At 36.5% G+C, this 71,229-nt stretch overlaps 7 protein-coding genes and 1 pseudogene across 8 annotated transcripts in view; 1 reads left to right on the plus strand and 7 right to left on the minus strand.

Moving 5' to 3' along the window:
• The window catches only part of BLT (branchless trichome), a 1,462-nt gene extending 897 nt beyond the window's left edge, over positions 1–565 (minus strand). The window contains exon 1 of the mRNA XM_059587496.2: positions 1–565. This exon is cut by the window's left edge and continues 897 nt beyond it. Within this exon, the coding sequence (XP_059443479.2) occupies positions 1–335 (335 nt within the window). The 5' untranslated portion in view covers positions 336–565.
• A 7,105-nt stretch (positions 566–7,670) lies between these two features.
• On the minus strand, positions 7,671–9,447 carry LOC132175883 (Lung seven transmembrane receptor family protein). The gene has a single exon (XM_059587967.2). It carries the CDS (start codon positions 9,263–9,265, stop codon positions 7,955–7,957), a length of 1,311 nt encoding a protein of 436 aa, XP_059443950.2. The 5' UTR covers positions 9,266–9,447; the 3' UTR covers positions 7,671–7,954.
• Positions 9,448–12,497: 3,050 nt separating this feature from the next.
• Positions 12,498–15,376, minus strand: LOC132175266 (endoglucanase 1). Its single transcript, XM_059587146.2, has 7 exons — positions 15,111–15,376; positions 14,821–15,030; positions 14,300–14,500; positions 14,114–14,206; positions 13,877–14,038; positions 13,417–13,528; positions 12,498–13,165 (listed from the first exon to the last, which is right to left on the minus strand). Exons 1-7 carry the CDS (start codon positions 15,327–15,329, stop codon positions 12,669–12,671), a joined length of 1,494 nt encoding a protein of 497 aa, XP_059443129.1. The 5' UTR covers positions 15,330–15,376; the 3' UTR covers positions 12,498–12,668.
• A 2,782-nt stretch (positions 15,377–18,158) lies between these two features.
• Positions 18,159–20,664, minus strand: LOC132175452 (beta-carotene isomerase D27). Its single transcript, XM_059587405.2, has 6 exons — positions 20,195–20,664; positions 19,788–19,880; positions 19,166–19,227; positions 18,904–19,010; positions 18,568–18,663; positions 18,159–18,497 (listed from the first exon to the last, which is right to left on the minus strand). The coding sequence occupies exons 1-6, from the start codon at positions 20,573–20,575 to the stop codon at positions 18,448–18,450; spliced, it is 789 nt and encodes a 262-aa protein (XP_059443388.1). The 5' UTR covers positions 20,576–20,664; the 3' UTR covers positions 18,159–18,447.
• Positions 20,665–24,833: 4,169 nt separating this feature from the next.
• Positions 24,834–27,702, minus strand: LOC132176625 (GDSL-like Lipase/Acylhydrolase superfamily protein). Its single transcript, XM_059588885.2, has 5 exons — positions 27,456–27,702; positions 25,943–26,073; positions 25,609–25,848; positions 25,162–25,420; positions 24,834–25,072 (listed from the first exon to the last, which is right to left on the minus strand). Exons 1-5 carry the CDS (start codon positions 27,700–27,702, stop codon positions 24,834–24,836), a joined length of 1,116 nt encoding a protein of 371 aa, XP_059444868.1.
• A 4,646-nt stretch (positions 27,703–32,348) lies between these two features.
• Positions 32,349–36,294, plus strand: LOC132174728 (putative lysophospholipase BODYGUARD 3). Of its 2 annotated transcripts, none has more exons than XM_059586380.2 (4): positions 32,349–33,389; positions 33,613–33,941; positions 34,050–34,228; positions 35,685–36,294. In XM_059586380.2, the coding sequence occupies exons 1-4, from the start codon at positions 32,807–32,809 to the stop codon at positions 36,007–36,009; spliced, it is 1,416 nt and encodes a 471-aa protein (XP_059442363.1). In that variant the 5' UTR covers positions 32,349–32,806; the 3' UTR covers positions 36,010–36,294. The 2 variants fall into 2 exon arrangements, with proteins under 2 accessions (XP_059442363.1, XP_059442362.1); XM_059586379.2 differs by having other exon boundaries at positions 32,769–33,389; positions 34,029–34,228.
• Positions 36,295–41,796: 5,502 nt separating this feature from the next.
• On the minus strand, positions 41,797–43,833 carry LOC132176170 (transcription factor MYC2). Its single transcript, XM_059588303.2, has 2 exons — positions 43,035–43,833; positions 41,797–42,809 (listed from the first exon to the last, which is right to left on the minus strand). Exons 1-2 carry the CDS (start codon positions 43,671–43,673, stop codon positions 42,057–42,059), a joined length of 1,392 nt encoding a protein of 463 aa, XP_059444286.2. The 5' UTR covers positions 43,674–43,833; the 3' UTR covers positions 41,797–42,056.
• Positions 43,834–56,979: 13,146 nt separating this feature from the next.
• LOC132175793 (aldehyde oxidase GLOX pseudogene) lies at positions 56,980–58,928 on the minus strand (annotated as a pseudogene).
• Between the last annotated feature and the right edge of the window lie 12,301 nt (positions 58,929–71,229).

Consider the following 71,229-nt stretch of genomic DNA (forward strand, 5'->3'; position numbering starts at 1 on the left):
CGTTCATATTCAAGCTTGGTCTTCAATTCGATGATCTGGGTTTGAGCATATTCAAGCTCGGACTCCATGATGGGCCTGAAGAAGGTTAAATCCCAGAAAGAGGCAGCAATCTTTCGAGTAGAGCGATGAAGGTGTAGGTGATGAAAGTGCTTGTCACTTTGACATTGCTGATGCTGCTGTTGTTGTTGTTCTTGTGGATGAAGCTGAGGATAATAAAATGGATTTTCGTACAGTTTCCAGCTGGGGCAACTGGAGGTGGTGATGGGTTCGGAAGAAATGGTTTCATTTCTGGGATTTGCTGGGCTACTGATCATCATCATCATCATCTCCTCCATGTCCTTCTACTCGTTTCTTTATATGTTGTGTGCTTTTCTTTGAAGACTTTTGCTTTCTCCTTTGCTGCTTCCTTTTTCTTTTCCTTTTTCTAATGGGGATTTTCCCTGTCAGGAAAGTAATAGGAGTAGGCCCATTTGATCCTGGAAATTGCTTTCAAGATGTGGATTGCAGAAGGGAAAGGGATACATCACATGCACCTCATCCTTGTTAATTCTGAGGTGGAGGCTAGTCTTCCTTCTCTCTCTTTCTCTGCCATTTCTTAATGAATGTGTCCTGTTTATTTATTTCCCCAAACCAGCTACTTCCACAGTGATTCATCTAGAGTGATTAATGCAAGGGAGGCCCCCCATATGCCAGTCATTACTATTTGGTCAACTCAATTGAAAGAAATTCAACAGGAACATATAAATGAACTGGTTTCTTGTCTCTGTTCTTTGTCAATCTTAAACTGACAACAGTTCCAACAAAGTAGGTTTTCTGAATAGAAAAATTGCAATCTCACTTAAAAGCTCAAAACTAATATGGTTAGAGACTTGAGTCTACTGAAACCATGTAAGTTGCAAACTCAATTCAATCAACAGTGTGTTATATATAACAAATCCAGATTTGATGCTGCAACTATACACTGCCAGTTGCCCTGACCATTGCATCAAGAGCTAAACCTCTTGAGCATAATTAAACTAGGGTTGATATTTGATACACAACCAACCCAAGCTCAAATCGGCCCAATAATATCATTCCCGTGACTGCGGAAAATGGGTAAGCCTGCAAAGCACCGTATCACTTTTTCCACTTAGCCAAATCATAATCCCAATGTTGTCAGCCATATTACTAGAAGAATCATGCCAGAACCGATGAGGGGGCGCCATGCTCCTTCAGGCACAGTAGCAGGTGACATGTAATCCCACCTAAGTCGTGCACGCCATCGGAGAAAACAAGAAGGAGCATCCCTTATCGAAGCTGGTAGCCAAATGTCATGGACAACCCACATACGACCCAACTTTGACCAAAAATTAAGGTAAGACACAAAAAACGCACAATGTTACCCATTCTCGCCGAGTTTAGTTCATTTTTTTGGTGGTTCTACTCCACTGATTTCGGCATTAGAGGTAACCTGCAGGCCCAATCGGCGAGCCTTTGTGCTGATTCTTCTTTCCTTGCAGGTATTAAAGGCTTTTTGGTCCTGAATTCGGCATGGCAGATTTCAACCATCATCAATATTTAATAACTCTACCTACTCTTCATACTGAGATACACCACCCAAGCAAGGCAATTAATTACCATGGGGCAATCATTCGTTTACCACAACCCCACATGAAGCACTGGTGATGCAAGTGAGCATCTTTCTCAAATGTTCCTTAGAAGCAACAAATGCAGGCCTTGTTTATATAATTAATTATTTATTTTCTCCCATAATTTACAAAATGATCTTCTAAGAATAAAAGGGTTTGGGAAGCTCCATAAGCTTAGTGAGAAAAACTCCTTTGTTTGTTTATAATACGTTTTTGGATCACACAAATAAAAAATGATCTGCTGGGATTCCACAAGACAAATACATCAAATGAGCTCTCTCACCTTCGATCAAATTCGGCATCCAACCAATGTTTCAAGTCCTGAAAAGTTGACAACGAAATGACGTTGTAGGCTAACTTGAGGGTCCCAACAATCATCTACTCATTCTGCAGGCTCAACATGGCTGTCTCCCTCTATTGTTTTTTATGCTCCATTGGTTTATAAACTAGTTTATTCAACAACATTGGATAAATTATCATTTATCCCCGTCCAATATTAAAAATATTTAATTAAAATAAAAAGTAAATCAACGGAAATAATGTTCAAACTTAAAACTTTTGCTCTGATATACTGGAACTAAGTAAATAACCTCTTATATCAAAAAGCTTAAGTTGGTAGGTAAATGTGAATTTAATTATTTAATTAATATTTTAACAACATTTTTCTTACTCCCAATATACCATATTACAAATATCCGTAACAAAATCAAAAAATTTTAACATGAACCAGGAATTCCAAACTTAAGCTCGTACATGACTGACGACTTTCATTCTAAAAGGATTAACTAAAGAGTTAAATACTTTATTCACCCTTGTGGTTTAACTTTTTTATTTTTTGACCCATAGGATTTACTTTTTTATCATAGGAGATCCTTCTGATTTGCCTAAAGATAAAGATGGTACCTCCTTCAAAATTTCGTCTAAAATTTGACACAATGCCACGTTAGCATCAATTACGGTTTGACATGTGTCTACATAATTAATTAATTAAAAAAATAATTTTTTTAATTAAAAAACATTAAAAATTTATATTTAATTAAATTTTTTTAAAAAAATTAAATTTAGAAAAGAAAAAAATTTGGGGGTCGGTGGTTTGGCCACATCAAGGGCTTTTCGGTAAAATTGTTTTTTTTTTTCAATTGGCCCTTGGGGGTGCCTGAACCACCCCCAAGGTTGGTCTAGGGTGGCCGAACCACTCTCATAGCCCGAGCCACCCCCAAGGGCTTTTTGGCCATTTTTTTTTTTTTTTTTTCAATTGGCCCTTGGGGGTGATTGGCCACCTCCAAACTGACTAGTCTGGGGGTGGCCGAACCACCCCCATGGCCAAAGGGGGTGACCATTATTATTATTATTTTTTAAATTAATTAAATATAATTTTTTAAATTAATTAATTATGTGGATATGTGTCAAACTGCGATTAGTGCTGACGTGGCATTCCGTCAAATTTTGAACGGAAGGACAATCTCTGTCTTTAGGCAAACCAGATAGGCCTCTTGTAATAAAAAATAAACCCTAAGGGTAAAAAAATAAAGAAGTTAAACCACATGAGTGAATAATATATTTAACCCTTAATTAAATTACATTTAAAACTTTTAACATCATTCATAAAGTCTAATCTCATATAATAACTAATCAATATAAGATTTGAGTATAGTTCACTCACGCGATTCATCTTTTCAATATAGGCTAACTTTATGATATATACTACTATAGATAAAAAGAAAAGAAGAGAAAAAAAAAATGCCCTCTATGTGGATACGGTTTAGTACAGGCCCATGGCACATGCACAAGAAAGTTGTCTAGGCTCAGCTGCTCCAGAAATACTTGTGCAGTTAGCCGAGGTAGACAGCTCACTGGTGGTTGTGGTGGCATGTCTACTCTGTGGAGCAGCTGAGAGCACAGAGATTGGAGGACGCTTTCGGACATCAACAAAGTGGCTTTGAGCAACCTTGGCATTTTCTGTTGAAGGAGGGTTGTCAAGCTTGTATAAAGAAAGATGTATAATAAATCCTTGATTGCTGTTCTTGAACCTCTTCACCATGCTAATAAGATTAAGGAATTCTCCAACATAATGGGTTTCAACTTTTCATTGGCAAATCGAGAGTTGCTTGCTCGTTAGAGCAACGGGTTTTCTAAAGTTTAATTCGTTGCTTGTTTTGATGCGTGACGGCTTTTTAAAGCTCAATTTGTTGCTCGTTCTAACGCGCAATAGTTTTCTAATGTTGGCAGCTCAATCTGTTGTTTGTTCCTTATTATTTTCATTCTCCATCCGAATCTCTAGACCAAATACATTCTGCATTTTATCTATAATGTTTGTCCAAACGTAAGGAAGCACGATAGATGGATCCATAAGTTTTTTTTTTTTTTTAACAATTTTTTCTCTTTCTCTGTCTCTTTCTTTATTCATCCGTCTCAGTTTCTCTCTCATCATAAGCAAGTATATGTTTAGAAAATGAAATAAAAGAAAAAAAATAAAGCAAAAATACCTAAATGTTATTGAGAAAAAAAACATAAATACTCTGATATAGAGTGCAAATTAACTAAAATAAGAAAAAGTAGTTTTTGATTTAGTTGTTTTAGATAAAAAAGTAGATAATCCATTGTTAAGCAAATGCCACAATGACCATAAGTAACTATAATTAACTTTTGATTATCACCCTAGGGTTGCCCTTCTTTTTTTTTTTTTGCTCTAAAAAAGCCCACTGCATCTTGGAGAAGCTTGAAAATGAGGTTTTTTCAAAAAATCTCTTTTAGGCTTTTTCTATAAAGAAAAGCTCTATTTTCCCACCTAATATATTTGGTGATCATTTAGAAAATGGGAAGATACCCCTAACACCGCTATAAGGCAAAATCAAGGAAGTTCTTCGAAGCTTCAAGGATCATGGCTTTTCGTGTGATAACCAATCTATAGTAAACACATGAAATCCCAAAAGTAAATAAGGAAAAATTTCAAAACTAGGGGAGGCCATGGCCTCTCTCCCATTTATGATATATTTTTTTTTATAGGATTTAACAAATTTTTTTAGCAAAATTTTTTTTGTCCAATTGGACAATTAAGTGAAAAACGGATTAATTGTTTTTAGAATTATTAAGATATTCTACCAACTAGATTTCTTCAAATCTCAACCCCTGTTTTTATATTAAAGAGAAATTAAATAGTGAAACGTTTACCATATCAACGTCTATCACTTCATTATTTACCATATTTGTCACCTAAATAACCTCAAAATTGTTAAAAAAAAAAATCATATCCATGACATGTAAATCACTTCTCATAAAGTGCAAAGCCATTAGTTTTTATTGCATTACAATTTTAAATTGCATAAAATTCCTAGTTTACTTGAAATGGCTGTTATCTGGAAGGTACTGTGAAAGATTAAATTTTGGGTGACAATTTTTCATGTTTGCATATCAAGTTCGGGTCGTAACCCAATTTATTTAGTTAACTAGTCAAACCCCTAAATTCCTGCCCTTAGAATTTAGCACATTAAAATTATTGTCCACCCCTTCTTTTTATTTTGTACATGATAAGTTTACTCGTCACCGATAATGTCAACTTCTGAAACCATGAGGTGGGGCAACTATTTTTAAAAGCCGAGAATGAACTAAGGACAATAAATTGATATCTTTTTAGCATACATCAATCTATAAAATATTTTCATAATAAACCAAACCCCTCAAATGACAACAGACAACCAAGAAGTTCTTGGTTGGTAAGAAATGTTGGATTGTACTGGGTTTCTTTATTGTACTCGGCTTACATAAGCAAACGGTAGAGAAAAATGCTTAGTGTATTACAACTTTTTAACAAACTCGTGAGTCGTGGCAGTATCTTAACGCTAAAAAAATTAAGCAACATTTGACAAGTAAATTTAATTGTCTAGTAACTCACGTGGTAAGTGTTACATAAATTGTCATGTAAATTTGCAAGGAATTCGTAATAAAACGCTATAGTATCCCTAACGACACTCAAAAGTCGAATAGTCAACTTGCACCTATTAACTCAGAATTAAATGCATAAGATTGAAAATACATGGTGAAAGCAACCCCTCAACTACTGAATATACAGTATATACTAGTCAAAATTCCTGAATTAATTCTCATAATAACAAATTAAAATCCAAAGTTCAGATGGCAAAGAAGGTCAAGGCCATACATCAAACTAATAGACTGCTAAGATCATAAAACCAAAACTTTCCAGATAAGGCCAAATTAGAAAAGATCAAAGCAAAAATGGTTTCAACCCCATATCCATCCTCGTAAGAGAAACCCCTCAAACAATCTAGGCAGCTAAGGCAGTTCTTACGGCGACAACCTGGGCTGATAAATTACATACTTGCTAACTTAGAAGTGACAACGAAGGGATTTGCATCCAGTATGGCATGAGCCTCGGCTGTTTGGTAGTGAGATTAAATATAATCAGAAAACAAATCTGAAATTTATACATAGTACCTTAAGAACAATTCCAAATCAAAACCTACACCTGTAATCTCACTCTCGAAGCCAATTTGTGCAATGATAACACCTAACTTTTCAATTTCAACCATAAATCATATCTTTGCACAAGAAGCATGTTAACCTATGCATTCTGCCATCATCAACTACAGTTAGAAGGACGAATACGGCACAGCACCACTAGGTGAGGATTCCGACTTACCTATTTGCTGAAAAAAAAAAAACTCAAAACTTCTAGAGATGTCTACATGCATCGAATGAAAGATAATGAATAAATTTTCTGATATAGACAAAAAAAAAAAAAAAAACACACACAAATGCATATATAGTTTTGTCCACCAACAGTCTACTATCCTTATAAATTTCTTCACTCATTCTCTGGCAGAAAATTGTGATCTCAAGCTGATTTTTCAAATGCCGATGCTACTGTTAGAGCTAAGTGATGCTATTTGCTGACAAACTGAAATACCTTACAAGATCATGGAAAAACTTATGACACTGGTTACCTCTCTCAGACAATGTCAACTTCAAAAAGAGGCATCTCTTAGCCAAGGGGGAGGAGGGAAAGAAGGTCAACACAACTTGTATAGTTAACACTCAGTAGGTTGTACTAAATGCATTTGTCCATGTAACAATTAGAATAAATGTTCTCAAGCTGAATAACATTTTTCGTTTTCAAGGTGAAATGATGGGCATAATTCATTTCAGTCACGGTAACTTAAGCTAGTTAGAAGTGATTCAGAGTGATCTTTATATAATTTTTTTTTTTTTTTGGTTCAAGTATGAGAAAGACCTTCATTTAATTTGCTTTTAGTTTACAAAATGCATTTGTAATGTTTAATCTTCAAAAATTTCAAATAACAGAGATCTTTGTTTGTATTCTCAAGAGCCCATTAACCAGGAATAAGCCACATACAGAACAACCCCAATAGACCATACTTTGAACTGGCACTCTTGTTTCAAGATCCTGCCTCTTGTTTACTTATAATATTAGGTACCAATTGATGAGCATTCATGGTAGGCTAGCCAAAACATTAAAATGGGGGAGAAAAGGCTCTCCATTACGCTCACCGAATTTGGTATTTTTCATTGGCAGCTAAAGATATGAGGGTTTTTAGCTAAAATAGAGAGTAAATTTGATGAGCCCAATGTGAACGCTTTCCCCCCTCCCTCCCAACACACACACACAAAACGAAGAAAAAAAAAAGAGAAACAAATAAGACGTATTAAGACCCCTATATGAAAAATAGACCGCGTCTTGCATTACACAATCCAAGCAGCACAGTGATGGGTACCATAGCTCTACCATAGTCCACATTTTTACAATATTTGTTAACAAGCTAGACATAAACCATCTCACTGTCGAGCAATTGCAACTAGGCAATCATACAACCCTACAATTGAATCAGTTTATCATGTTTCAATAAGCATCCACTCAACTCTATAAGTGCATAACTCCATTAATCAAGTCTGTCGCATTCAGGAGGCTGACAGTTTATGGAATGTTTCATTTATTCAATTCCCATCAACTAATTAGTTGAAAAACGATTACAACATTTTAAGCTTTCACATTCACAGTTGTAGAACTTGATATAAAACACAGCCATTTTCCCCAAAAATTGAAATGCAAAGGATCTGGTATCAATACTTACAAATACTATCCAATTCACAGACATACATAAGAGGTCTATGAAATTATCCTAGTAACAGGCGCAGCAGATCAATCAACACAACAAAGATAACATAGCACGAATTCTACCTACGCAATGCCTATAATACTCAAATTTAACAAGACCCATTTGTAAAAGTATGAATTTTCTACCTCAATCACTGCACCAGCTCCAATGGTCACTCTTCCTTTGACACCTTCCTCACAATTCGAACTCGTCCTCGAGCTTTAGCGCCTCGGCTGCCGCCTCCTCCTCCTCGTCATCGATCACGAAATACGGATTATGCGCCTCGGGCTTGAATTTATACCCTGTAAACACATAAAACGCCAGGGTCGCCAACTCCGCAGCCAGGACGCTGGTCCAAAGGTACCGATACGAAGTGATGGTCTCCAAGGCGTACACCACCACACGCGTGAAGTAAATGTAACAAATAACCACAATGTAGTACTGCCTAAACAGGGTCAACTTCATCAGATTCACCGCGGCCTTGCCGTCGGTCCTGGCGGCCTCGCGGAGGTTCTTGATCGACCACACGATTGGGAACAGAACGGCGCAGCAGCAGATCACGTCGACGAGCAGGAACACCTGCTTCCACGTCACCCAGTCCTGCGCGAATGGACCGCTCTCGTCGATCACGACCTGAGCGATGTTAGCGATAACCTGTAGCGGGATTACAATCATCAACACCTTCTTCTCCTTGTCCTGAAGGTAGGGTTTCAGGAACGACCATCCGGTACCAATCAACACGATCAGCGTGAACAGGGTGATTCCTTTCAAGAAGCTGAAGATGTAGAACAACACGTCCCAGCCGTGCGCGCTTCCGGTGCGCTTGATGTACGACTTGTCCTCGGCCTCGCAGACGAGGTTCAGAGCCTTGAGGATGAGCACGGCTAGCATGAAGAAGTGGATTCCGAACACGGTCAATCGCTTCTTGTAGAGCACGGAGATCCAGATTCCGGCGAGGACGAAGTAGACCAGCGAGAAGATGAAGTAAACCCTAGGGAGCACGGTCTTCCCGGCGGAGAGATAGTCCCGGCGACCGCTCCTCCCGTCGAGATTGTACATCGCCGAGCTCACGTCCATCGAGACCGTGAGGTCTCTGTTGAAACAGTTCGCGAACACGAGCGTGTACTGATCGGCGTCGGTTTCAATGAAAACGGTGTTAAACTCCTTCTTGGCTTTGAGCGCGTCGAAGGTGTAGACCGGCTTGACGAGGTCGGAGAGGAGGGCGCACCCGACCTCGCCGTCCTCGAGCTGCTGGAGCACGTGCATCCAGGAGTCGCGGGTGCAGAGGAAGAACCCGACCTTGTTGAGTTCGAGGTTCGATTTGGAGAGCGAGATCCCGGACACGTTGAGCTCCAGGCGGCCCCTGTGCGTGAACCCGAACTCGTCGAAGGGGATTATGGGCCGGTTGTCGGATCGGACGCCCGTGAAGCGGATCTCCGCCAGAGAAATAGACATTGAGAGGAAGAGCAAGAGAGATAGGAAAACGGAGCGCGTCGGGAGAGCCATGAGAGGACGGTGTAGATCTCTCAGATCTGCGGTCGGATTTGGTGGTTGCAGAGGTTGGATTAAATAAACCACAAGCGGACGATTACGCTTCACCGAACTAAGGAACACAAGTCTTCAGCGAGCTCGAGAGAAGGAGAATAAGAATAAGAAGAAGTGGAATTGAACGCGTATGATCTTTCTGACATTTGAGGTGACTTTGACTTCGTATTCCTATTTCCTTCTTAACTATTTTTATTTTTACTAAATTAAAATTATTTGCATATTTTTTTGACAAATTTTTCATTCTTATATATTCAAATTATATATATATATTTTTTAAAACACGTATTGAATAAAAACTTTGTTCTAAATTTTTATATGTATCATTAAATTTTTATTTTTATTTTTAATTTATTAGATCTGACGAATTTGTATATTAAGTTGGTAATTTGTCCTTATTTACCTTCTATCACAATAATTAGATTGTTTTCTTAATATGCTTGGTCTTGCATTTGCATACCTCACCCCTTTATCTAATGTGACACATTTCCTTTCTTTATAGATGTCTCTATTGTACTATAATCATATACAATTCAATATAATAAACATTTTACCTCTATTAGTCTTTTTTTATTCAAAGCAAGATAAGCAAAAAAAAGGCTACAAACAATATTTCAAAATAGAAAACAGAGAGAATCAAAAGATACAATATTAGGGTATTTGATTTCAAATATTTGTTATAATGATTGTAATCTCCTATAATCAGATTTGATTTTTCTAAAAATATTACTCTCATTTATTCAAAAAATATAAAAAAAATAAAAATAAAATGTAAGATAAACCCTTAAAATAGGGTTTTTCTTCCCCTTCATTGATTTTTGAGGTACAAACAGCCACTACCTTTCCAAAATCATCACTGGGAACAGCAACCACAACAGAAAATGAAGATGTTGTACTTGTAGCCACATCAAAGTTTGCTTTGAGGCTGCTTGGCAGTGGAGGTTTCCTACAATCATCCAAGGATCGAAGATAGATATATACTTTCCCAAGCAGCCATATGAGAATTTAGAGTAATATTTAATTAATCTGCCTCAACAGATTTCCAATATCAAGATTATGAGTTTCATGAAGCCACTTGATTTCTGGCCATACAGATACAGATCAAGTGAATGGCAATGACAACAAACATAGACAGTGTGAATGTTGGCAAAAGAAGCAACCATTGATTTGATCAGTGTTTGTTCTTAGCTGCCTGGCTGAGATAATGTTCTTGCCTTCAAGCCCGAAAATCTATTAAGAATTTTTATTAACCATCATTATTCTCTATAAAATAAATAAATTAACAAATGGAGACAATTAATATCAACTAATACCCTATATGAAATGGGAAAATGAAATTCTTTTTACATTCTGATACGGAAATTACAAGGTTGCCATCAAGGACAGGCTTTGTCGGTTGGGGGTAGGACGGGAAAGTTGTTATTTGCCGGCTCAGCTCTTTGAAAAAGAGTCGAGCGAACTTGCAAAGAAGGAAAATGATTCGAATCCGGAGAGTGAAGCTATGTTTGTCACTATCTGTGTCCAGATTTAAAAGAAAAATAAAAATACTTTTCTTAATGGATATAACTTGATTGGTTCCACCTCCCCCAGAAAATAAAAAATAAATAAATAAAATAGTCGTGAGAAAAAATTATGATTTTTAGCGTTACTCTTTTTATTCTCTAAAGCTCCGATCCATGAAGGCTAGCTTGAGAGAAGCCCATGCAGCCTTCTTGGCAGTTAGATTGGCAGCGTATTCTGGTTGCTCTCAATTGTTCATTGAAGGAGATTTCTCGACTTCCATCCTAACCATTATTGATCCTCATCTTTTTGCCGGCTAGAGGATGGAACAGGTTATTGCTAACATTCAGTATCAGATGTTTTTCATCCTATAATAGAAGGCTTTTAAAATATTTAAATGTGCTAATTTTGTTGCACATGTTGCTGGATGCGCCGCCTCTCACTTAATGTTTAGATACATTCATACTTTTTTCCCTTTTATTTATTTCGAGTGAAAATGACCATCTTTTGTAATTCTCTCCTCTTGAATCTGATAAAAAAAATAAAATAAAATAACTTAAGAAGGGATTGCTAATTTGCTATCATACGATCTTACGAGACTACTAGGTTCATATCATGCAGTGTTAGGGCCAAATTGTAGGCTACTGCAACCCTTGAAAGTTAGAAACTTCTTGTGGAAGTAGTATTGCAACGTCCCGGCCCATTCTAGTTTGGGTTAATTTTTAGGAAAAGTTCAAGTCGTGGGCTTTGAATATGCAGGCCTATTGGTAAGCCTGATTGGCTGATTAGTTAAATTAAATTTATTGCGCTGCCAATAAGATTTTTGGTAGCATTTTCATAATTTTTTTTTTTTTTTTTTGACATGTCTGCATAAGAAGGGGAGGAAGATTCGAACTGATAATCCCCGCTTCATTAGGCGTAGTCCTAGCCGATTGAGCTACCTCTTGAGGTAGCATTTTCATTACTCGTTTGTTTTTATATGTTGTTCATAGTAGGAAATATCCTCAGTGTAATCCATTTGTTTTGTTAATGATATAAATTATTTAGAATAAATGTTGATTTTGTATTCCCTAAATTAAAGAATTTAGATAATATTTGTTAACCCTAATTTAAGGGATATGATTGTATTTAAAATATTTTAAATTATATGTAAAGCTCTATAAATAGAGAGTTGTGTACTCAAATTATAAATTAAGGAAATATGTAGCATATAAGGCTTCAGTGCCTAGATGTAGGCTATATGCCGAACCACCTTAATTTATGTGTCATTCTCTCTGACCTTTATTCCACATTATTGAGTTTGAAAAGCAAGAATATATATATTTGACATGTCCGCACAAGAGGGAGAGGAGAATTCGAACTGGTATTCTCCGCTTCATTAGGCGTGGTCCTAACCGATTGAGCTACCTCTTGAGGTAGCATTTTCATTACTTGTTTGTTTTTATATGTTGTTCATAGTAGGAAAGATCCTTAGTGTAATCCCTTTGTTTTGTTAAGGATATAAATTATTTGGAATAAATGTTGATCATTTTGTATTCTCTAAATCAAGAAATTTATATAATATTTGTTAACCTTAATTTAAGGGATATGAGCTACCACTTGGAGAAGTGCATTAAGCATAATCCCAGTCGATTGAGCTACCTAGAAAAGCAAAAATAAATTCAAGATAAAGAGATCTTCAAAGTTTCTCTGTTGATAGATGGAAGCATATTTCTCTTCAAATCCACTCCATCTAAGTTTCAAACTTACATGGTAATGGTGAGCGGAAGCAAGAAAGAGAAAATAATACAAGAAAGTTACAGATAATATTTTTCATATATTCTATCTGATACTAATCCTCAGGCCATAGGTAATGAGAGTGTCATTACTGGATGGTGGGATTGCGTAAGAAGAAAGCAAGAGCACCAACAAAAGGTGCATTTATATATGTAGCCGGCTCAGATTGCTGGTAGTTATTCCGATCATCGGAGAAACTGTCTCCGCTATCAGGGCCACCAACAATAGCTCCTACATGGACATTTGGATTGGGAGAACCGGATTTGAGGTACTGAAACCCATCGTTGCAGGAAATGTGATCAGGGTGTTCATGTACGGATGGTACAGAGGAGCCCCTGTGGTGGATGTGCTGTGGAAACTTGTCCCCGAAGCCCACCATGTAAGACATCTTTGCCGGATTATCTCCTAGAATGTAGTCAACTTGCTTCTTTGCCTGTTTGATGATTTCTTCTACTGTCACCTTTGAGCTACCACATGTGGCAGCTTCACCACTGGAGGAAAGATAGTTTGCATATGTCAGGAGGAGGAAAGCTGAGGAAGTAACATACTGCAGATTGCTTGAACTTCCTTTGTAAAGAAGCCCCCCTGTAAACTATAATAATTAGGCAGTATTCATGCAATATTTACCATTGAGGTGCATCTCCTTGGAGTGAAAATTTGCCTCACATCACAGCATGGGGGAGTCACTGTCGTCCATATACTGAAAACAACCTATCATTATCTCTATTGAGATGATGACAGGCCCCCCATACTGTGGTAATGTGAGCTGCACCTATACCAATATTGGCATTTCAATATACAAGCAGAGGAAGAAAAAAAGGAAGGAGATTGCTGACCAGGGGTATACTGAGCCTGGAAACTAGGTGTTCCTGGAATTAGAGAACATATGTAGTTGTCCGAGTGTTCTTTGTATATCTGAAATCCTTCAGATTTTTTCTCTAGAAAACTCTGTGGAAAAGTTCCAAGAAAGGTAATTCTCATGAGACCTCTAAGATAATGTAGAGCAGCAACAACCGACTCTAAATTGTCGTCGCTAATAAGATCAATATCAGCAGCGACCAAGTGTCGTTGCTGATAACTTGATAATAACAACGACAAGTCGTCTTATGCAGAGTATTTTTAGCAGCAATCTGCAATGCTATCACCTAATAGTCGTCGCTAATGAGTTTTTATCGACGGTGCAAATGTGGCCGCACTAGCAGCAACAAAAGTCGTCACTAAGAGTCATTAGCGACGATATTAAGGCCTTTAGCGACGACTTTTAAAAACTATTTTTCCTGTGGTTTGTAATAAGACCTTGGAAAGTAGAACTTTGGTCCCAGCCCGCTTGTCATCCCAACTGAAGGAGTAGTCATCTTCATCAGCTCCCAATGTGTGGCCATTAGACTGGATGTAGTCCAAGTATGAACTGTCCCCTGAGGCTGTATGAATCCATGAAGCACCCCAGAGAAGTTCATCCTAATTAACAGAAGTGGGGGTCAATAACTGTTGTTAAGTATAAACAAAGCTAGAAGCAAATTGAATATGTCTTACATTGTAGCCTGAGTAGGAGCAGTAAAATGGGCAGACAACCGAATTGAGAGTGTCACTGTAAGCACCTCTATGCTTGTCTGCGAATTCAAACACCTGCACCATTGTGATGAGCTTTCTTGTTAATTAAGCTGCAGAGACAGAGAACAGAACAGGTAAACCAAGAACACAAGTGGTCTGGATGTTTACTTTTATGGCTGTATGAAGCAATTTGGAGGAATAAGAGGGGTCGGAGTTTTTGAATACTATTGAAGCCGCCGCCAGTGCAGCAGCTGTCTCTGCTGCAACTTCAGATCCTGGGTTCTGAGCAGATACCTTGTATACATTGCGTGGCGTGTCCATTCCTTCAGGCCTCTCCCAGCATTGATGATCCTGGTTTGGATCTGCCACCTGCACCATTCAGCACCAAACCATTATAAGCTCTTTAGCACTGTGATGAGCATTAACTGTAATGTAAGGATTCATTTTTTATTATTATTATTTAATAATGGGGTATCTGGGCTTCGCTCCGACTAAATTTTTGGGCAAACGTGCAAAACACCTCCTCTACACGAGTCAGATAAAGCGTGGGCTTTCGCTTGCGGGCGTGGCCCCCAATAAATTATTTACGCTCAAAGGGAGTTGTACAAGACCAAATGATTTATCACTCCAGCCAACCCTAATTAGTGTTGATTTGCCATATTTTTTGCTGGTGTATTGTTTTTGCTCACTTGTACGTATAAAGCGTCAGGGGTTGCAGTGGCTGCTTTCAAAAGATAATCAGTGCTCCATTTGATGGCCGATTTGGCATGCTCAAGCTGGCTGTGCATTGAGCTACCAAACTCGATGACACTCCATGCTAATATTGTAGTGGTGAAGGCCATTGGCAGGCCAAACTTGACGTTATCTCCAGCATCATAATAACCTCCCACAAGGTCCACCTGCAATTCACAAGCAATGAAAATTAGTTTACAGTAGATCAAAATTCAGCAATGACAAACACCACAGTAAAGCTTGATACATTAACAGAAGAGCCATCTGACAGCGCAGAATCTCCCCTCCACGAGGCCCTCTGGTTTGATGGCAATTTTCCTGACCTCTGCCCCTCAAAGAAGAGAATAGATTTCTCAAGAGCGTCAGCGTAATCATCAGAAGTGAAAGCAGAGCAAAACAAGAAAAGGGAACAAAGTGTTAAACACAGAATTTTCATCTTCATTGAAGATGTTGTAGTACTTATCATCTTAAAGCTTCAAATTCTGGTTGTTTAATAAAGAAAGCACCAGAGGGATTTTGTGGGCTAGCTTGAGATGTCTTGAGGAAGGGATCACTGCCATTTATAGACAGCGCAAGCAGGATGTTGGGCAGTTCGTTGGTCGTTGAGATAGTGTTTTTGTGTGTCCTGTGTCTCATGCTGGTCACGGGATCAAAGGCGCTGAACCGGACATTTGTCGTGGGTAGACAACAAACTTTATCCTCATTCTTTGATAGAGAAACCTGAAAATCATGAGCCGTGACAGAGAGGTAAGACCATGATTTTCGCTAACAGCATGCAGTTTAAAAAAATAATGGTCTAAAAATTCAGTTAATGTAAACGTTTTTGTTCGAGAATCTCTTCACCACGCAATCAAGTTTGAGTAATGCTAGGTATTATATTTTTATTCTCTTAAAGCTGACGTGGCTTTCAAAATCACCATTAGATCAAAATTCAAGTATGATTCATCTAAAATTTATTGGTAATTTTAAAAATCACATCAGCTTTAAAAGAATTTTAAGTGGATAAAAAGATGGTACATAGTATTACTCATCAAGTTTTCCTTAAAATTCTCTCAACCTATCTAAAGGGTATGTCTAATTTAGCAGTTTTAAAACCCGATATTTTAAAAAATAGAAATTTTAAAAGGCAATTAATGGAAATGATATCTTTAAAAGACCCAATTAAGCGTTTCGGTAAAATTGTGAATCTACCATTAAAATGGATTAGGATTCAGTACAATTTCAAAGGAATTCTAGATTCTCGGATTTACCTTTAAAATAGAAATTCTAGATTCTCATAACACACTCTCTCACCCGTGGGACATTTTCCGCAATTTTGTTTAAAACCACACTTTTAGCATGCAAAAATCTAGTCGATCATACTTTAAACACATGTTAATTTAATAGACAGAATTAGAGAGATTTTCTCCACAATCCAATTTAAAGAAAATTTGATCCGCTTTTCAGGATTTTGTAAACAGAAAGAGACTTGCTCTTGATTATCCCCCAAAAGTCTTATAAAAAGCGTGATTTACGTGTGAAAAATATGGTATTAGGCATCTTTGGTCTTTTGGTTGCCATAATTTAAGGCGCGGTATGGCATTAAAAAGTTTGTAGAAATATAAATTTGTCCGAAGCAACAAATTAAAAGTCACGGATACGTAGAAAAGGGAATCACATGGGCCGTCAAAGGAAAAAGATGGGGCCATTGGTGACTGCTCAATGGTGGGATAGGTTGGTTGCATGCATAGACAGTTTAATTAGTTGAAAATTCCATCCACAATTCCCAATCATGTGATTTGACCTTTGAATGCCCTAGAGTTTCACATGGATGGTCAGAATTTTACGGTTCTTTTTGGTGGGAAAAACTATCTGCTTAATCTTATTGCATTGAGTGTGAGGAAGCTGCGGCTTGATTTTTGGACTATATTGGAGGACCACAAGTAGCCTAACTTGGATTATGTTTGACATACCATATAGGGCTAGCCGTGATGGCCATGGTTCTTGGATTCCTTCTCCATCCATGATTTTAATAAGGAAAGTGATATCTCATGTCGCTCACGGGCCACGGCAGCTTGTGGGAGCGGAGACCGGAGGATGGTAGAGGAGAAAAAATGGGGAGGAACTAGAAAGAGTACATAAGGGTAGGGAGTGGAGAGGAGTGAAGCTCTTCCCTCCTTCGTTTATTAAAAATACACGTCAAAATCACATGTTTTAAAGATAGACATTAGTTTAATAGACTGAATTGAAGAAACATCCTTCAACCTAATTTATGCGAAAATTTTGTCCGACTTGAATTTGAAGTTAGTTGGCATCATAATATTGTTGGAAACTAGTCGAGTTAAGGATACGGCGGGAAAAAGCATCACAAACAAATTGAGAAAAACTCTATGAAGGAGTTGATGCCAAAAATGGAGATACTGTGCTATTATTAAAAGGGATAATTTGGTTTTGCTTGGTGAAATTGTTTCTTAGTATAATGATGTCAACCTGCCAACAAATTCAACCACCAAATATTTAATGTTAGAATTGCTTCCTTGTACGTTAGTAATTTCCTTTCCCTTTCCGGAGGAAAATCAGGAAGATGAAACACCTTAGGAGATCTTCCTACTGCAGAAGAGCCAAAACATTGTTGTTGTTCCATTTAACAACAGTGAAAGGCAGGCTGTTCAATTCCAGCATAAATTGCAAGATGCTTCGGCATATATAAGACAACTTTATTAAAAACCACATCAGGAAGCATGTGTTGGGAGAGCAGGACCAGTATCTACCAACAATTGAGCGGTGCATAGGCAACATGTCCCTTCTATTGTTGGTTTCCCATTTCCATAAGGAAGTACAAACATAAAATTTGGCATTTTTGGGAGAGGTGGAGAGGTACATGTTGACTCTGGCAGACTGGCATCTTATCCTGTGAAGCATGACTAATACACTAACCCCCTATTAACTTCATTCATCTTCTTTTTTCTTATTAGTTTTAAACTTTTGAAATAACTGGTGATTTAACGCTCTGATCAATTATATATGCACTTGAAACAATACCTTACAAGTGAATTGATAAGAGCACATGAAAGAAGAAATTGTTAAAGCTACCTTGAGAAGGGGTTAACACCTATTTTAGCATATTACTTAACCTTCTCATCCCACAGCTCTTGTACCCATTGCTTTTGAATTCTGATTGGAACTATGTCTATGTTTCATCCTTGCTCTTTTAAAGGGTAAGTAGCAAGACAGAACATATTGTTAAAATGTGGAAGAGAACTGATATAGATGTAAGGACAGAATCCCCTGTAAAATCTGTACTGTATACCATAAATTTCTCAATGCAGAAGAATGTTTCTTGAATAGAAACTGAGAATATGATATCTGTACAGTCCATCACACTTTTCTATGTAATTGTCCAAAATAAGATATCAGAAAGGGTGAAATATCAGTCTCTTTTAAGATTTACAAACAAAAAAAGTGGCATTGCCTAGCTTTCACATTCTTAAAAGTCACATATCTCTGTTAAGCAGCAAAAAGGGGCATGCCAAATAGGTTTTCTCTGTATACATGAAATATGCTTATTTTTGGTATGACAAATTGATATGAAGAGGAAGCTCTTCTCAAGCTTGTAGTTTAGGACAAACACTGGCGCTGGGATTTGCCATGGAGCCTGCAGAAGGTGCTATAGTTAGAAAACAGAAAAGATGCTCATTGATTAAAATAGATCTTTAACAACTTACAAATATCTGCAAAACAAGGCTGTTTGGACACTGGATCCTCTTCAAGTGGGGGTGGAACTTGGCCATACACCATCTCACAACTCATATCTTCAAAATCTGTAGATGAACATAGACAAGATAAAAAAATAATAATAAAAAAATAAATAAATAATCTTCCTAATTTATGTTCCATCACAAACATTTTAGAATGTAGTGTTACTTTGAAATCAGAGCAAAATTATTTTACATACAAGCTGATATTCACTACTAAATAATCCGTCTAAAGTATACAATGTCACTATGTCAGTCTTAGATAAAAGATTTGGGGCATGATAAAAACAAGAGAAGGAGACATACTTGGGATCATGGTTAATGGAAGCCCAAATTCATTGGTGAAGAAATCTTGTGTAGGAATTTTGCACATATTTACGCACATTCCTACGCATCCGCTGTTCTCCAGATACCTAGGAGGGGAAGAATTGTCGAAATTGGAAAATCATTGTTAATTAGGACTTTATTCTAAATGATAATACCATCTATTAATCATTTCTTCTCCTTCAAGAACACTGCTTCATTTGGCTGCTGCCATGGTGGAAAGGCAAAGTGTAAGTTGAATTACCTGCACTTCTTTATATGAACTCCACTCCTTTGCTTCCCCCCATTTACCTCAACCTCTACAACCTAGTGGACACTCATCAAATTAATCTTAAAGGAAAAAACACTAAAAGAAGCAGCACATGAATCTCAATATGAAAGTCTGAAAGATCATATAAGTCTAGCTGGACATACATGTAATTCATATAAGTGAAAAATGAAAAACAAGTTTCTCTAATGCTTAGTATCAAGTTAAAAAGGAAATGAACTTGGAATGTAAACCTAAAACTAATTTTCCTCTATATGGATATGGTAAGTGTGTTAGATTAATATTTCTTGTTAGTTTAAGCTTTTAGGATTTAACATGGCATCAATGCAGAGGATATAAGTTTGAACCTTGTATTCATAGTTTAGCCGTATTTCACTTAAATATTGTACATGTTGTGTGTCTCACTTGTTAAAAAATATTTTGAGCTTACACATGAAGAGAAGTATTCAAATATTAAATTCATAATTTTGGAATAAATATTAATTTAACATGGTAGTCTTCATGCTCATTGTTAACTTTGTCAGAAGATGCCCGTTTGAGCTTGAGCAATACACGTACATGTAAGACTATTGTTAAGAGAAGTTGGCAGCATAGTTACCTCAGAAGGCCCAACTAACCAGTGGAAGAAGGGCACTGTCAATGCAGCATTGAATTCTTCAGCCCACTTTGTTGGAGGAAATAATTTCCTGAACTGCAGCAACATTAACTGTGTTAGCCTATACCTTGAACCAATTCTGAGTAGATTATCTAGTGTTTTTTATGCCTTGATATGACCCCAAAAGTTTACCCTCATGATCAATCATTCTTTCATTAAACCTTATTAGCAATAGCACCAGCAATTAAACATTAAAATATTAATTAAATGATTAAATCTATTCTTTTCTATCATAACTAGTGATTTAACATGGTATTAGAGCAAAAGTTCTGATTTAACACGGAATTGTAAACAGAGTAAAAGACAAGTGAAGCAAGTGAGAGAAGTGAGAATTATGATTCATTATCCACCTGAGCAGGCGCACCTGGAGGGAGCATAGACAAGAGCACCTCACGAACAACTTGCTGCTGCTGCATCCGAGACCTTCCCTGCATTACTCTCTTAGACACGTCCACAAAACTCTCGTAGTCATACTCCAGCCACCCCTTCTTCTTACTCACTGCCCCAGCTTTACCGGAAGCTGCAGCAAACTTCTCCATCTTCCGAGCAAACAGTGTCATGAACACCTTCTCAAAAACTCCATCATTGTACCGTGTCTTTTGTCCTAAAGGAGCAGGCTCTCCTGATGGCTCTGCAATCCCACATCGGATGAAATTGCCGGTGCTTGCTCTAGGCAATGTAAATTGCCGAGGAGGCCTAAACTGGACAACTTGCAGGCTTAGGACCACCATGAATTTTCAGTAACTTCAAACTGTAAGTAGCAGCATCTGGGCATTCCAGAAAAAAAATAAATAAAAAAACAGTACAAAAAAAAAAAAAAAAAAAAACCCCGGAAAGGGTAAGGAGCATATGGTTGGTTGAGTTTGGTTTGCTTCCATAGGAAAAATTGTGGCCATACATGCCCTTCTGGAGGAGATTATATTTCTCTTTCTTCTTTCTTTTTCATTTTCAATTAATGCATCCTTCTATTTTGTTGAATGACTAAAGAGCCCCCACTCATCTATAACCATTTAAAAAGAGATTTTTTATATTCCAATTTACTTTTACATTCCATGTTGAATATATATGGGAAAATTATATTTACCCATTCTAATTCCAAACAAAACCAGATGCCAGTATTCCCTAAATCGGGATTTACAGCAATTCTCTGACCGAATCGCAACTTCTCCGAGCTACTAATGAGAAAGGGTCTTGATGAGGCTCACTTTGTTGATTATGTGTTGACCGAATTGCAACTTCTTCGAGTTCCGAATGAGAAAGGGTCTTGTTGAAACTCACTTTGTTCAATAGGTGTTGATCGAATCGCAAGATATTTGAGCTTCTAATGAGAAAGGATCTCGATGAGACTCACTTTATCAAATAGGGATTAATCGAATAGCAATCTATTCAAGTTAAAAAGAGTTTTCATAAGACTCACTTTATTGAATAGACTGCTTGAAGTGTAAGATTCATGAATTAAAATCCTCTCTAGTCCATTTGGACCGGAGGGGAGTCGATTCTCTTTAGTATAGCGGCAGAATTGTCCAAAAACAAATTTGGACAATTTTGCTCCTACTTTAACAAGAACCGGCTCCACTCCGGTCCAAGTGGACGGGAGAGGATCCAAATGCAAGATCCATATGTTTGAATAAGTGGACCCCTGGGATGGAGCTGCGTGGAGCTTGCAGGTGGGCCAGCAACTCACACCAAGTCGGCAGCATGCAATTACTCACAGACCAAAGTACTACTACGAAACCCCGTAGCAAGGCCCATTGAGGTTGTACTAAAGCCCAATCATTTCCACAAATTCGTTGACCATTTTATCAATATCATGTTTTATGGTCCTACTCTCCTACGTGTCTTGCTCTCCGGTAGACAGTACAACACGAGACTAGGATCAGTCACATCAAGTTTGTTGCCGAAACTGGTGGTCCAATTTCCTTAAAAAAAAAGAAAAAAAGAAAAAAAAAAAAAAACAGGTGGTCCCATTAATACATTATCACAGTTTATTATGAAGGAAAAAGACTTGATTAAACTTTCGAACTACTTAGCCAACAAGACAATTGGGGTCAGTCGCATGAAGTAATATGTTATATGTTAGTGAATAAGATTATGGTTTGATAATTTTTGACATGATTTGTAAATTTAACTCAAAATTTGTAAGTTAATTAAACATGTTCGACCCGTTTAATTAAACATGTTTAATTATAGTTGATCTACATATGTATCAACACAATCTGAACTCAACACACGACATTTAATTAAGACTTTTCAATTTTTGATACAACCCGCGAATACAACAAGAACACAATAAAAAATTAACGATGAAATACTAATAAGACTCCAAATCACACCCGATTTGATGACCACCGAATGTTCAAACAATAATGTGCGGAAATAAAAACAATCAATCACAAACACAGAGATCTAGTTACAAAGAGAAAACCATTTAGAGAACTCTCTAAAATGTAAAACTTCTCTGAGGTAGTCAAACCTAGGAAATCAACTAAATCAGTAGAATAACAAGAAATACCTTAATGTTAAAAACTTACATAACCTATACACTTGACATTCAAGTATACCAGACAAGCGACCCACTTATCCACTATCGCAATAGTTCTCTCATAACATCTGGATTGTTCCTTCTACGTGATCTCGATCCCTTCACTGGAACTCCAGTTGACTTCAATTGCTTTATTGCTGAAGATGATCAAACATCTATAACTCTAAGAAAGAATTGACCCTCTATGGCAACTACTTTCTTAGCACCAATCTCTCAAACTCTAAGCAGAATTCGTGCCTATACCTCTATGTATAGTTTTATATATAAAGACTATAGACCCCTAGTCCAACTACAATACAAACTCTGAGACTTAGCAACTACGGGGCGTCCAGATGGTTAGTAAGCTTGTCCAGACGGGAACTAGTTTCTATATGGAATTTACATGAAATACACTAGGCGTCCGAACGGCAAGAATGAGCGTCAGGACGGAGCTAGGTTAAAATCGTTAACTCTAGTTCTTTGGAACGGTGCGTCCATACGGTAATGCAGATGAGACTTTAGACAAAGCTCTCGGGTTTTCTTGCATAGCTATCTTATCCGAACGATATTGCAGACGAGACTTCAGATGAAGCTCTCGGGTTTTCTTGTACAGCTATCTCGTTTGGACGCCTTGCAGACGAGGCTTCAGACGAAGCTCTCTGAAAAAGTTTCATCCTTCTCGTCTGGACGTAGTGCAGTCGCGGCTTCAGACGAAGCACTATGTGATTCATCTGTTTAACTTACTTTTGCTATCTCGCACACTACACATTTAAACAAGCAAATTAAGCACAAGTATTTTGTTCACATGAATCCAGGCAATTCAAAATATGAACTAACAAACGAGTTAGAGTTGAAATGTCTGACTCTTTTAATCCATATCTTGACACGATCTAAATCTAACATGCAAATACGAATGGCCAACCCTAACAATGGATTTTACACCCTTAAACTAGTACATTGTGCCAAATATAACGACATAAATTGTTATAGAAGTTTCAATGATTCAGCTGCAAAGATTGGAGCAACTGGTCATTGATTATCTTTGTTAAATGGAAAATGGCAAAATGCACCTATATATGAAGTTGATTGATGCTGGCTATAGCAACAGATGGCCAGATCATGGCTGACAAGCTAACTGCTAAACTCCACATGCATGCATGATATGTAAAAAACAAAATAATAATAATAATAAAAAATGCAGAATTCTGAGAAGCATATCATACAGCTCAGTTTCTGCTCTTCATTTACTTCCCATGCATGTTTGTGGTTGATTATATTATTAACAAGCACCATATCCTGCCAAGCTAGCCATCCAGGCTGAGCCCATAGATGGCTTATCATTCTACTCAACAGCTCATGAGCTCATCTCTGCTCGGCTTCAATGTAATAACACACGCACAAACACTTGAGAGTTTTTTTTTGTTTTTATTATCAAACTTAAAGCATTGGGAAGGCAAAAATGATGCATGTGAAAGAAATAGGTCAAAAACTAAAAGTACACTGTTTTCTGTGTTCTTCAATGTAGTAGCAAAGCTTGTTTTTTACAACCTAGAATTGGCTGTTTTTGGAACTCACATCTTTGTGACAGACTCACAGGCCCAATATCTCTGCTACTCTTCTTTATTCATGTGTTGGTGGTAGTTGACAAACAGAATAATATGGGGGGAGGCTGGAGCAGTACTGGTCAACCCCATTTCATCTAGGGAAGCCACTTTGAGGAGCGTGGAAGGGTTGACTTCTCTTGGGAGTTAAGAGCTGTGTCAGCGAACTTTTTGCTAGCTAGAGTTGACCTTTGTTCATTCCAATTAAATGCTAGGGAAAATTCTAGACTGATGTCTCTTCTACTATTTGTTAAATCTTGGAGACAACATATTAATTTATGGCTTACTTTGATTTATATAACTACGTAGGTTCAAAGCTTTGGTTGCATGATCAACCCAAACATAAGGATTTGACTCGTTCCCGGATCCTTTGGTGATCAAGACCCGTCTTACACTTTTCAGTCGTTTTCTCCTCATCGGGGATTAGGTACCGAGTGAAACGGGTTAACTCAGTAAACTTGGCAGCATCATGCTCCATGGACCATAGTCATGCTGGCCTAATTAATTTCATGAACTCCCGAGCCCATAAAACCTCAAAAGTCTAGTGGAGGTGACCGACCGCCTCCTTACTCGATCTCAAAGGCGTAGTCAGATTAAATTTTTTTTGGGCTAAGATGATAATGTCAAGCCAACGCGTAAGCCACCCATACATTAAAAGCACAAAAGGGGTAGCATTTTTCTTTATATATTTTTATGAGAAACAAGAACAAAAATAAGATAAAAGGAGGATCTTTTCCGCTTTCTACATCGTACATAGTCTACGTACATATATAACATGTCTAGGACAGGTTGCAATTTATTTCTGCGGATCAGATTACATTTTTGGATGATTGATCAGCTACAATGTTCCTTTTTGAAGGTCTCTAATTAAGACTTGCCGCTGTAAAGCTCCCGGATATTGATAGGAAAGCTAATGCTTTTATCACCATCCAACAACACTTTGGAAATTATGATATTCGCAGCTTCTGTTGGGTGATATGCATCCCAAAACACGTACTTTGATCGATCACCACATAGACCAGAGGTTTTGTTTTCATTACGGCCCTCAAAGCAAACGAATGGTGTCAAGTTTCCTCCACAGCAGGGTTTATTGGCATCCTCAAACCCTATCAAAACATAAATTTTAAATTAGTGTCTATGGAAAATCAATAATATTAATGCAAATATAAGAAGCTCATCAAGTTTTTAGGCCAACCATAATGACGATAATCGAGCATGATCCTCCAAAAAACATCATAGGAATTTGCATATACAAAGATGGCTTCTGGTCCCAACTGGTGATTTAATTGGTCTAGCGTTGTCTTCAGTTTCTTATTGTAACTTTGGATCAATCCATTCACCTCAGCTGAGCATTTTCCACTTCCTAGTAAATTGATCGCACGCACAAATGGTATGCATCCTAGTGGTCCAATCCCAACCACAACGAACTTTCTAGCCCCCAATTCATGTAATCGCTACACAGAAAACGATAGATAATAAATAAAAAAAATTCTATGTCACGTAAATAATTAGAGACACATGACATTCTCATCTTAAGTTCTACGTAGATATGCATATAACACAAATCGAAGCCGTAAAACATCTAGTCGAATATCACCAACTTGAAGAGGAAATTAATGTGTATATCAAAGTTAAGATATACCTTAAGGTGTGAGGTCAAGTTAAAAACCATATAATCTTGGAACGTGGAGGGGGAAACCTTGTCACGAAAAAAGGGTATTGATGGTTGGACATAATTCAATATGTCATTGGACCCAGTAGTAAGAGAGAAGATTGCCTTCTTCAAGAATTCATTTGTACGATTCTCCCCCATTACACTTACCATGTAGTTTCTACTTTGCTCATAATACTTCACTTGCTCCCTTAATGGAACTCTTCCTATCTGTGTTTCAATTAAAGAGAAATAGAAGTGATTCTGGTGATCAGTAAATGAAGGAAATTAGCGCTAGCTAGCTAGCTAGCTAACATGCACTTACAAATACTGATCCTGTTTCATCCAATATGCCTGAGGCTCCAGAAGCATAGTTTATTCCTCTGCTAATTGCATCAGTTTGAGTATTTGGGGCTAAGTAAGGTGGTGGAAATGACAAAGCTCCAAGGGCTTGACCTAATTTCACCACACTCGAAGCAAAATTAACAAGATCTAGAATAGTTCATTCAGAAGTTAATCATGTTATAGTCCATATTTAAACCCCAGAGCTCTTTTTTAAGAAGTTATACCATAAAAGAGTAATTATGATACTCTCTACACTAAATTATCATATTCGTTTTATATTGATTGATCACATGGTTTGTTTTAAGTCAGCTGATATGAAATGTGTATGAGGAGTAGCATTACTCATATCATAACTTATGATATGATATGTTACAACGTAGTATAAGAGAAATGCTACATACTACACCCACATCTCACTATGTTGATATGGCAGTGTCCATCAACCTTTGAATTATTATTATTATTTTTTAACAAAGGGTGATAAACAGTGTCACATGATTCCAATAAAATGAGGATGTAGTAGGTGTTATTCCTAGTAGGATAATGACTCTAAAGAAAGTATAGTAAGTACATCATAAAGGCATAGGTTAAATGTCATTATCAAGGACAACGAATATCATGTGGCAATTAGCATGCAAATTCCTCATTTCCTGTTCATGAGTACCCTACATATATACCTCATGACCTTGTCATTAATGGCTTCTAACTTTTTTTTTTATTCTTAATGGCATCTAACTTTTTGTGCTTTTTTTTTTTTTTTTTTGGGAAATCTTAATGGCCTCTAACTTGTTCGCAGATTTATTTTCCTAATCTTTTGCCAAAAGTTTCTACAACAGATAAATGTACATGATACCAAATTTCAAAGTGTTTAATTTTCCTAATCAAAGTAGTGCAATAGTTAATAGGTTAGTAGAATATTTTATTCTTAATTAAGATTTTGTTTTGTTGTATTTTATGGTATACATGATGCCATGTCATATAAAATTGTGTCACATCATTAGAGACGACTCAATAAAAATTGAGGCATAACTGCATACGACAAAAAATTAAAATTGAACATTTTTAATTTTAAAATATTAATGTAACAGTTTTTTATATTAAATATTAATAATTAATTAAAAAAAATATCTTCTAGCTTTTTGAGATGTAAAATTATTAATCAAATTTTCTTGTTCAAGTTTTGTTAGTATATTATTCTCAATAAATAATAATGTCTCTTTTTTTTTGGAGCCGAGGGGCTTAATTAGGAGGTGGCCTAACTAATTAGACTAATCATTGAACCGGCCTTGCACATCATTTAAAATTGTAAATATATAACACTAGCCACATATATATACCATTAATTATATTAGAACTATAAATTAGCAAAATGGGTTCAAAATTCAAGATAAATAAAACTCAATGCCTAGCTAGCTATTATAATTATGTTCTAGATATCATGAGGACTAGCTACCATAGTGCAAGAAATTGAAGCACTTAATTAGTTGTATTACCTACTAAGTCTGGAATGGTTCGGCCATTGGTGAATCTTCCGGTGGGCTGCCCACCAGAAGGCTTGAAGTCAATGCCGTAAGGAGGTGAATCCGCCTTAGAGAGGGTGAAAAGATAGTCATTGTTTCCAGCATCGACGAGGGAGTCTCCAAACACAAAGGAAGTAAAAGAAAGACAAGGCAAAATATGCAAGGACACAAAAACCAATACAAGGAAGATCAAACGCTTTGAAATCCCAAGGATCTCCATTATTTTGGATGCAGATTAATGTAGTATTTTTAACGTATTTAAGTAAAATTCCATGGCTCATAGTCAGTACGTGTACGTGGGTATTATGACACATAGTGCTCAGAGAAGCACCATTCGCATGGGCTGCCAAAGCAGGTGAGAAGATCGTTGAACAAGTCTCCTAGCTAGCTAGGAGACTTGGTCCATGACATATTACATATAACTTTCGTAGAATGGCCCCAATGCCCTCCATATTATATATCTTATTAATTAAATGAGCTCCCACTAGGAAGACTCATGTGGAAATTAAAGGGAGAAATTGATATCTGAATCAATCTTTTGATTGATGTGATCTGCCGGTCATTACATAAAATTCATTGCAGACCTAATTCTTCTGTGCATAATTTCCTTATAATATGGCCACCTTTATTGATTTAGTATTAATTGGCCTGCACATAATCTTTGCCTTCACCGATCAAAGTTGATACATTCCCATTTTGTCTTTAATTTCTTCCATAGTTAATGTACCTTAATTAATTTTGAATAGGATGGGAATTTGTGTTCAGATTGTGTTGAAATCGACATTGATATAAAAATAAACGAATTCAACGCATCAGCCATAATGGGTTTAGCTAATTCGTTAATTTTGTGTTAGGTTCATATTAAAAATTGCTAGCCCTTATATTGCGTGTCGAGTTCGGTTCATATCGACGCATGAGTATCTGTAAGTCAACCCTAACCTGCCTCATTTAATTAAATTTGTCAAATCTATCAGATATCAATCCTCACCTATTAATTTTATGTTGATTTCGTGTCAAAATTAAATTGCAAGTCTTACTTTTGAATAGTGTAAAATTGCATCGATCCTTATGTCTTTATTTATTTATTTTTTTTTTTTTTCAACTTCAGGAAAAGGAAAGGGAGACAAACAAAAAATACAAAAACAAATTACAAGGGAGGATATTTGCCACTCCTAATTCTTAAAGCTGGAAGGAAATGAGAGTTATTGAGAATGCTTCCAAACACTAAGTGAGAAGTGGCCAATTTTGCAACCGAGTGTGCTTGAAAATTGGCACATATAGAGACCTTTGAAGCGGTCCAAAAACTGAAAAAGAAGAGCTACTGGCGATAGTCGGCAATCACAGGAGCACAAGGCCAATCCAAAAAGAGGTGACCTTTTCTGTTTTAGCTATTTTAATTTTCTATTTGCCAGAAAAGAAAAGATAAAAAAAAGTCACCAGAGGCAAATTAGATTTGCATCTAGAGATAGACATCCATAGGTTTACAGGATCCCAAAGGATCATATTATAGTGCATGTTTCAAATAAATTGACGATTTATACAAGGTTATACAAGACACACGTTCATTTTTTCATTTGAAGACATCACAATTAACCGTTATTAAATATCATAAAAATATTCAAATATCCTTTCTCTATTCGCAAATTAAGGATAAAGAACTTAGAAAAAGAAAGAAAATAAACGGGAGTAACACAACATTCAAAGTCACGCAACAATATCCTCTCCTTACATAATACCGGCATGCATGAACAGTATACACGCTAGTATTATAATATTATAAAATATAATTAAAATAATATTTAAACAATAATATATATATAGCACCGGCGTGCATGTTGTGCATGAAACATGCACGCCGGTGTTCCGGTGTTCTCCCTCTCCTTAGACACTCTGACTCCAAGTGGATCCCATCTTATTAAATTTACATTGACTTAATTTGTACTTTCTTACGCGTTACATACTTGCCGTTCTCGAGTATCACAACATGATTGGGGATCACACGTAAGAGATTGTGCCGCATCATGTTACTATATGGTCTAAAGAAACTTAAAGAAAATTATGGTTGGAAGGCTAAAGAAAAGTCAACAAAAATATTTGCTAATTAAATCAAGTAAATACTGATTATGCTCCTCTAAATTTATCTTGTAGAAATGAATAAAAAACTGTAATATATATCCTAAGAATTAATCTGTGGGTGCCATTAAAAATCCAGAGTATAATCCACATAACACATCTTCAGGTAAAATGGAGATCATTTACTTTATGGTCTAATATATATATATATAATCAAAAAATTTAGCCGTAGAATCGTGTTATTAAACATTAATTAGTCTTGTATCATGGCTTGCTACCCACAACCCCTCACCTCCCAAGCATTAATTATAGTCTCGGATCATGACTTGCCGCCCACAACACCCTTCCCCCCCGCCCCCCAAAAAAATATTAGCCTCAAAATCACGTAATTAAGCATTAATTATTGGCTTGCCGTCCCCAACCCCCCGCGCGCGCGGAGGAATTTCAGTTTTTGAAATTTCAGATTTAGGCAATTTATTTTCTATCCAAAGGTTATTGTTCTGCCACATATCACACTACTAATAAAATAATAAATATTAATTATTTTATTAGTAGTGGGACACGTAACAGAATAATGACCCTTTAATGAAAAATTGACGGCCTAGATCTGAAATTTCAGAAACTGAAATTCCCCTAAGAATTTCAGTGGATCCCAATCCCCCTCCCCCTCCTCTCCCCCCCCCAAAAAAAACAAATTGAAATAGGATACTCTCTAATCCATTTTGGATTGGAGAATATTCAGTTCATGGCCAAGATTTCTCCTTAAAAATCCTAGAGTCACAAATAAGACACCTGTCACACTAACAAAAATTAATAATAAAATACTATTTTATATTAAAAAATATATAAAATAAAATAAATAAAATAATAAGGGGTGGTTGGCTGGCCACCCCATTGCGGGTGGCCGGACCACACCAGTTGGGGGCTGGGGTGGCCCAAGCCACCCCATGGCCCTTGGGGGTGGTCCGGCCACCCCCAAGGGCTAAATCTTTTTTTTTTTTTAAAAAAAGGTTTCGTTTGGCCCTTGGGGGTGGCCAGATTTGGACCACCCCCAAGGGCCATGGGGTGGCCGAAGCCACCCTAACCCCCAACTGGGGTGGCCAACCACCCCTTATTATTTAATTATTTAAGTATATATATTTTGAATATAAAATAATATTTTATTATTATTTTTCGTTAGTGGGATAGGTATCTCATTTGTGACTTTAAGATTTTTAAAAAGAAATCTTAACCATAAACTGAATATTTTTCAAAGGATCCTATTTCAAAAAAATTTCGCCTCAAAATCACGTAATTAAGCATTAATTATAGTCTGTATCATGGCTTGCCGCACACAACCCCCCCCCCCCCCCCCAAAAAAAAAAAAAAATGTAGCCTCAAAATCAAGTATCCTTAATTTGCCGCCCCCCGTCCCCCTCCCACAACAATTAAGCATAAATCATGGTTTGCCGCCGCCCCCCGCGCCTCACTAGTTAGCTAGGTGTAGCTATCACATTTCCAAGGCACAAGAACATGCAACTGTGTGACGTGACGAAGGATATGAAATTAATTTAAGTGAATGATTTCGAATCCATCATGCAATATTTTGTATGGCCTAAATCAATTTCATGGTGCCACGTATATATATAACTCCTCCATTAATGGCTTGAGTCCTTGCAACTTTTTTTTTTTTTTTTTTTTTTTTTTTTTTCTAATATGAGTCCTTGCAACTTGAACGTATGAATCGTATGATCTGCCATATTATCACACTTTTCCTTGCTATATCCCGGAGCCCAGCAACTGATGTCATCTAATTAAATGTAGTGATTAGTAGGTGAACAAAGCAGGAAAATAAAAAAGATAAATATATAAGGTTTAAGTGATATAGGCCTGAACTCCTTGGCATTATGTCAAGACACTTGGCACAATTACTTATATTTTTTTTTTTTTTTTTTTGAAATAGATCTCATCTTATAATATTATCTTCCTCCCACCAATTAATCACATATTACTATCTTTTAAATCATGGTTTCAATTACTAGTTATTATTTATTGGTGTTTTAATTCCAATTTTTTTAAAAAATGGTCATTATTATGAAGAAAAATACAGTTTTTATTTTTATTTTTTAAAATACCAAATAAAAGAAGAGCCAAAATAAAAATTATTGCTTCAGAAATTTTTTTTAATTTTTAATTTTGTTATTTTTTAAATTAAAAAATAAGAAAAAAGTTTCTGAAGCAAAATACAGTTTTTATTTTAAAAAAAAAATACCACAAAAAGAATAACCAAAATAAAAATTATTGCTTTAGAAAATTTTTTTATTTCTAATTTTGTTATTTTTTTAAATTAAAAAATAAGACAAAAATTAACCTACAATAAAGCAAAATAGTTTACCTTTAGCATTTTTCTTAATATACATCTGTAGTATTTGAGGACGGTGACTTATTGGTAGCTCTGGGAATGGGCGTCATGTGGCTAAGACAGCATGCAATAAATACTAGACGACTCCGGAGGCCTATTGATTTTGTAAAACGAAAAAAGAAAAAAGAAATAGTAATAATTCTGACATTAATGAGTTAGGCAAGTACTTCTGAGAATGAGTAATGAAGAAAAAGTAGTAACCTAGTGGATGGGAAAAAAAAATGAAGGGCAATCTAGAATTTGTGATGGGCAAGAAAGGTGGGCCTTTTTCTGATCTACTGGGTATAAGAAGGAAAGAAGAAACATTTCTTTCTTTCTTTTGTTACAGACTAAACTCTATTGGAAGAAAGTATTGTATATATATATAAAAAGAAACGACCACATGGGCGATATTTTTGCTGAGGGGAATTTGTTTCTTCAACTGGGGGGTTCAACTACCACCCGACCTCCTTGGCCAACAAACGAGGTTAAATGAAACAATGAATTTATATATATGTTTCTAGCTCTTATGCGTCTCAAGACTCAAGCCTCTCTCTCTTTCTCTCTCTCTCTCTCTCTCTCTCTCTTTAAGATTTATAAGTTTCAAGCGAGAGGATTCCCACACGCTTTCATTACATGAGAGACATCACTTGGGAGATAGCTGTTTCCATGAACCAGAAACCCATATTTTTTGGTTGGCTTTCTCTTTTTCCTAGCAATATAGGATTTACCTTTCAACAGAAGAGAAGCTATTTACACTTACAATGACACTCTGAACTTTATTAAGCCAATGGGTGCCTTCACGTTTTCATTTTGATCCTCTCTCTGTTTCTGTCTCTGTCTCTGGTACTTCTTGGTGGTCTCGTTAAAAATGGCTGCCATGGGGAAAACCAAAAGGGTTTTAATAGTAACCGGCAGAGTTATAAACGAGGCTGTGAGCTTCTGTGTCTTCTCTCTTCTAGACCTTCTTGATTTCCTTCTTTGCTTTGTTTACAAGTTAGCCGACTTCTTCATTGAAGCCGAATGGAAGCCATGCTACTGCTCCTCCGGCAAAGAAGCCATCACTTGCAGTGGCAAAATCTTGGTTTCCGAACAAGGCGGATCCAAGGTTGTTTGCCTCAGCTCAACCAAGCTACAATTGGAGGAGATCTCAGACACCCTCTACACACGCCCTTCCTTGGTCTCCGAGGTTTCAAGCTTGACAGTTACCGAGCTTAAACGGCTCAAGGTGGCCGATCGGACGACCATCGTACAATCCTGTGAGAAGATCAAGAAAGGCACGGTGCGTTCATCTTTCACGGTTAACTCCACCATCGTTGAAATGCTTCAAGGAAAGTTTGGACGGCACCAATTTCACCCCATCCCAAGATGGTCCGATTGTAATTGTGGATTTTGCACTTCTTGGACCTCCTCTAGCAAAGAATCTCTATTTGTTCGAGCCGAAGGACTCAAAGGTAATAACACAAGCATTATTATTTAGTAGACCGATAAAGCGACGGTGAAATCAACTATAGAGTTCCATTAATTTCATTATCTCAATTATATGACCGTTGTGCAGTAATTTACTTCATACCATTTATCTATCTCTTTCAATCAATAACATGATGTTGAACCCCACTTTATGTTTTTCAATCAGAAAATAACCTGATTAATTTATATTATAATTATGGTGGTCAGAAAAAGCACGAGAAGATGTGTTGTTCATTCATGGCTTCATATCATCATCAGCATTTTGGACGGAAACATTATTTCCAAACTTCTCAAGTGCGGCCAAATCAACTTATCGCCTATTTGCCATCGATCTGCTTGGATTTGGAAGGAGCCCTAAGCCAACCGACTCCCTTTACACTCTGAGAGAGCATGTTGAGATGATAGAACGGTCGGTGCTAGAGCCACACAAAGTCAAATCCTTCCACATCGTGGCCCATTCTTTAGGCTGCATTTTGGCTCTAGCACTCGCCGTAAACCACCCTGCCTGCGTCAAATCCTTAACCCTACTGGCACCTGTAAGTAATTCCTCCTGTTAATCTTATTATATATATTATATGGTATATGTACGTGATATTGTTTTGGAATATATAATTACATGGCAGCCATATTTTCCGGTGCCGAAGGGAGCACAAAGTGCGCAATATGTGATGAGAAGGCTAGCTCCAAGGCGCGTGTGGCCATTGATTGCGTTTGGGGCGTCGACTGCATGCTGGTACGAGCACATCAGCCGGACGATTTGCCTGCTCATATGCAAGAACCACCGGTTGTGGGAATTTCTCACCAAACTTGTGACCAGAAACAGGTAATTGATCATCAACCCCCTACTACCAGCTTTGACTGTGTCAACGCTTCCTCTCATCAACTTTTGCATAATTTCCATCTACATGGTTTTTCCCATCTACAAATACCAAACTACCCATCGGCTTTTGTTTTTTTTTTTTGGGTTCAAACTTCAAAGTAACGTATTAAAACAGTACTTTCTACAGTTGAATGATTTTTTGTATTCTTTTGAAAATAATATTAGAAGAAGAAACAAATCCTAGGCAATCTATTCTTGAAATTTGTTACACGGATGGCTATTAAAGCTAAGAAATAAATGTGAGTAAGGTTTTACGGCCCATTTTTCTAAATAGATTTTCAGCAATTTTCTTTTATGTTTAGGTAAGTGAGCTCCATATAAATTCTCTCGTATTTATTATTTAAATAGTTAATAATTTAAATAATAAAATGTTAAAATCTACTATCTTCGGTATATTGAGAACAGTTGGATCAAGTTTGGGTCCCAATTTCGGCATGTTATTGTCACAATTTCAACGAGTTCAGCTCTAATGAGAAATTGGACCCGAGTCAAAGTGGATCCAGCCAGAACGTACTAGTGGGGTTAAATCTATTATGGTGCAGTGGATCACAAGTGTCCTGTTGATATATGGTGGGGTTATATATCCCTATAGTCAATACACTAGAACAGATGTGTCATATATATCAATGAGGTTGTTCGTATATATCCAGACTCGGTGATTGATTATAGTGCGAGCGCAAGAGACACTACAAAATCATTGGCTTTTACACGTGAAGAAATGTCATTTTCTTTTCTTTATCTTTAGGAGATCGATCAAATTATATATGCTTATTTTCTTCGAATCCCGGTGCGTAATTTAGGCAGGATTTTCTTCGAATCCCTCTTATCCCTTAAACAGGCCTCTAATTAACGTAGTCATGCATGTATTAAGATGGTTTTTTTTTTTTTTTTTTTTAATAATAAGTTTTAGGCATTTTCAATGACGAATATCTCTCATTACAAAAATAATAACAAAGACAAAAGTAAATTATAAGATTAATTAAAATATTAAACATTAACAAAAGTGACAAAACCCGTTTTATCTCCATCAAAATTAGGCTTAATTACTCCACATTCTTACTTTAACCGAGATGAAAAAAAACTTGTTCCTTCCTGAAAACAGTATACATGTTAGATAGGGACAGATAAGGGTAAACATAAGCCAATTTTTAAGTTTCTTACGCGCGATTCGGGGGGCTTAGGTCAAATGTTCAGAAAGTCACCACCGTTCACTTGCGCAACCAACAGGGACAGAATTCAACGTTGAAATTAATTGGGTTCTTTATTTATTGTACGTCGCCGTTGGGCAACATCAATTGAATTCATTCGAGGCTTTTCGACACAGACATCTATCTACTTGTGTCAGAGAAGCATGAACTTTTATTTATTCTTCGTAATTTTGGTGGAAATGTTTTTACAGAATGAGGACATTCTTGCTCGAAGGCTTCTTCTGCCACACCCACAACGCTGCATGGCACACCCTCCACAACATCATCTGCGGCACCGCCAGCAAGATCGACGCTTACATGGATGCAGTGAGAGAGCAGCTCAAGTGCCAGGTCACCATCTTCCATGGCCAAGATGATGAGCTTATCCCCGTTGAATGCAGCTACAATGTGAAGACCAGAATACCTCGTGCCCGAGTCAAAGTGATTGAGAAAAAAGATCACATAACTATCGTTGTAGGAAGACAAAAGGCTTTTGCTAGAGAACTAGAGGAAATATGGAGGAATTCCAGTGATTGATTAAAGCTAGACCTCTCCATTTTCTACCTTCTTTTGGCCTAAAAAACCCACCCTCCATAAATTTCCACCCAGTCAAAAAGTTGATAAATATTGAATAGCCTGAGGTTGGCAGGTTAATTATTTACTGCTTCTTCAAGTCTCGAGTCTGAGTTAGCCCCTGAAATTAATTATTACCCACTATATATCATTAAGAGGTGTGAAAATGCTTGCTTAATTATAAAGATGTACTTACTTAATTTGTTAAAGCTAAATAAACATTAAGTTGAACATCTATCTTATTTTCCTACCGGATCAAAATCATTTTATTGGTCTAAATTTTGTTTTATTTTACTTTATAATGTATATGGTGTCACATCATTTGAAATGATATGTTATAACATGTAAGACATACCATTAAATCTATGAAATCAAATATGAACTGTGAAATAAAAAGGATCAGGATCTTGGTTTGAACCTTTATTACCCATTTTGAGGTTTGTCTAGGACAAAATTTGAATGATTGAGATGGGTGAATGGTTGAAACAATAAATCTTGATTACATGAGAGGGTTGATGTACTGACACCTTATGGCAGACTAACAGCAATGCTACATAAATGAATAATTATTAACTTCCAATCCTTGCCCCCAATTTCTGCTCTAAATTTCTTTATTGATTACTAATTTCTTCATCTACTCACAAAAGAAGATATAAATTCTTCCTCCATATTATCAAAGAACAGCAATAGAGACTGTTCCTAGCTCCACCATCAAGAATAAATATTTTCCTTTTGGTTTTGCTAAAAGGTTATACCCTAGACGGAAAGCCTCTTAAACATTTTTTCCAATATGTCTTTCTAAAAATATTTTTGGGTATTATGCCAATTGATCATGATCAGGCAAGCATCCAATAATGTTCATATTTCATTTGGTCACAAGCTTCAGTACCTTTACTAGTACCGTTTTAGAAGTTCAAATATGAAAAACAAATATAAATTAAAATAATATCATATGGAGCATATATAAGCCAGAGAAAAATAAAGATTTGAGATGGTTCACTCTTGCCTATGTCCATGGTTGACAATACCCAATAATACCTTATGAACTTGATTAATGGTGTCGGTCTATAATTCGAGGATTGATTAAATAAAAAATTTAAGTTCGATCTCAACTTAATTAATTAACGGTTGAATCATCAACCATATACTTTTAATCATGATCAAAATAAGACTTAGTCGGGCAAAGCTATATGTCAAACACTCAGTTTGGTAGGCTAGTATTAGTTGAACCGTCGGCCAATATACAAACCATACAATACATATTCTGCTCAAAACCTTAACATGCATCAGTGAGCCGGGTCCTCGATCTGGGATTAAATCTGGATCTTGAAGCACAAGGCAGCAGACTGAATTCCTGCCAGTAGACAGCTAGCAATTGCTAAATTCACTTATTGCGACTTGAAGCATTTATTAGGGAAGGAGAATTTCTAGGCAATCTGGTAGAGGTGTGTAGCTCTAAGTCAATGAGCATGGCCAAAATGTTATTTTGGTTAGTTGAAATGTTAAAATGGGAGCAAAAAGAGATGTATCTGGCTCAGCAAATTAGAAAAACATTTGATGAGTTGCTGCAGTGCTTACCAAACATTGTCTTCTTTCAACAAAAAATTAAAAAATTAAAAAATTTAAAAAATTTTAAAAAAAAATTGTTGAGAAAGAATATTTAAATAGAATACTGAGAGTACTTAGGCTCCGTTTACTTCGACGTAAGATGGTTTCCGTTGGAAAATATTTTCAGGAAAGCCATTTTTCCTGAAAATGTTTTTCTGTCGAAAACATTTTACGATGTTTACCGTGCATACGGAAAATAATTTTTTTTTAATATTTTTTTTCCAATAAGGTCCCCGTCGGGACTTGTTCGAAACCCGCAGGGACCTGCCCAGGACCCCGCTGGGACTTGTCCGGGACCTACACAGGACTTGACCGGGACCTGATTGAGACTTGCCCGGGACTTGCCCGAAATTTGACCGGGACCCTACCGGGACTTACCTGGGTCCCCGTCGGGACTTGACAGAAACCCGCCCAAGACCCCGCTGGGACTTGACCGGGACCTGCCCTGGACTTGCTCGGGACCCCGCCAGGACCTGCCCGGGAATTGACCGGGACCCCGCCCAGGCAAGTCCTGGGTGGGTCCCAGTCAAGTCCCGGGCGGGTCCTAGGCGGGTCCCGCCGAGGTCCCTTGCAAGTCCAGGGCGGGTCCCGGTCAAGTCCCGAGCAGGTCCCGGCGGGGTCCCGAACGGGTCCCGGTCAAGTTTTAGGCAAGTTCCGGTCAAGTCCCGAGCAGGGTCCCAGTCCAGTCCCAGTGAATTCTCGGTCAGGTCCCGGGCGGGTCCTGGTAAAGTCCCAGGCAGGTCCCAGCGGGGTCCCAGGTGGGTTCCGGTCAAGTCCCGGGCAGGTCCGGTCAGGTCTCGGGCAGGTCCTGGTCAAGTCTTAGGCAGGTCCTGGGCGAGTCCCGGTCAAGTCCTAGGCAGGTCTTGGGTGAGTCCCAGTCAAGTCTCGGGGAGATTCTGGGCGGGTCTTGGCAAGGTCATCGCTTTAAGAATGAAATGCTCATAGTCAGAAAATGGTTTACGGTTTTCAAAATCGTAAACCATTTTCCGAAAATTAAAGAAGAATTTTTGGTTAAAAGGAAAATATTTTCCGTTGACCAATATTTTACGTTGAAGTAAACACCATAAAATGTGAAAATTATTTTTTGGAAATCATTTTACGTCGAAGTAAACGGAGCTTTAATAGCTAAAATAGAAAGTGAGATGTAGATACGTTAGAAAAATGGGTAACTATTATAAATAATAATAAAAAAATGTTATTTTTTAGCTAAAACGAAAAGGAAATTTGTTGAGTCGGATGTGAACCTTTCATCTCTTAGGCTCGCCAGTTGTTAATCTCATTTCGGTTTGGTCTTTTTGAAAAAACTCAATATAACAATGTTAATTGATCATATGCTAGTAACCTCGCCAAATAAGTCGTTTCGACTGATCAAAGTAAAAGTATTCTCATTTTCATCTCTTCCGGCTGGCATTCTAGTTCTTATTAGTGATATCAACCCTCTCAATTGGGTCCTTTCTTCTTTTAAGGTGTCGGCATAATTTGCTCAGGAAAAAAGAAGAAGTGATATATATGCTTATAAGTGTCATAATCATATATAGCACAAATTCTACTCGATCAGTCCACTAGATATTGTCTGCTAGAGCACATGCCCCTTACTCAATTTTGCTGTTTCAAAACGTTTATCGTTGGGGCCTAGTAAGCTATTCGTCAAGCCTAGAAATCATATTGTTAAGAGTACGCATGCACATGGAGTGATCGGGGGGATGTTCTTAGTATGCCCAAGTCCACAAGCAATTGAATTATTTTATTATTTCAATAATATCATTAGAAAACACAAAATTAATTATATTATTGTTACCCCCCACATAACCCATTTTTTAATCAATAAATTAAATACAATTTCTTATTATTTTATTCGTCCTTCTCCTCCAATACTTGCATTGTCATGACTTGCATCTATACATATACCACTAATTTAAGTTACAGAATGATTTCTTGGCCAAGTTTCTCGCAATATATAAGAGGAAAGAAGTTTATAAAAGGAAGCTATTTCCTCATTTGGTTTGGGCTGTGTCACCCAACTTTGACTGCATGGAGGAGCTTTTCAGAATACAATAATAATAATAATCTGCAACGACAACGCATTGTGTAATCTATTCACTGTCACTATGATTATATATTGGACCCTCTAATATATATAGATAAATGTGGGCTGTTGGCTGACCTAGGAAAAACATCATAGACCTAGCTATTACTACCCATCATCATGGGTAATATTTTCCACACGACAAGCTCTCTCATGCAGGTTGGTGAAAGAAACGACCTAACAAAGGCTAGCTGTAAGCTAGAGCTTCGGGAGGATCACCGACCAAAATACTACAACTACATTAATCGATCATACATACTAGTGTGATTAATTGCTCAAAATATATAGCATGGAATAATTACATTTAGCTGCTATTATAAGTAATAGTTTAGGAGATGCGAGAAATGCATTTTGGACAGCAAGAATCGAGCTTGTTGCATATAGCTAGATTAGCTTAGAATGAGAATTATGTCGATTATCCTTATTCTTTCCAATAGGGTAAATCCAACGTGGAATTGGCTTTGTTTGAATTTTAACATTAGAGAATAAAACAGGCAGGTCATAGCTAAGCACATGCCTAAACCGAAAGATTGTGATTTGCTATAATTCTCTGTTTGGATTGCAGTTTGTCTGACTATAATTGTGAGAGACTCTCGATGTGACTCACTTATTAGAACAAATGTTCGAATAGTCTGAAATTGGTTCGGACATGTGATTCCTCTGAAAATTATCTGCCTAATTATTATAGGAGATTATCAATTATAAGGAATCCCTATCCTAAAGTGAAACTTCAACCCCGGGGTATTTGGGTTTCTATTTATAAGTGCTATGTGGTACTTATGGTCCGGTGGGGTACTTAATTTTGGCAACGAGGCCAAGCCGATGATTCGTCCAAGATAAGAGTACTATAATGGGCCTAAAAACTGTCGAGTTGTGTGGATAGGGATGTGGGTCTTGGCTGCTTCACCTTTGTACATCCCAAGGCCTGTGGTGTACGAGAGATTGGGCTCCAGCGTGGAGTATTGGAAATGTCTTTTCCGACTTTTTGTAGTAATGATACAAATTTTTAACAATTTTATTGTTTGAATTGTTAATAATTTTAATAATAAATATTTTAAAAAATTTATAAAATCTATTTGCTCGAACAAGTGTCGGACAGCACGCTCCTTATTCGGATAAATAAGCTTTATAGAAACTATTTCATATTTACTGTTAAAATTGTTAACCATTCCATTAGCAAATGTTAGAATCATAATTCAACACAAAACCAAACGTGTTACTGTTGCTTCATGTTCAGACGCGAGCTCGATTTGACAACCCAATGGTGTTCTCAATGATTAAATCGAATGGCAAACAATTTTCAAATGCCTTTGTCTCCATGCAAAGACAGCTATATATCTGGATATGATTGTTATATGTTCATGTGAAGTGACAAGATCGAACATCTATAATCTGCCTAATATCCTTTTATTCAAGTCAATATGTTAAAACTCATCACTTTTTACTATGATATCATATTAAATTATTATTTATCTCAAAAATATAAGTTAATAAAAAATAATAAATTTAATCATTTAATTAATATTATAATAATTTAAGTCTAAATGTATAATAGATTGAATGAAATCTAGCAAATTAAACCTTGTCTTGCACTTCATATTGAGTCAGATATATATCATGAGCCAACCTCCATCTTACTCCATATGATCATAAGTTGATAATTTGATTCTTCCGGACAAACAAATTAATAAAATCAACTACGGAAACATACCAAGAACAAGATTGATTCTCGATCCTTTGCCAAAAGGTGAGATATATATATATATATATATATATATATATATCACAATTCCGTATACTCAAATCTCCATTTTGATATCAGATTCCCAATTAATGTAGTATATAACATTGAGTATACAAATGGCAATATGATCCAAAATGGAAACTGAGTATTATAATTCAGAATCTCTCCCTATATCCACCTTATTATTAATATTGATTTATATTAGGAGCTTTTTCAATTCAATATTGTTGAACTTGGGCTATCGTTCAACACGCAAATTCTACTGAGAGAAAAAGTTCCAAGAGATATTGTAGGTTAACACCGAATTTAGTTTTTGTATTTTCCATGAGAATATGTTGGTTCACGAGACAAAACATTGTAAGCACATACAAACGTTAGCTTTAAATTGAAGAACATCGAGAAAGAAAGAAGTACAAATACCACGTTTCCTTCCTCGAAATGGGCAAAGCATCTGAAATTTTGACTCACCGGCCAGATGCTTGTCTTATTTACTACAACGAAACAGAAGGGTTGATGATGATGATGATGATGATGATGGAGGATCGATGAATATTAATCCCATAATATATAATTCTACATTCTTTGAAGAATAGCAGTTCTCATGACCTCCTCATTTTCCAATCCATAAGGAACTTTAACGACGACGTCTTGAAGCATCATCTCCTTCACGCTTGATATACTTGCATGATGAATTTGAAAGTTAAGCTCTCTAAGCGCACTCATCAATCTTGCAGAGGGGTGGTTCACGTCCGGACACTGAACTCTGATCAAGGCTTCTGACCCGACAATCTTCACCTCAATTTCCATCGTTGTTGCAGTGATCAAATTTGATGATGATTGCCGCCTTGTGTGACCGACCATGGCGTAGTTGATGCTTTGGTTGTCAAAAGTACTACTCATTTTCCCCTTTTGGGATGATCTTTCTTTTAGTTTTGCCTCCAAGTCTTCGATTTTGGCCTTGAGATCAGTGATGTATTCTACTGCATCCGCGAGTAGAGATGCTTTGTCCATCTTTGAGACATTGGGAACCGCCGACCGGAGCGCGTAGAATCGATGGTTGAGCTTCTCTCGGCGCTGCCTCTCCGCTTCCACGTGGTTTAGAGGGGATTCTGGCCCGGAGATCGTTGGCTTTCTTCCTCTTTTTTTCTGCCGAATGTTCAAATTCTCTATATTTTCAGCAGCAAAATGGCCATCGGAGTCGGGTGATGAAGAGCCGCCAAGAGCCCCTTCTTTTGCATCACCCTCCGACCGCGCCTTCTCTTGCAATTTAGCTCGTGAAGACGTTGCAATATTTAGGAGAGAAATATCTGAGCTAGCAATTTGTACCTGTAAGTTAAAATATAAATTACATGATTAAATTCATCATTTTCTATCGGCCTAAACTTCTAGAATAAATCGTGATTTTATAAGAAGAAATAAAAATTTTAGTTCATCGAAAAAATAAAAACATAGTATGATAGCATAGGTTTTGAGTTCGAAATCTATCTCCGTCATTCACTTCAACCAATCGAAATGTTAGAATATCAATTAAATAATTGAATTGAAATGTACCTGCTCCTCGTGGTTTCTCTGGTTTGAGACCAAAGAAGAAGTATTTTCAGAACCAAAAAGGGTCTTCACTAGTTGCACCAAGCCCCAATCTTCTTTGATCACATCGGAAGAACCCAATTCAACCACCCCACGAGAAGTTGAAACACAAACCAATGTCCGAACGCCATGCATACGAGCTTCTTTCACTCTCTCGCACTCGTACAATTGAAGCTCTTGATACCCTGTCAGCCAAATGTACGCGCCGCAGCCATACGCGCGGCCGAGAACACCATCGCGCAGAGCAAACGACCGTGTCACCGACACAGTGTAAAACCACTCAGAGTCGGTGACATGGCCATCAACTAGCCTGTCCACGTCCATGTCCTGATCATCAAAAAGAGCTTGGAATCCTTTCGTGATCGCCTTCCTTTTGGGTTGGTCTTCGGCTTTGGAAGTAGCAGCGACATCCCTGGTGCCACGAAAATGACCATCTCCCCACGAGAAAACAACACGACCATTGCTGTCTTTCGATGTTTGCCAGAAGATGGCGTAGACCCACCATTCAGGCCTGTTTTGAACTATGAACTGGAGGTGCTGTTGGAGAGTGGGTGAGGCTTCATGAGAAGCGGAAATAAGCGATGATGAAGAAGAGGAAGACATAATCGATCTCTTAATTGATTCAATTTTGCTTCAATTTGTTGCTGTTGATCTCTTTCAATTCTCTGCGTCTTTGACGGAGTAACTGACAAATGAAGTGAATTATCAAAAGTATCAATGAGAAGGACAAGCAGCCAAGGAGAAATTTTCGGAATAAGTGTTCTGAAAATTGTAAAAACTTTGAATTATAGGCATGAAAAATATGCCCCCTTCGAAAGAGGTATTAATCTAAGGGGGTACGCTTCTACGCTATAGGGGGCATTGGGGTGCCAATTGTAGAAACTCCCACGTGATAAACATTGATGAGTCAAGAGCTAGCTAGCCAATGGGTACGTTTAATTTTGTGGGTGTTCACAATTTCTAGAAAACTTTGATTTTGGGACACCCATCTTTTCGTAAAGCATTTTTTCTTCCTATTTACTAAGTTAATGGGGAAAGGCTAGCTGGTTGAATTTCGAAAAATTCTGGGTAATTTTGGCTTCATTTGAGGTGGATTTAACTTTTATCTTTCCCGTGAAAGGAAAGTTTTATAAATAAAAGGTGGACGTTACATTCGTTAGCTCGTGTGTTGGGTTCACATTGTTTTGAGTGTGGGTTTAACTTTATCTTTCCCATAAAATGAAACTTTTATAGTTATAAGGTGGATGCATGTCACATCTCATTCATTCGTGTATTGAGTTCATACATTGTATTGAGGAATATATATATATATATCAATTCTAATTCAATTAATTTTATTAAACGGGTCATAAACATAATCTGTTAATTTTGTGTTGGGTTCATATATATCGGATTCGTCGATAGTGTTAAAAATTGATGATAATCCTAGTAAAAGGTAATAGTAACTTTTAATATATATATATATATATAAGATATAAGATAAGGTGATTGCTAAGCTGTCATGTTTATCTTTGATTGATGGTCTGTTTGGGATTGCATTTGAGGGGCTTAAAAGTGTTTTTAACATTCAAAAAGTTCGTTTGAAAAAAAAAGTACTTATTTGGTAAAAAAAATTAAAAGCACTTTTAAATGTCCAAAAAATGGTCAAAACGTATTTTTGGCAAAAGTTTAAAAATGAAGTTTTTGCCCAAAAACTTTTTTTGACTTAAAAGCTCTATTTTTCAAACATAATCCCAAACAGGCTCTAACTTGATTCATTCGAACCTTTAGGGTAAAAATGTAAATCTATGATATTAAGTGAATTTAAATAATTTTGATTAACCATAAATGCTACAATTCTTCTCAAGGTGGATACTTTGATGAAAAATTAGAAAATATCCCCAAAATAATTATATGAATGAGAACCTAATGTTACTTATTTAAATTTTTATTGTTTAGATAAATATATTTAATAACTTAGAAACTAAATTGGGAACCAAATGACTACCTTACACAAAATAGAAAAACGAAAATTATTACTTGCAAGGAAAAAAAAAAAAAAAAACAAGTAGATTGGGTATAAGAAGCTTGAACGTAGGCTCATAGCCCTCTCTCAACTAAAACAAATAAAACTTTGGAGGGGTAAATTTTTTATTTAAAAAAAAAAAAAATATATATATATATATAGAGAGAGAGAGAGAGAGAGAGAGAGAAAGACGTACATTGTGGCTTGGGGGTTGAACCATGTAGTTCCTTCCCCGGCTTAGCTAAGAGTAGCCGTGGTCGGTGGATATGCTACTTATGAAAATTTATAAAATTATGGGATAATAGGTATTTTGTGGGTCATAGACATTAAAACAAAATATATATATATATATATATATATATTAAATATGTAGGACCCACACGTGGAACCACAAATTTTATGATTGATTTGAAAAATATATGGATGGAGATGGATGGGCCGAAGATGACATTCCTCTAAAAATAAATCCTGGCCTCTGGTATATTACAAGGATCTAATTTAAATAGATTTTACATATAACGTCATAAGTTGTTGTTGTTTTTTTTTTTTTTTGAATAAATACTAATTTCAAGAAAAGATAAAATTCAAATATTTATATACAGGAGGAGAGGAGCCCTCAAGGCTCCCCAACAACAAATCAAAGGTTGCATAAAAGATACCGAGTAATGCTATCAATTACCCCATTATTCTCACATCTCTTAAAGCTTTTATATATATATATATATATATATATATATATATATATATATATATATATATAACCTTTTGTCAAAAGAAAATGGTTGAAATTCATACAAGTTAATTATAGTTCTCACCCAAATAAAATATTTGAAACATATTAGACATGTTTCTGGAATTGCAACGAAGGTTCCTAACAATTTTTTTTTTTTCTTCTTTTTTTGGTCATGTTTTATTGAATAACACGATATAGATCTATTATGCTAAATTATCATTCCTAACATTTCTCTTAACCAAAGTACATTTTAACTAAATATTTGACTTTTTTTTTTTCTTTTTTTTTTTTGAGACACAGTATTTGACTTATTTTTTAATCATACTATATTGCATCAAAATCAAAGAAACAGACTGGGAGAAAAATTAAGCAAATCAGAACAAACAATGGCATAGAATTTTGAGGTGGTGACTTTAATAAATTTTGCAATGATGAAAGCATCACTAGACACCATACACTTGGTCAAACTTTACAGCATAATGAAGTTTCCGAACGAATGAATAGGACTCTCTTAGAGAGAGCACATTGCGTGCTATCAAATGTCAAGTTATCTAAGGATAATTTTTAGGCTGTGGTGGTTAATACAACTATTGATTGTAAAACTCGTTATGAAATATGGTCTGGTACTCTTGCTCGTTATTCAAAATAGTACTTTTTGTTGTCCTTCTATTGTCATGTGAATGAATGTAAACTTGAGCCTATGTCAATGTAATATTGCCTATGTTGATAGGGTGAAAAGATATAGATTGTAATGTTTTGATTGTTTTGATCTTAAATTACCTAAGTTTATAGTTGGTAGGAATGTTGTGTTTGATGAATCTACTATGCTTTATCCAATGAAGGAACCTGTTGTTTCTACATGAAATGAGTAGGGTCATAGCAAAAAGGCAAAGTTTCAAGTGGAAGCTTTACAAAGGGTGCAAATGGCACTCAAGATTAGCCTGTTGTAGATGGCTATGGTTTTTTATTTTATGACGATGATTTACAAGAAGAGCAAGAGTCCAATATTGTGAATAGTAGACATATGAGACAATTTAGGCCACCTTAGAGATATGACTATACAAATTTGGTAACGTATGCACTTATTGTGGCAAAGGAAACTGGCTTTTAGAAGCTTTCTGCTTATTTAGAATTGTCACAAGAAATGCGTGTGCACAATGGGTTGTTGTCATGAATGAGGGGATTGAGTCACTTTATAAAAATCCGACTTGAGAATTGGTACAATTGCCTAAAGGTGCTAAAACGATTGGTTGCAAATGGGTCTTTAAGAAAAATGAAGGGATCTCATGGGTTGAGGATGATAGATTCAAGGTATGCTTGGTGGCAAAGGAGCTATAGTCAAAGAGGTGTGGACTTTAATGAAGTTTTTTCTTTATTGTGAAACATAAGCTTATTTGCATATTGCTTGTCATCGTTGCTCTATTTGATATAGAGCTTTAGCAACTTGACAAATATCACGCTTGTTGGCTGAAAAGATCATTATATGGTTTGAATTTATCTTCGAGACAGTGGTACATGCGTTTTGACAACTCTACGGTCGACATGGTTAGTTAAAAGTAACTATGACAATTGTGTGTACTACACGATGGTTCATTTGTCTATTTGTTACTTTATGTGAATATCATGTTTATTGCTGCTAAGAGTATGCCAGTGGTTAACTGATTGAAACCTCATATGGGTCATAAGTTTGAAATAAAGGATTTTGGTGATACAACAAAAACAGAGATTCAGAGGGATAAAAAAGCAGGATTTTTTTTTTTTCTTTTATCACATTTCTCTTTTGTGTGAGAGTGAGTATTGGGTGTACTGAGCCTTTGACTTTTGAGTAATTTTCTCTCTACTACTCTTTGTACTTTATTTTTTTTTAGTGAATTTCTCTTGGTCGTCTCCAGCTATAGTATAATCTATTTAATTCAAACCATGTAAACCTTGATATCATACATGAAGACTAGTTCCATCAAACCTTTTTATAGCTAACATCTGGTGTGTACTTCTCAAAACATCAAGGCAAATACGAAGTTGTGCAGGTGGTTAATTCTGTTTTTCGTTACATATGCTTTTGTTTTTTTTATAAAGGAAGAGAAATTATTAAATCAGGCCTGGAGTTTAAATTTGTATTACCTTGATCTTGGGGTAAGCTCTCCCAGTCTCCCTTATCAATTGATCAATCATTTCCTTCAAGTTTTATACAAATTTTATCCTTTTTTTCTAACGAAACTCTTACAAATTAAGTTATAATTATACTTTAAATTTTTTAGGTTCCTTAATTTGCTTAGAACTAGCCTTGTGTTAGAATATATTCTATATGCGATTTTTTTTGTTAATAAAAAAAATAGACTGAATGTGTAACAAATAATAATATATAGTTAACTTTAATCATCAATGTTAATTGACTAGTTAACAAACCTTGAGATGTGACGAAATTTTATGTATGGATGATGTCCTTAATAATTTGGAATCTATATTGAAAAAGACTCGCTAAAAGTTTTATTTTATTTTTGTAAGTTAGATGTTGTGTCTTCTCCATACAAACCAAAAATCATGTTTCCATATTTTTTGAGAAAAATAACAGAGGGCATATATATCCCATTGACATTTGGCTAAAGATAGAAATAAGAAAAGAAAAGAAAAGATCGAACATAGTGATGGTTATAAGTACTTGTAGAGCGTATAGACAATTCAAATATTGTGAGTTATTTGATAATAATGAGACATGTTACACATCATTCTCTATCACATATTTCAACCATCTCTTTTATAAATTTACAGTTGGATTTGTGAGACGAGAAATGATTGGTATCAATATTTTGCCCATATGTTTCTCATATTCTACTACAAATTCAATAGATCAATCATTAGATTTGTGGGTTCACATAAGTCCACAAATCTAATAGTTAATTTATAAGATGATATGAAAAAATATAAGCTAAATATTGACACTAATCATTTCTCTTGTGAGACTCACCATCTACTATGCAGAGAAGGGTAAAAGACGTGATGGATAAGGATTTTTATCATTTTTCTTTAATAATTTTAGTTCTAAACATACATAATCATGGAGAGAGAGAGAGAGAGGGAGAGTTAAAAAGGTTAATTATTAAAGAAAATGGGTTTAAAAAAAGGTAAGATTATTTTCATAAATTTTAGGCATATATGTAACTAGGGTATCTAATAATTATGTATTAATTTTTATTTTTATTTTCTTTTCTTTTGACATGTCCACAGAAGGGAAGGGGAAGTGGAGATTCGAACTAGTGACCTCCACTTTATGAGACGTGGTTTATAGCCGATTGAACCACCCTATACTCTATGTCTCTCTAAAGTTTGCACTAAAAATTATAATTATTGTTAGTTCTTTTGTTGGCTTAATTCGGTTCCAAAATGCAGAGGTTATTATTCATGGGCTCAAACACAGATATAGAATACTCAGAATCAAATCTCCACCGTTCATAATGTAGATTCATGTGTCATGAACCTCCCTACAAAATTTCAGCTCAATCGGACCACAAAAACCCATCAATCGGAGCTGTTGATCAGGGTTGGACAGTATTTCCCAAATGTTGTTTTCTCCCTACTGAAGGCCATGTCCGAACAGGGTACTAGGCTGTCTGGACAGGCTTTTCAGCAAGCATATTTTTGCTCCGCAAGGCCCTGTCCGGATAGCTCATTAACCTGTCTGGACACCATGTACCTATTATGCCCAAAAACGTGTTTTTAGTGGGCCCAAGTCTATGGTTTGATGTACTGATATATACACATCATTATAAAAGATAAAGACACGAATTTTCGCCCCCAGAGAGTTCGTCGGAGGCTGTGCTAAGATAGATCATATTTTGTGAGCGTTAAATTGAATCTCTTAAAGTTTTAGTTATTTTTTTGATAAATCTACGGTTGAGAAGTCTATCGGAAGGGTCCAGTAAAAGAGAATCACGTTGAAGAAGATTGTGAGTAAGGAAACGAGTTGTAGGCTTGTCAATCTTACAGAGCCAAGGTCTTGTAAATGGTTATAAGTGTTCTTAGTGTCTGTAATATCTGGATAATTTTTTGATAGTAATTTTCTGGGTTTGGCTGCCCCGGAGATGTTTTACTTTTAGATCGTTTTCTAAAAAGTTTTCTCATCATTACCAAAATATTTGTGTCTGCCTCTATATTGCTTTATATATTTTGGGTGATTGAATTATTTATTGCTTCATAGTATTAATTCTGTATAAATCGTGATAAACAAATTTTTGAAGTCGGGGTAACGTTTTTCAATTATTAATTATAATTTTTTAGTAACAAGTCAAAGTAATCACTTTAAAAGTATAAGAGGGAGAATATATATATGTAACATTTTTTTGTCTTCCGTTCACACGAGGTCGAATCTTGTTTGTGAACGAAGAAAAAGACAGAAAGAGGAAACTAAAGTTGATTATTTTCAAAACCTTTTTTTAATTAATATTTAAAAACTCCACTTTAGGAATATATGGTTCCAAACGTCAAGTCTCACATCTTCACGCGTGCATTCATATATATATCTTGATTTCTACGCACAATGCATGACTTTAGGTGCAGCCTAATGAAGTTCATCTTTGCCACTCAGCTTTGTAATTGATCAGCCTCATGGCGTGGTCAACACAATCCATGGTCTTATCATACGGTCGTGCTTTTTAGGAACCTGAAAATTCACAAAAGATATGGGAACGTTTATAGCCATCGTCTGTTTGAGTAAATCTCGGGCAATTTTCATCATATTTGGACAATTAAATTCTATAAAAACTCTTTCACATTCATGCCCATATTGTTAACAATCTGTGCGTTAAATTACTCCGACATTCAGAGAGCTCGAGCCCGGCACATGAAACATGCCCTTAAACAACATTGCAATTTGAATTCTATCAGCAAGCAAAGCATAGGGGAAGTCACCCACCGCAAAAGGAAAGGTGTGATTCGCGCATGGCTTGGTACATGGACATGGTTGACGAACTGCTGCGGTCTGCGGTCTGCGCCACAAATTGTCAAGATTAAGCATAATTCTCTAGTCCTGTTTCATCTTTTCTAGGCATGGTCGCGCCACAAATTGTCAAGATTAAGCATAATTCTCTAGTCCTGTTTCATCTTTTCTAGGCATGGTCGCCCAAAGCCAAAGGTGCACAGTAGAGTAACGTTTTGTACGTTATTACACAGTAATATATATATATATATATATATATATATATATATATATATATATATATATATGAAAATCACTTGGGACATCATGTTTTCCGAGCGTGTGAGGCGTTTAGATTATGGGTATTGTGAGTATCGCTCTAATAACGCGTTTCAATATTGCCGAGTAAAGAAAATGACAAAGACTTAATTAGGTGCTAAAACGCATGGTGATACATAAACTGCAATGGTCACACGGCATAAATTGTCAAAGATTAGTGCATAATTATCCAAGCCTGTTTCATCTTTCCTAGACATGGAAATTTTGAATGACATCAATCAAAAATGGATGATCATGAGATATATATCTACTAAATTTCTGTGGATCCACCCGGCTAGGACCACCTAATTAGGGTAAGGACAATATTCCAACTTATAGTATCATTAATGAGAGTCTTTTATTGACTTTACTCTTATATTTTAAATTTATGTTAATAGATAGATTACTTTATAAAAAAATTTATTCTTAATTATATTGGCCAAGCGGCACAAGTAGTGTTAAGGATTGTGACAAATTATGCGGACAGAGGAAGCTAAGGGCTACCCCAATTCGGTATGGAGTAATGACATTTCAACTTCTTGTATCAATGCATCTATCATGATTAGTTTTTAACATTATATGAATTCAGGTCTCCATGCATCAAATGGTTTGAAAAATGCGCCTATTAAAAATGTTATTTCTTTATTTTTGAAGATATTTAAAAAATCAAAAGACAGTTTTTTTTTTTATTATTATTATTCTTTTAAGATTTTCTACCAAAATGAGAGAGGTGGATGCGTTTTTAACGGTGACCGAGTAGATAATTTTTGTAGTACTCAGTGCAACTTGGAGGCCTGTTGAAACACTCAAAACAGTACTCCAATTAAAGCTCTGCTCCTTCATCTCCCGGACTGTGATACACAGCACGCAGCGTGCGTGACACACCCGTGTAATTTTTTTTTTTCTTTTAATTATTAAAAAAAAAAAAAAATTACACTAGCGTGCGTGTCACGCCAGCGTGCTGTTTAGCTTCACCCCTTGTACCCCTTTCGAATTCTAAAGGATAAATATCAGAATTATTGGATGACGCGCTCGCGCACGCACGCAAGGAATCGACACAGTAGTTTTGATTAAATCAACGTTGTAAATAAAGTAGCGTCGGTTGACAAATGATATGCTATGTCCCACATTTCTCTTTATCAAAAGTATATTGGAGAAGGAAAACATCCCCCCGAGACCAACGGTCGCTCTACTAGCTACTTCATGATTTGGAATGAAAAAAGTGTGATGAATGAACAACGAACATAATTCTGTATAGATCCTCCCATAGTTTCATGTGCCCCAGAAGCTCAAAAAAAAAAAAATTGAGAGGCGGTAACAGGAATTTTTGTGGAAAAAATAAAATTTTGATTTTTGAGAGCCTACTGCATAAAAAAGAAATCCGTAGGGCTTCAAGAATAATTAAGCAAACTGAAAGTTAAAACCGTTGTTTTGAAAAGCTGACGTATGCAATTACGACATTAATTAAAGAATAAGTACTTAAAAGTATAAAATTGAAAAAAAATTGAAATTAGAATTTTTTCCATTTCATTTGAATTGGAAAATATTCAGTTAGTTATAGTAAAAGATGTATTTTTTCATGTCCTCTTAAAAAGTAAAAAGGCAAAATTACCCCTAGCTAACTAAATCCTATTCCGAAAATCTGTGTAGAGTTTCACTTTAATTCTTACACATAAGAAAAACCAGCAGGCAATACACATGATTTCTGTGGGCGGCTACAGATCTGTTCTGAAACCACATAGGTGTCACAGTTTCCACACGATTATTTTGACATCCCACCGAACATTGAAAAAATTATGGGCCTTGAATGAATGATCCGAAGTTTGAAGACTTTGATACAATGAATATAACTTTGAATGTACTAACAGTAGCTACGATTGAGACGTAGTACGAGATTTCATCAGAGTGGGCCAATGGAATAATTTCTATGCTCAAGTTAGTAAGAATTAAAGAGAATAATTTTAGAAAAAGCAAAGATACTTCACAAAGGAATGAGACGAAAATCTCATTTTACCTTATGACCGCTATCCTTTATAGCATATTTTGCCGTAATTAACAATCTAATATGTGTTACACGTTTATCGGAGATTTTCTTGTTGCAAATATTCTCACCACCTTTATCATACAATTGAATCATGACATGAAGCATGAAAACGGTTTTCTTTTCTTTTTTTTTAAGAAAAAAATTAAATAAGAAAAGGGGTTATAAGGAATAATCATTACCATTTTTGATCTAAAAGGAAGAGAGAGTGGGGAACCAAAAATCGAAAAATGAGTGGGCTCTTTAACAACAGACCCAAAACGAAATAAAACAATGCAAAAATACATACAAATGTTAGGAAATAGGTCAAACAAGTGACTAGGTCATTTCAAGGGGTCACACACAGATTAAGGCCACACAAAATAAAACAATGAATGAAAACGGTTATTGATGTGACAAATGAGGATCTAGTATGGTGTCATGCAGCTATTCTCAGATGAGTTGGTTGATTGATGGACTGGGTATTGGGTCCACGTACAGGCCCAACTGACTCTATTAGAAAGATCAGTATTGTTAAAGATAGTACAATTTTTATGCTTAATTTTTTTTTTTTTTTTTTTTACTTACCATTAAGATAATGTCATATATGTTTTTAAGAGAATTATCGAAAAACATAGTAATTCAAGCATTTTCCTATTAAAAATGGTTTCTCCAAACTATATTCTCTCATAACAATTTCTTGCATGCGTCAACAGCAATTTGTAGACTCCAACACAAGAAAAGTTTTAGCTGTAGACTTTTACCCATTGAATATACTCTTTAACGTTTTCACACTATCTTTCTTCATAAAGTACTGGATTCTATTTCACAATAGAAAGAAAGAAATTACTTATATACCGTACGCAAATATCATTGCCCTTAAACCTTTTCAAATATGTTAACCAGTTTTTCCAAATCAAATATGATAGTTTTTTGAGAAAAAGGTACAGAAGTAATTGCTTTCTAGGTCAATTAAAAGGGTCAATCACTTCACGGAAGTCTCAGCATTTCAGTGGAAGGTGCATGCATGGTTTTTGTCAATTAAGGTGGGGTTAGTGACAAGCATGTCAGCTGGGGCTGCTGCTCACTGTTCTGTCCTCTAATCTTCTCTCTTATGGAAATATCTGCAATTGGTTGCGCAAATCGTAACAAATTCAGACAGTTAATTGAGAAAAAGCTCAAATAGAGTTTACTTATCTAATCAACTTTCAAAATTCTACGAAAACTTACTTAGACAACTGGCTTCGGTCGAAAGTCTCACTCTTGAGGAGCTTAGGCTGGCTGCTAATCCCGATCCATTTTTCACTAATTTGGCTGCAAGTGTAATCTTATATATGCTTTTCTTTTAGAGAAGTTTGAGAAATTACATTAACGCTAGGGCTTTATCTCTAGCAAAGAGCGCCGTCAGAGGGGGAGAACCCCCATCCCCTCTCCTCTCCCTTATCCTCTTCTCCCCCCGTCCTAGAACTAGCCTATTTATATTTGATGTCCCTTGCTCTTTGAGCATTTTCTTCCTCTCCCTCCCTCTCTGCTCCTTTTCTGATTTTAAGGTTTTTTGGAGGCCGATCTTCCGCCCTTCTCCATTCGCCGCGCCTGTTGCTAGGTCAGGTTTGGCTCCAGTTCATGTCCTGCCCGATCGACCGCTTGTTTCCTGGTCCACCTCGACGCGTGCTCACCACCTTGCTACCCAGATCCGCCAGTGTCTATCACACCTTTTGCACTGGATCCGTCTCTCCGAATGTGGTTTGGTTTCGGTTCTCTCCGATTTTTTTTTATTTCATTTCTGGTTGTTTTATTTCCTTTCCTTTATGTCTGTCTTTTGCCGTGTATTTTGGTGTGTTGTCTTTTGTCACACTTTGTAGGTGATGCTCTTGGGGGATTCACTCAAACTCCCCCTAGTTTATTTTGTGTGCGACGCCAATCTCTTCCACGCCCTCTTTACCACCTACTGTCCGCTGTCGGGTCTTTCCTCGTGTCCCACAGCAATGAGCTCCAACGCCACCTTCAGCGTTGGTTTTCAGCCAGCACGCAATCAGCTTCCTTTCGACTACCATTTCCCACTTAGTGTGATTCTCCAGTTTTTTCCCTGTTCTGTTGGTTTCCATTTGTTGTTTGTCCAATTTTTTCTATTCTGTTTGTATTTCTGTTTTGTCCCTTTATTTTTCTGTACGCTTTTATTTTCCGTTTTTTGCTTGTAAGAAGGCTCTTTTGCTATGGTCCAAATCTTTGGGTTGTGGATGTGAACGTTATCCTGACTTTCGGGTCGAGAAGGAAGAGTTTTTGCTGGGGGTTTGTCTATCCTCAGTTTCGAGGAATAAGCACTACATATGCATTAGTTTCTGTCTGTTTAGCACAAATCTGTTTTTTAATATGTAGATTAGTCATGAGTTAGTAAATTGATTTTGGGTCTGAAATATAATACGTTATTTATGACGTTTGTAACCTCGTAGCTTTAGCTATGGTTGCTTGTAAGAGCTTTATGCTCATGATTATTCCTACGAATGAGACTGATATGGTTGCTCGTAGCTTTATATATATATATATATATGCTTTTCTTTTCTTTCTTAATTTTTTTTTTCATTAAAGAAAAAAAAAGGGGGGGGGGGGGGGGGGGGTGTTGGTGTTCCACTTTTGCCCCTAATGTTGAAGACAGTTTAAAGCAAATATGAGGTTAAACTTTTGATTCATGAGTGCAAAATGTTATTAAATTGGCCAATTGGGTTACATTTTCTTCGTCAATTGGGTTCCAAAGATTTGACATTTTGTCAACGCAGCCCAATTGGGCTGAGAAATATTCTGAGGCCCAACCCAACACATCCCATTGGATCGTTTCTAACATGAGTAGAAGACATAACAGATATGGTTCAAGTTTACCGAATTTCCGAACATGAAGCTGATGATACCTTTTTGTTGTCACCTACCCAATTGTCGTTTGCCAAATTTCTATCCAAAATGATACCTTTTTTTTAGCCCTTTTTTCTTTTTCCCATTTGCTTTATAGCCAAACGACAACCATTCTTATTTTCCTTGTTAATTCAAATATTGTAAAATGTTAATTAAATTATTAAATTTAATAATTTTTTATTAATTTAAGCTATTAAAATAATAAGATTTTTGAAGGCTTGAAATTGGAGGCTTGAGACGAACGTAGGAAGAAGATGTTACATTCACAAAAGGGTAAAGGTTTCTTTTAAAGAGGTGGGTTGGGTTGAAAAGCGTAAAATTTTACCAATAGAATCCTTCTGACCCGACTAATTAGGTAGGAAATCCAAAATTTATTTGGCCACCCGATTTGCCCTCATCGGAGCACAACCCGTTTGGGTTGAAAGCGGGTCAGAGGAAGGAAGGTCGGAATTTTTTTTCCGCAGGCCTAATTTTAGATATGTAATATTATATATCATATTTATATTCTACAATTATCATATAATATTAACGCAGCAGTCTCAATTAACTCTTGAATTTTATTCTTTTAATAAAAATTGATATAAGGGTTGGTTATGACTGCCACGTCAATATTATAGAATAGTTTTCTCAAAAAAAAAAAATTGTAGAATAGTTATTGGATTAAACTATGATATTTAGCATCACTTATTTTTCAAAGTCAAGTCTTTTAAACATGAATGAAATTTTTTTTATTAATCCCTCTCTAATTGGATTTTGGTTTTTTTTTTTTTTTTTAATTCTTTTCCTTTTCTAATATAATCTTTTACTTTTACTTGTCCATTTTTGCTTAGCTTGTAGTAGATTGCCTGTGCATGTGAACTTCTAGGGCTTTTAGGTAGTCAGTTTTAGGGGTTGTTTGTACTTTTTTTTTTTTTTTTTGTCGAGTTTTCAATTAATCCTTAGTTAAAAAAAGAAAAAAAAAAGTAGGAAATAAGACAACAATTACAAGAACGGATCCATTATTAATTTAGACCCAAACATATTATTTAGAAGGAAAACAATGCACATATATTGATGCAAGTGATGGCAGCGATATACATTAATTATTAGATCCCACAGGAAACGCATATAGAAATTAAGGCTTAAGCCATAATTAGGATTCAAGTACTATAATGCTCATAAGCCATTAATTCTCGATTCAAGAAGCACAACTACTAGACCACTAGTGCTTGATATGGACCCACGTCCCATTACTAGGAACACCACCATGGACCACAAACAGAAGATAGTAACCTGGCGGCGCCACCGCTGCGGTGGCCGGAGCATTGCCTTCAACCACAAAGCTCCCGGAAGATGTTTCACTCACTCGGTCAAGAGCTAAAACCAGCAGCCTCTGGTTCATGGCAAAGGAGTGTGTAGTAAACGATGGAGCCACCATTGTCACGTACGTCTTCTCAAGGTCACCTTTTTCCGCCGAGTAAAACCCTAAGGAAACTCTCTGGTTATAAACAAGCTCTGCACCAGGCTTCACCCAAGAGATGGACGGCCGAGATTTACCGGCTGCCAAATACGGCGGAGAGAAGGCTTCGAGGCTTAAATCAGTTGGATAGAGTGTTGTGAAGTTGTAGTTTCTGTGAGGGTTACTCCCTCCGACCAAAACCCGACCGTCGGAGAGCAAATGTGCGGAGGAATGATAGAGACGTGGGATTTTGCTGGCGCTCAAAACCTCGAACCTCGTAACACTGTCGTTAATTCTAGGCTTATTAGGCCGGTAAAGAACCGGGTTCAGAACCGGTTCTGTCGCTACTTCCCAACCGGCGGTTCCCTTTGCCGCGCCATTTATGATCAACACGTCTCCTGTCGGCAGCAGGATCATATCACCCATCACTCTATTCAACGGCATTTCTTCCATTTCCCATTCCGGATTTTCCGCATTGATAACCAACCGACCGCACGTTTTAGCCGCCGGAAGAAACACTCCGGCGTTGGCTTTGACATTCGAATTCGGCAATGTCCCACCACAAACGACAACCTCAGCATCTGGGGTACCGCCGTTTGAGAGTTTTAACGGGAGAAGTGCTGAAGACCCAGTGCTGGGATAGTTCCTTGAAAACCCACCAGGCAAAATCGGATAGCTTCTAAGAACCTTGTCGTTTACATAGTCGAGAAGAATTGCACGGTCGTTTGCGAAAACGAAAAGATTTCCGTCCGGAGAGAGGTGTAGAAAAGGGTAGAGATTGTTGGGAACCATACTAGAATACATGGTTTCTTTAAGGAAAGGAAGCTGGTAAAGTGTTTGATCGGATTTCGAGCTCTTTGGGATAAATTCGTACGAGAATTCAGCTTTGCCGCCAACAACAATGATTTTCCCGTTTGGTAAAACTTGATTCGACGCATACCATCTTCGTGTGCTTAAACCACTCGGATCCTCTCCCCAATCACAATCTGCACATGGCTTGAAATACCGAACAACCCGATCGCCGTCGCCGTACCCGCCGCTCTGCACTAGGACGCCATCTGCAGACAATGCGCCGGAAGAACACCATGTGTCGGTGAAAATTGTGAGCGGTCGGACTTTGCCGACAGCAGGATCGAATTCCACGGAATGAGCGAAGCAGTCGATGGTTTTTGAAATATGTAGGCACCTCCCATCTGATAAGGTGATATTGGAAGGACCCATGTTTGTTCTGTCGAACGCAATGATTCGATCACTTGGCAACAATGCCATGTGCATTGCTGAAATTCCAATGCTTTTCTCCATCAATTTCCATTCGCCCTCGTAGCTCCAAGCCGAACTCAAGAACATTGAACAGGTTGCCATTAGTGGGAATAATACTGCTATGATTTTTCCTGCCATCATTGCACCCTGGCCTGATGAATACAAGGACTTGCTTGTGATGATCATGAACAGCTCAAGTACTCTCCTTATATGATGAATTGACAAAGAACAAGCATTAAGTGCCCAACCATTTATTACCCAAATTGCTAACCATTCAAGCAGTAAATCTGAGAGTTTTTATTGGATTCACTTGTCAGAAAAGAAAAATAAGTTGTTTGAGACTTAATTGAACAAGTAAATTTCATTGGACTCTTTTATATTTTTTGTTCAAATTACTAGTGATTCTAACAATAAAATTTAAATTTTGGCTTGAGCCATAAATTAGAGATTATCTGATGAGTGATGACCGCTTTTTTTTTTTTTTTTTTTTTTTTCTTTTTTGGTGGGGGTATTAGAAGCTTTGATTGGGTGAATAAATACATCTTCCTTAAAGTGATGTAATTTTGTTTTTTTTGTGTGCATTAAGGAGACTTGTCATAATATCGATCAGATATATGAACACATGAAAGAGAATTAATGAGGACATAATACTAGCTAAGGTTTCATTGCGCATGAGTTGACATGCATTTGCTAGAACTGTAAAGCAAATTTTAGCATTTAAGCCTTTGGTTGGGTTGCTTTCATTAAGTCAATGGTGTACAGAATGATAAAATTTTCCTCCAGTTAGAGGAATTTCTTTTAATTTAATTTATTAATTAATTAACTGATAAATATTCAAAATACATGTAATTCTTATATACATTTTAAAAAGAGGGATGATAGGGACCTAACTTTTTTGCCCAACAAAAGTCCAACTTTTACCTAATTTTTTTTTTTTTAAAAAAAAAACAAAATAAAAAATAGAAAAAAATGTCTTAAGCAACCCTATCAATTTTTTGTCTTTCTTTTAATTGGTATTTTTTTAAAAATGAAAAATAGTATTTTTTTCATAATAATGTCATTTTTTTTTTTTAAGAAAATGTCATTATTATGAAGAAAAATACCATTTTTCATTTTAAAAAAAATACTAAATAAAAGAAAGGCCAAAAATAGATAGAGTTACTTCAGACATTTTTTCTATTTTTTATTTTTATTTAAAAAAAAAAAAAAAAAAAAAAAAAAAAAAAAAGAGGCAAAAGTTGGACTTTTGTTGGGCAAAAAACTTGGGCCTTTAGCATTTCTCTTTTAAAAAACTACATGTATTTTAAACACATCAGTTTAATATTAGACTGAATGGAAGGAATTCTTTCATCTTGATTTGAAGAAAAATTGTCATTTGTAAAAAAGGATAGGCTGCCTAAGCTGTAATTGCATGGCTGGTTAAGATTTGTAAACAATAGTGCGTTTGGCACTGCTATTTCGTAGACTAAAAGTACGATTTTAATTAAATCATATCGCAAAAAATATATTGTTTGGGAGTGTATTTTTTTTAAAAAAATAAATAAATAAAAATTGCAATTTAAAAAAGTAGGAAAAATATGCGTTTTAAGATTGTAGACAAGAGGCACGTGTTTAAAAATGTACAATTTTAAAGAATAAACAATAGTTTTACGAAAAATTTAACAACATTTTTAAATCGTATATTTATAAATGGGAAATGCTAAGTATTCTTCTAGTATTTTTCTGGTGTTCTACTAATTGTGATTTGGCTTTTAAAATTACAAATAGATTAAAAGTCAATAATAATAATTTCAAATTAAACGATAATTTTAAAAAGCACATCGTAGGTGAAAAAACATCAAAAGAACACATAATATTTTTCTTTATAAATTTACATTTTTAAAATCACGACATAAATAGTTGTGAAGACAGTAAATGCATGAACCACCGGGGTTTGCTCTTCTCACATGGGCATTTATGTCTTGAACCGCGTGAGACGCAATTTATTCACCATGAGCTCTTTTTCAGTTTACTACATGGAATGCATTCAATGCTCTCTATGCTGCACAATTACTTCGGTGGATCCCTGGCCTTGCCCTAGCTAAGTTTGGCAGCAACGATATATATATTGCCGATTGGATTTATTTCAAGCCAAGCTAAAGATTAAATTTTATATATATTTTGTCAACTCATTTAAAACTTTAAATAACGTAGTATTATATATACCGTTAAATATAATAAAATAAAATTTTAACTATTAAATAAAAAAGTAACGATTAGAGCACGAGTACATAAAGTATTCTCTGTGATCGAAAAAATGATCATCTCATATATATCATATCATGGTAACTTGGTTCAGATTTAATTTAGATTAAAATCTAATCTAAACTATAATACGTACAGGTAATGAATAAAACGGAGATTATGCTATTCCGGTGACCGTGAGTGCATGTGATTGGGAGTTGACTGGCCGGGGTGCTAGTCGGCTCTGGTCACACCGGATTCGGATGGTGTGATGATGAAATGGTGATGCTAGCATGACTTGAGGAGTTAGTGAGTTGTGTAAAAGCCCAATCATCAGAAGTCACCTACATGTTAGTTAAAGGCCCAAGGCCCCAAATAGTAATCTTGATCATTCTAAAGAATCTAAACAAGGATGATTTATTATTATTATTATTATTATTATTATTATTATTTTTATAGCTAGTCAAATAAACAACAATATATTAGGATATATGGAAACATTAGAATTTAGAGAAAGAGTAATGTTAGAAATTACATTTTTATTTAGTAATAAAATTACAAATTAAAGAGAAAGCGGGACGAGAAACAATCATATGCAGCAAAAGAATTATGATTAAGCAAAAAAGAGCTTCACAATAGTAATATATGCAATGTAATTAGTAAATAGAAGAATGGGATAAGTGGAAGTCAAAATTAAAGAGAACATGAAAAGCAACTTAACAATCCAATTTAATGGTATATATGAAAAAGAAAATTCAAGAGTAGAGAAAAAGAAAAAGGGAAAGGTTTCAATAATTATACACATGCCCAAGGCAGATAATTTTATATTATTGTACTGCTTTATGTACCTCTGCAATGAAGAAAGATGGATTAAAACAAAATCGGATTAAGAAAAAAATGGATCCATAGTTTACATGCACTTCAAGCAGCAAAAGAATGAGCAACATATTTCATGCCATCAAACTCATTTAGCAAGGGGCACCATGAACATCATCACAGATATCAAAAAAGTTTAAGACTTAAGAAAGGTACAAGGGCTCTCTCTCTCTCTCTCTCTCTCTCTCTCTCTCTCTCTCTCTCTCTCTCTCTCTCAAGAGCTCCCCCTAAGAAAAGTTTTCCTTGAAACCTTCTTCTACCTCTTCCTTTTTCTCCACCACCTCCTCTCTCCCTCCTCTCCTCCAAGTCAATCCTCTTACCATTCCTCATGAATATTGACAATCTCATTGCCCAAACAAAGGCTCTCTCTTGGGAAGATCCTTCTTCCCAGATTGAGTCCCTAAACCTAGAAATAGTCTCTGATGAATGTCTATCTTTGGTACAACATATCATATCCCAAAAAACCCACAACAACCAATCCATCAATGCAGCCCTCTCAAAAGCATAGGAATTCACTGTTCCCTTCTCCTTTGCTGTCTTAGGCCCCAATAAATTTCTCATCAAACTAACCAAGTAGGAACACTTAGCCAGGATTCTAAAACAAGTTACCTGGAATGTCAATGGTTCCCTAATAATTCTCTAGCAACGGCATCCTCAAACTACTATAGGTGAGCTTCCTCTCCATAAAGCTCCCTTCTGGATTCAAGTCCATGGACTCCCCCCGATCAATATGACCCTTAAGATTGCTATCTCCATTGGAAAAGGTTTGAGAAACCTTATCAAGGTGGATGACCTCAGCGGAGATAGGAAAACGTTTAGAAGCTTTCAGCAGTTGCTAGTGGAAATTGAAGTGAGCAACCCTTTGAAGCCTAGCTTCTCATTTCGTAGAGATGGAGGTGAGTCCCTCTAGATTTTCTTGAAGTATGAAAGGTTGGATATCTACTTCACTTCATGTGGAAGAATTGACCACAAGCTTATTAACTGCATTGCTCCCCCAGAGGAAAGATTTCCTAATAAGTACTCTGTATCCCTCAAAGTTAATATCTTCTCAAACTTGTTCCCTACTTCCTGTTGTGACAATTACTCACCTAAATTAATAGGCAAATAATTGCTACGTTTTACTCGCAAGTGTACAAGATTAAAATGATAGTATCGTAGGCAAATACGATATCATTCCCACGAGGATTGGTAATTTTGTTTAAAACTAATTTTCCAAATTAAAATAACAAATTGTCATGATTTTGAAATATTGAAAAAAATAATAATAAAGAGGGGTTAGGGTTTTGATATCCACCACTAATCAGACTAATTAAGATAACAATATGCCAATGTCACAATCATACTTGTATATTTAATGCTTGCCAACCTAAGGGCATGATATCTACTCGTTAAGTTATTGATCTCCCTAAGCAACGAATTAGTCATGGTATCTACTCTAATTTTTTTCTTCCCCAAAGGATTTAGCATGGTATATACTAAATTGTTCTTTAGGAAAACATAAATCTATGAAAATCGACAAACATATGAAGCTTAAGGCATGGTATCTACTCCCGATTTTCCATATTGATTACCCCAAGAACCCGTGATAAGATTCTTTTGTCACTTTATTAAGCCCAAGACTCGGTCATCCAAATTGACTCAAATAACATATTCAAACACATGCATATGATGATCAGTTACATTCACATGAGGAATTCAATTATGCAGAAAATAACCAATTTAAGTATATCAAATATTATTGTAACAAAGGTGCCAATATTGAAATCCTAAAAAGACATGATTAGGGCTTCAATCTAGCTCCTAACAAAATATTTAACTAGACATAATAAAGCTAAAAAGAAAAGAAAAGAAAAAGAAGAAACTGAAAACGATTCCTGGAAGTATCTCCAAATTCTCCTCTCTGGAATTGTCTATTTTTCTATGAGGCTTAGAGGTCTATTTATACGCTTAGAAAAATCCTAGAAGCTCTAGAAAACCTAATAAACTCAGAGGTCTAACTTCTAGTCCAACTAGGACTTTGAAAACTTAATTCTAAGTGGAAAAGGAAGTCTGGCCGCATCTAGACACCCCGAGTGCGCTTGATCCCAGAGTTTTGCGCTCGAGCGGATTCCTGCGATCGATTGTTCCTCTTCTGTGCTCGAGCCCATTAGATGCGCTCGAGCCTAGGTGTGTTGTGCTCGAGCGCTGATGCGCTTGAGCCTGAGTTGGCCTGCGATCGATCCTACAGCTCCAGCTTTTTTCAAATTACCCTTTAAGCTTGTAACTTTCCAAAATTGCTTCATTTTCTTCGAAAACCTAGAAAAACACAGAAAACACAAAAAGAAAACAAAGCATCACAAAATAACACGACTAAGAGATTAAGAAATGTAAATTAAGGGATCGATCACAGTCCTACCATTACTCCCTTTCAAACACAACTCTCACCTTCTCAAAACCTAGCCAATGAGTTATCTCAGCCGAGTGAAGCTAGCTCAACTCCCATTATCCATGCTCAAACTCACCTAACCCCAATTCATCCCAACCCACTCATCATGCTGGCCATGCAGCAAAAAATGTCTCTTCCCTTTTCTCACGTCCCAAAAGACACATCACCCCCTATCCCCTCTTCATTTAATGCAGCCTCTCCTATCCCACCTACTGCCGTTGGACTTGACAACCCAGCCAAGCTACTCCCTCCTAATCGCTCCTTGTTACATCAACTTCTCATCCAACCCGTATCCCAACCTTTTAAACCTATCTCTTTACAATCCTCCATTTTCAAAATTGGCCCCTACTCGTTTGATCCTAATCAGAAGGATCCTAGGCCTTCTCCCTAAGCCCAACCTAAGTTATCCATCAATCTTCCCTTTAGCCCAAACAATACTCACCCTCTCCCCTCCACGTCAGTAAACACACTCACCCCAACAGGTTTAACTAACCCTTCAAATTCTCCCGCCAAGAAACCTTCTCCTAGCAGTACCAAAAAAGTCTTCTCCAACCCCACAAAAATTTCACGAACTTCCCTCTTCCTTCCTCGTCACTGTAAGCCAGTGAAACATTCCCCTCCAAACTATGATCCTTCTCTAGTTAAGAAGAAGAGAGCCCGACAGACTGATGGTTTTTTTTTCCCGACAAGAGAGGTCCTGGTAACTCTCTTCTAGCAAACCTCACCCTTGAAGAGATGGAAGCTCCTATACCGATGGATGTCACTCCAAAACCTACTCTACAACTCCCAGCAAGTTCCTACTTCAAGGCTGCACGCAAAAGGAAAAAGGTTATATCTTCTGTCTCTCCTGCTGCTCCTTCTGTTGTGGATGAAAATGTTGACTTTTTTGATTCAGAGGACCATGTGGTGTCCTCCAGCAGCAAATGAAGATCTTATCTTGGAACTGTAGAAGGATTTCTCGTCCGGTTGCAGTTCGTGGTCTTCAAGTATCGATCAGAGCCAATAAACCGAATGTTCTTTTTCTCTCTAAAGCCAAATCTTCTCCTTCTCAAGTCTCCTCTATTCTAAATAAACTTGGCTTCTACTTAATGACTTATGTTGCTCCTTCTGGTTCTTGTGGCGGTCTTGTTCTTGCCTGGCATTTAGGTGTGGAACTAGAATGCTTCCTTACAAATAAAAATAACATCTCTGCTTGGTGTTATTCGGATCCTCCCAACTCTCCTTGGATCCTCTCCTGTATTTATGGTACTCTTGAAAAGAAAAACAAATTTTCCTTCTGGGACTCTCTCACTACTGTTGGTGAGGATTTCATTAATCCTTGGCTTTATATTAGTGATTTCAACTATGTTCTAGATCAATCTGAAAAACTAGGAGGAAAACCTATTGCCAACTCCTCCCACTGTCCTTTCAAAAATTTCATTGATCATCATGGTTTAGTTGAACTAGGTTTTGTAGGCAATCCCTTCACTTGGTGTAATAACAGACAAGGTATTGCTACAATAAAAGAAAGGCTAGATAGAGGTTTAGCCTCCCTGGATTGGGTTCACCTTCACCCTGAATTTTCTCTTATACACCTTCAAGCATCCATCTCTGATCATAACCCCATCTCCCTCAACACCAACACCTATTTTTCTTTCCTGCCTAGACTTTTCAAATTTGAAGAATTCTGGACTTTGAATCCCACTTCACTACAAAAATTATGTTGATTAGTAACGTGTTAACTATTCATTACTTTTTGGCACGTTACAAATTAGTAACGTGTCAAAGAGTGACACGTTACTAATTATTTTAGTAACGTGTGAAATTCAACACGTTACAAATTTGTAACGTGTTAGTTTGACACGTTACAAATTAGTAACGTGCCAAAATGACACGTTACAAATTAGTAACGTGCCAGTTTGACACGTTACTAATTTTTTGTCAAATTAATTAATACCATTAATATTATTTGGTTACATATTTGTTATTTTAAAAATATATATATGTATTTAAAAAAATACTAGCAACTCTGTATATATAGTCTAGAATATTATTTCTAAAAATCACAATTAAATAGTTTAATTATCATTACAATATGATAAATATATCAAATAGAAAGCTTTATCTATATACTAGTGTAGTAATATGAATAATTTAATTTGTACATGAGCAACAATTGGATCTCTTCGTAGCTACTTTAGTATATGTTATTATAAAATGTAACAAAATTATTATGAAAACTAAATAAATCATTTTAGTATATGCATGTTGTCAATTTATTTAAAAATTTGAAAGAAAAAAAACAAATCTTGAAACTAGCTAACACTCACTTTTTAATATCTCTCAAATTAAATATTGCATTAATATCTACTCAAACTACAAAAAAAGTTTGTAAGGTAACCCTTTTTGAACTAAAATGATAAAAATACCTCTATAAAAAATGTAGGGAAAAATACATAAAATCAAGAAAGACATTATTAAAAAATTAGTAACCCATTTCAGCGAGTAATGGGTTAGCATAATTATATGACCATGGGCGGACTCACATATACCATTGGGGGGCCCCAAAAGTTTTAAAATTCTTCTTATACTATGTAAAAGACAAATTATATATTTCTATGTGATTATGTATTTATTTAAGTTCGTTTCCTCAAGTCGAAACAATATAATTTTAGTCTCTGTATATGACAATTTTATACATCCGGATGGAAGAAGTTTTTCCGACACAATTTTTTATAGAATAAAATCCTAGTCCAACAAGTGTTTTTCCGGCACTATATATATATATATTTTTCGACACAATATACATTTTTTGACACTATATATATATATATATATATTTTAAAAAAAAAAAAAAAAAAAAAAATTCAAAAACTATTATTTTAGCAACTTAGTAACGTGCCACCCGTGGCACGTTACTAAGTTGGAAAATATTATTTTTTTTGAATTTTTTTTCCCCTGCTGCACGAGTACCTGCTTCTCCTCCAAAGTTCTCCTCTTTTTCCCTCTTCTTTTTCTTCTTCCTTTTCTTTCCCTCCAGTCCAGCGCGCCAGCACCATAATCCCCTCCCAAACAGTGATTTTTTTTCTCTCTTCCTCCTCCGGCCGTTTGGTTCTCCTCCGGCGTTGCTGCATTTCTGCTTCTAGCTCCTCCCACGTGTGCGCCCTGCCTCCTCTCTCCCCCGCTCGTTTCCTCTCTTCTACGTTGGCCGGCGTTGTCTCCATCCCGGCGGCCTCTGTCACTCCGGCGGCGTCGAACCCAGGTGACTCTCCGACACTCTCCCCCTCTCCAATACTATACTGCAGGTATATACTCAAATTTCTCAAATTTGATGTTTGAGAAATTTGATATAGGAGTGAAAAGAAACCCATTTTAATTTCTCAAATTTGTTTAGCTTTTGTTTGATTTCCTGCAACCATTATTGTTTGAATGGCATATTATTTGTTAATTTTTAGGCTTTTGTTTGATTTCTTGATATTAGGGGATTTTTTTGATATTATTGTTTGATTGATTTAGGAATCTTAAAATTACTGTTTGGCAGCTAAGAAAGCTGAGGAAAGCAGAGGAAAAGGAAAAAAAAAAAATCACCTTTCCATTTTATATTTTTATTTGTATTGTAGTTGTTGCCTGTTGGTTGGTTGCTTTCTTTAATTGCACTCCATTTTGGGTTCTCTGAGTTTGCTTTGCGTTTGTGGAATTGAGTCTGTTTGATTGATCAATTTGCAAAGCTGACAAAATTTGACTGAGAAATTAAATTTAGCTAGGCAAGATATTTTCTATTAAATAAATAAATTTATGTGTATGTTGTTAGCAGTACTGTGTCTGCTTTTCATTTTTCTTTCGAGAGTTTGGAGGGGCAATGTGTTGTAAGAGATAAGAGATATTACAAATTAATAATAATGCAAGTATCTTTGGCATAAAGAATGCAACAGCAGAGCTGCCTATGGGACCAGGCGTCATAATTTTTAGGATCAAGAGTAAGTATCTTCTTGGTGAACTCAAGTTCCTTGCTTGTAGCATCAGTTCCCAATTTATCAGCAACCCACCTCCTATGATGCCTACAAATATCTGTCACTAAGATCAATTTGGCAGTTGGATGGATAGATTAAAATGACAACTTCACTAGAATTTACATAATTAGAAGAGCCTCTGTAAACGAACCCATCAACTACACTAGAGAATGACTCTGGGCCTGGGAAGAGAAGGCATTATTATTCTAAGCTTAAAGAAACTCAATTCCCTTCTAATGCAGATGCCTCCTATTTTTGACACCATTTTAAACATGGATTAAAAATTCAAATACATATGATTTAGTGAATAGCGGTAGGCCCATAGCACCAATGTCACTTTGAGCCAGAGGTTCTCACTCTTATTCAATACTAATATTGCCCTCTTAACCTTAAATGGTGGGAAAGAGTAGTACTTTGGAAAGCAAAAAAGTTTCAGGCATTGGCTTCTAACCATTGGAAAACTCAGGGGATGAACCAAAGAGGAAAGATGGAGGGGGCATGTGATTGTTTTCTTCATAAATCTCCAAACTTAACAATCAAAAGAATTTAAATTTACAAGGCAATGTTACTATGATATTATCTGAAATCATTATCAATTTGAACCAATTAATGACTCTTGACTTCAACTTCAAGTCCTTCATATGTGTTTGGTGATAAGCTATACTGCTGTTATTAGGAACAACCTTCTTCTTATCTTGAACTCCATCCTTATCGGCTACCACATCAGCAAGACCCTGCTTCGATGTTTGTAGAGTCATCTGCACTTTGTTTACATTAGTTGTCACTTTAACAAGAGCCTCTCTCTATCCCGTCGGACAGGCCTTACCCAGTTCGGGCAATCTCCGGATTTGCAATCCCCGCCAGCAAATTTGACCCAGCTGGGTCGGTTGCTGCACGACTTTTTTGATCGCCCGCCACACAGCATAGCACGCGTGGATGATAGTGATACGCAGGCCGATGAGGACATTGAGGTGGAGACAGCTGACTTATTGGACGGCCAGCCTGCTGGACTTGCTGGGCAAGTGTTGGGTATCAGCGAGGTTCAGACGATAGGTATGTATAGTAGTCAATGTTGAAATAAGTATGTATTCGTTTATATATTTTATTCTATTTATAAGCATTCACTTCCGATTAATGTCGGTATTTTTTAATTTGTGTGTGTTAAACATCAATGCAAATTCACAGAATAATATTGAAGTGTTGCATATAAATACGTCGCGCAAGGTATGGGACATCCCCCTTGGGAAAAGGATTGTGATGGAGTATAATGGATCGTGGCAGCCAGTAGGACTAAGCGGGTCAAAATTTAGACGGGTGACGGGCAAGACTGTGAGGGGCGGGGCTTTCCTTAGGATATCTGACGACTGGTTGAAGGTACCCGACAACACGAAGGAGGACTTGTGGAGCTCATTGATGGTATGTGAAACGTTACGAAATTCTCAATTTACAGTCAACTGGTACTAACGATTAATTGATGTACATGTCATAATTTCTCAATTTGAAACTTATGCAGACTCAGTTTTATATCCCGCCTGGTTTTGACATTGTGGCGATCAAGAAGGACGCATTCAGTGACATGGGCGACAAGTTGAGGCGTTGGAGACATGACTTTAGAGCGAGACTCCATATTCAACGAGGTGAGACGCCTGCGATAGTGAAGCAAAGGATGTCCCAGCTCCTTAAAGACTACAACACGACAGACGTGGATATATTGTTGGAGCAATGGTGCGATCCCGCGTATCAAGTAGGTTACTAAGTTAATTTCAATTGTGTAGTTTCAGTAACAGTTTAATATTATAAAGATGTGTCACAAATTAATAACGTATATGTGTTGTGTACGTGTAGGACTTTGCTCAGCATATGAGAGAGATACGAGCCAAGAATAACACACCACACTGCACTGGTTCGAAGAGCTTGGCAAGGTTATGCAATGAGGAGGTATGTCTGTCATTACCATTTATATACATATATATGTCATCATTAATTTAATATACATACTAACATATGGATTGTGTTGTGGGTTTTTAATTGCAGCTAATTAATACGGGCGTAACTCTTACTCGAGCGAAGGCTTACATCAAGACTCACCGAAAGACAGACGGTAGCTTCCCAAATCGGGTGGTCGAGGAGAGAGTTGTATGTTGTTTACACCCTTCATCTTTTTATTTGTATTTGTGTATAGAAAATTTATTTGTGATGGACAACATAAATAACAATGATTTGATGTAATGTAACTTACAGTTGTTGATGGAGGAGCTAGTGAAAACCGATCCTGCAGAATTGGCAGACGCTCCTCATGGGACCATTCGGTGGGCACCAAACGACGTATACGCCCAAGTGCACAACTCTAAGCCAGAATATGCGGGTCTTGTTCGGGGGGTTAGTAAGAATATTCTTCCTACGCACGGCAACATCTACTCTTACTATAAACCATCCTCACAGAACCCAAGAAGCTCAAATGTCCCGGAAATGATTGAAAGAGCACTCGGAGCTGAAAGGGAGCAGCACAAGATAGATATGGCTGCACAGTTGGCACAGCAGAGGTCTGAGATTACTGCGGAGTTTAGTGCACTTATGGCTGCACAGATGGCGGCGTATGAGGCCCGACTTCGTGTGCTTGAGAGCTCGAGACATGTCTCCGAGCCAGAGGTGACCAATGTTAGAGGTCCGCCAGACTTAAAATCCCCAGTCCGTGCGATTGTGAGGTCCTCAGTAGCTAGCGGACCAGGTAAAACTATATTAGTTTTTGTTTCTCTTAAAGTAATACGAGTAACTTCTGAAATGGCTATCAATTTAATAGTTAATAAATTTGTTTGGTAATCACACTTTGTTCATATGTTTTTGGAATACATGCATGTGTATAACACATTTATACGGTAATATGTGTAGATGACGTAAGGCTAGAAGCTGAGGATGACAATCAAAACGAACACCCACAACGGACCCCGAGTGGACAAAAGTCTCGCTTATCAAGACATTGTACCACTGGTTCAGCAAGCCCGTATGTATACATATGACTTCTTTCGCGCCAGTTATTATCGAATATTTATAAATAG

Source organism: Corylus avellana, chromosome 3, assembly GCF_965113065.1.
Source record: "Corylus avellana chromosome 3, dhCorAvel1.hap1.2, whole genome shotgun sequence".
NCBI classification, from domain to species: Eukaryota; Viridiplantae; Streptophyta; class Magnoliopsida; order Fagales; family Betulaceae; genus Corylus; species Corylus avellana.

Excerpts from the sequence above, each read along its gene's own strand:
- LOC132175266 (XM_059587146.2), bottom strand. The coding sequence starts at position 15,329 with ATGATAAGTACTACAACATCTTCAATGAAGATGAAAATTCTGTGTTTA. Across the intron at positions 14,501-14,820 it reads CTGACGCTTTATACGTACAA|GTGGCAGATCCAAACCAGGA; the intron begins GTGAGCAAAAAC and ends TGAATGGTGCAG. Across the intron at positions 14,207-14,299 it reads TGCTTCATACAGCCATAAAA|GTGTTTGAATTCGCAGACAA; the intron begins GTAAACATCCAG and ends ACAATGGTGCAG.
- LOC132174728 (XM_059586379.2), top strand. The coding sequence starts at position 32,807 with ATGGCTGCCATGGGGAAAACCAAAAGGGTTTTAATAGTAACCGGCAGA. Across the intron at positions 33,942-34,028 it reads CCTTAACCCTACTGGCACCT|CCATATTTTCCGGTGCCGAA; the intron begins GTAAGTAATTCC and ends ATTACATGGCAG. Across the intron at positions 34,229-35,684 it reads AAACTTGTGACCAGAAACAG|AATGAGGACATTCTTGCTCG; the intron begins GTAATTGATCAT and ends ATGTTTTTACAG.
- LOC132175883 (XM_059587967.2), bottom strand. The coding sequence starts at position 9,265 with ATGGCTCTCCCGACGCGCTCCGTTTTCCTATCTCTCTTGCTCTTCCTC.
- LOC132176170 (XM_059588303.2), bottom strand. The coding sequence starts at position 43,673 with ATGTCTTCCTCTTCTTCATCATCGCTTATTTCCGCTTCTCATGAAGCC. Across the intron at positions 42,810-43,034 it reads AGAGAAACCACGAGGAGCAG|GTACAAATTGCTAGCTCAGA; the intron begins GTACATTTCAAT and ends TTTAACTTACAG.
- LOC132176625 (XM_059588885.2), bottom strand. The coding sequence starts at position 27,702 with ATGGAGATCCTTGGGATTTCAAAGCGTTTGATCTTCCTTGTATTGGTT. Across the intron at positions 25,421-25,608 it reads ACTTGACCTCACACCTTAAG|CGATTACATGAATTGGGGGC; the intron begins GTATATCTTAAC and ends TTTTCTGTGTAG. Across the intron at positions 25,073-25,161 it reads GCTCGATTATCGTCATTATG|GGTTTGAGGATGCCAATAAA; the intron begins GTTGGCCTAAAA and ends ATGTTTTGATAG.
- LOC132175452 (XM_059587405.2), bottom strand. The coding sequence starts at position 20,575 with ATGGTGGTCCTAAGCCTGCAAGTTGTCCAGTTTAGGCCTCCTCGGCAA. Across the intron at positions 18,664-18,903 it reads TCCATTAACCATGATCCCAA|ATTTTGAAGATATGAGTTGT; the intron begins GTATGTCTCCTT and ends GTTCATCTACAG. Across the intron at positions 18,498-18,567 it reads GCCTTGTTTTGCAGATATTT|GCTCCATGGCAAATCCCAGC; the intron begins GTAAGTTGTTAA and ends CACCTTCTGCAG.